Source organism: Hordeum vulgare, chromosome 4H, assembly GCF_904849725.1.
Source record: "Hordeum vulgare subsp. vulgare chromosome 4H, MorexV3_pseudomolecules_assembly, whole genome shotgun sequence".
NCBI classification, from domain to species: Eukaryota; Viridiplantae; Streptophyta; class Magnoliopsida; order Poales; family Poaceae; genus Hordeum; species Hordeum vulgare.
This window is the reverse complement of record NC_058521.1, coordinates 435,775,056-435,847,144: the sequence shown is the minus strand read 5'-3', so window position 1 is coordinate 435,847,144 and position 72,089 is coordinate 435,775,056.

Here is a 72,089-nt window from a genome sequence, read left to right as displayed (position 1 = left end):
TGATCTAATTTATTTTACATATTATTTGTATACAAAGTCCTCAAATTGTCCTAAGTTTTAAGAATTGTCAGAGTTACAAAAGTATTGTTTAAGTGCTCATCACTACAGACTGTTCTGTTTTAGACACATTCTATTTTTTCCTTGCATAGTTTGCTACTTTGCTTATTTTGATGATGCTATGGATTATATCAGGGGGTATAAGCCATTGATAAGGTAGAATACAATACCTTATGCAATAATTAAATATGAATCAATTTATAGCAGTACCTAAAGTTTATGATTTGCCTATTGCACTAACGGAACTCACGAGGTTTCTGTTGAGTTTTGGGTCGTGATGTTTTCAAGTTTCGGGTGCGATCACAGTGATGAAAGAATAAGGAATCAATACCCTAAGATTGGGGATTCCCAAGGCACCCCAAGTTAATATCCTAGGAAGACTCAAGCGTATAAGTTTGGGGATGCCTATAATTTTCTCCATCACATGATATGTGTTTTACTTGGAGCATCATATGTTATAGTTTGCTTTTGTTTTATTTTTCTACAATCATTGTTTGCTGGACAAACCTATTTGAGTGATACACATGTTCATCGTGATTTATTAGAATACTCTATGTGCTTTAGTTATATCTTTTGAGATAAGCACTTGCTCTAGTGCTTCACTTATATCTTTTTGAGCACGGTAGCGTGTAGACTTTATAGAGATAATTGCACTCCTGTTCTTCACTTATATTTGTTTGAGAGTCTAATAGTGAGTAATAGTAATTTGCATGGGTTATAATACTATTCCAAAAAGGACAAGTATTCAAGGTTGATAAAAAAAATCCATGTAGCACATAAAAGAGAAATTATGGGCTAATGATATTGATGGGCGTGAGTAGATGGTTGTTGGTTAGTAGAAATATCAATAGTTAAAGGTTGTTTACTTGTTTTTCATCTAAATATTGATTATGGCATGGTGATGATGTGTGAGCATTCTTATTCTCCGTTGAAATCCTAGTGTTGTTCCGGTTGGGGGCGCGTGATACGTCTCAAACGTATCGACTTTTTCAAACACTTTTGCTATTGTTTTTGCCTCATTCTTGCATGATTTGAACGAAACTAACCCGGAGTGACGCTGTTTTCAGTAGAACTGCCTGTATGGTTTTCTTGTGTGCAAGAAATTGAATATTTAGACATCCCGGAAAAATCCCATAAAAATAAAGAAAATCCACGCACCGAGAGGGACCATGGGCCAGAAGATGGGCCAGAGGGGAACCACAGGGCCCCTAGGCGACCAATTGGTGCGACCTGCCCCTTGGCCGCGCCGGGAGGCTGCCTCGGTGGGTCCCACCCCCTATGGTGCCCTACTTTGGCTCCTACTTTTACCCGTGACGAGAAAATTGTAGAACAGAAGTCGTTTTGCAAGTTCTCGATGCGGAACCGCCGCCACCCTCGGTTCTTCTTCGGGAGAGCTAATCTGGAGGCTATTTTGGCCTACGGGGAGGCGAAATCATCGCCATCGTCATCACCACCACCACTCCATCATCCTTCCATGGCTTCTCCCATCATGTGTGAGTAATCCCCTGCTGTAGGTGAAGGGGATGAGAGAGATTGGATGAGATAGATCATGTAATAGTTCGTCGAATTGTTGGGGGCATGTTGCCTATCATCTACTTTGGTGTTTATCATCTTTGCTACTACTTGTTACTCTTACTGCTTTTCACTTTGGGCCCGAGTGCCATGATTTCAAATCTGAAGTCATTATGTTTTCATGAATATATTTGTGTTCTAGATCCTATCTATGAGTAATATGCACCTATTATAGTCCGGAACCGACGATCCCAATGGTGACAGCTTGGGACACCAAAGGGGATAGGCTATAGTTTGAGGATTCCATGTATCCATTGATTGTTAATGCTTTGTTCTGGTGCTCTTTAAGAGAAGCATCTTAATCTCCATAAGTTCATTTTGGCCCCGTTGATAGCGGGATGGTAGGACAAAAGATGGTGTGCGAGTTCTTATTGCAAGCATGCATAACTACCTTGGTATACATGCCTAATGTTTGATATATGCCTAGATGATCATTACTTTCCTATGTGCCTTGCCCCAAGTTAAATACATGATATCTCTCATCCATGACCAACCATCCATCTCCTTAGCCTACAGTGTTTTAATCCTGCTAGTCACAAGTTACTTTACTTTCGCCGTTTTACTTTCGTTGCTTTGCCACTATTATTTCCGTTGCCAGCATCACTTCCATATCACCGTTTCTACTAATATTTTGTTGCCAAGAAAGTATCTTTCAGGTGCGGTTGAATTGATAACTCAACTGTTAAAGATTACAAATATTCTTTGGCTCCCCTTGTATCGAATCAATAAATTGGGTTAACTTACCCCCGAAGACTGTTGTGATCCCCTACACTTGTGGGTTATCAAGACCTTTTTCTAGCGCCGTTGCCGGGGAGCATAGCTTTATTTACAAGTCTACTTGGCGTTATTTTTCTTGCTGCGATTTATTCACTATGGGTAAGAAAGGAGACCCCAAGGTTCCAATTTTACCATCCACTACTAGAAAAGGTACGGTTCTTAGCACTAATGCTACGCTTGATTCACCTTCCGTTATGAGTAAGTTCGCTTCACCACCATCACATGCTGCTTCTACCGATTCTGTTACTATGCCTGATACTTTTGATGATGCTTCCACTACTATTGATGAGCCTGGTTTGCTCCTTTATTTTATTGAGACTCAGATTGCTAAGGCTGCTAAGCAGTCCGGAATTGAACTTCCTGTTACACGCTATCCCATTGGTAGATTAGGAAAGAATTCTTGATGATGATTATATTGAACTTGATGATGATTATGCAGGGAACTTACAGAGTGTGCTGACCCTAACCCTACTTCTGTTAAGAAGCTGCTTGAAAAGCATTCTATAAAGAACAAGTTTACTCGTGATCCTAAGTTTGCTTCATCTCCTATTTGCATTGAGGATGTTGATTTTGATTTCTCTGTTGATCTTTCACTTATATCCACAGTTGAAGCTGACCCCTTTTATGGTAGAGAAGATGACGATGCTATTGCACACCTTACCAAACTCACTGAGTTGGGTGGCTTATTCACTACAGAGGACAACAAGAGAACTTATTACATTACGAAGCTACTTCCTTTCTCTTTGAAGGAAGATGCTAAAGCATGGTATGATGCACTACCATGTGGTTCCATTAAGAGTCCTCAAGATTTAGCTCAGTCTTTTGTTGCTAAATATTTTCCTACTCATAAGCAACATGTTTCTTTACAAAGAATTTATAACTTTAAACAGTTGCAGGATGAGCACCTCCCTATAGCTTGGGGGAGGTATTGCACTTTGCCTAAGGCTAGACCGGTACATGGAATTCCTAAGAATGAATTGCTTGATATATTTTACGCTGGTCTAACCGATGAATCTAGAACCTATCAGGATAGTTGTGCTGGTTGTGTTTTCAGGGAAAGAACATCGGACGATGTCGAAGAATTAATGGGCAAGATAGCTAAGAATCATGATGATTGGTCCATTCGTGAACCACCTCCATCACCCAAGAAGAGAGGTATGATTTTCTTAAGTCCAGAAGTTATGCAAGAAGCCAAGAAGTCTATGAAAGAGAGAGGTATTAAAGCTGAAGATGTGAAGAATCTACCTCCTATTGAGCAATTATGTGAGTCTACCACTCACCCACCTATGGTAGAGGTACACTCCCTTTTAGAATTCAATGCCAGTGACGTCCCTCATGGTAAGCCTCCTGACCAATGTCTAGATGAGCTTGATAATTTCATTGTCATGCTAAATCACTTTAATGAGCCATTCAAAGCCAATTGCATGATAACTCCCTTGCTATCAAAATTTTGCTTGATGTTTTAAGTAGAACTTTAATGATGTTAAAGGTCTTGTTAAGCATTTTCATATGGTTCAAACTCAGCTCGAACAAATTTCTAATGTGCAAAAAGATCTGCTTGCTAACAATGCCAAACAAGTTGATACGCAGTCATGTGGTATAAAGACCCGAGGAGGTACACATACCAAGGACCCCCTTTCTCCGGAGGGGCATCCAAAGAGAATCGAGAAAGATTCTCAATTGCAAGAAGAAGACATTGTCAGTTCCCCAAAGAAGAAGACGAAACACAAGGAGGCTGACAACTCCAATGATCCCATAATTGATGAAGAACCTATTGTTGATCCTAATAGTATATCTATTTCCGATGCTGAAACTAAAGATGGTGCTGAACCTGATAAAGATAACGAGAAGATTGACCCTCCTAAGATACGAGAAGAAGAAGCACCAGACAAGCGCAAAAGGTATACCAGACAAGATTTTGTTGCAAGAAAACATGGGAAGAAAAGAGAACCATGGGTACAAAAATCAATGCCCTTCGAGGCAAGTCTTTCAAAACTAAAGAAGAAGAGCATTACAATAAATTTTGTGAATGGATGAAACCTCTTTTTCTTCAAATTCCTTTGACTGATGCTATTAAGCTGCCTCCGTACTCATGGTATACGAAAGATATTGTTACTAACAAAAGAAAAGTTTCTAATGAGGCAATATCTACTATGCTTGCTAATTACTCTTTCAGTGGCAAGATTCTTGAGAAGCTTAGTGATCGAGGTATATCCACCATTCCTTGCTCCATAAGAAATAATTAAGTCATAACTCCTTTATGTGATCTTGGTGCACGAGTGAGTGTTATTCCTTTCTCTCTCTACAAAAGGCTATGTATTGATAAACTAATCCCTACAAATATCTCTGTTCAAATTGCTGATAAGTCAACAACCGTTCCTGTTGGTATTTGTGAGGATGTTCCCGTTGAAGTTGCTAATTGCTTGATCCTTACTGACTTTGTTGTGCTTGACATGCCCGAGGATGGGAGCATGTCTATTATTCTTGGTAGACCTTTTCTTAACACCGCATGTGCTATTATTGGTTGCTATAAAGGACAGGTGACCTTCAATGTTAATGAGAAGGAGCACACGGTATATTTTTGGAAGAAGATTGAGAAAAGGCATGGCCTTAATTCCATTGAGAATATTGAGACCATGAAGGTTGGAGAGTGGGATTGTCCTCTACATGTGCACCATAAATACAAAACCAATATGGTGGGGACAATATCCATTGAAATAAAGGTACCATGATTGCTTTATGAGAAGTGAAACTTTTTGCTCAATATAACACATGTTTGGTAGTGAAACTTGATCAACCTTGCTAACAAATATGTTTTATATGAGTAAAAAGAGAAGCTAGTTATGTTTTCATTAATTTTATCTTTCTTCCTCCTTGATGTACCAATGTTTTATGTTTTTGAAACTTCATATGTTTAACTATTGTTTCGAGCTTACGAGAAGTTCTGCAACTTTTAGTATTTCGATTTTTTTTCAAAAGTGAAGTTGTCCAAAAAATTCCAACAAATTCAAAATAAAAATTTCCATCAAAGAAGTGGCGCATGGGCACCTGGAGCAAGCCATGGGGGCCACCCTCTGTCCAGGCAGCCAGCTGGCGTGGCCTCCCCCTAGCTGCGCCCACAAGTCGCCTGGGCCCACCTGGGGCCCTTTCCAGGTACTTCTTCCTCCCTTCTCTCTCTCTCTCTCACTCCAAAAATCCTAATTTTTCTGCTGGAGCTCGAGTTGTTGATCTTGGTGGCAAATTTTGATATCTCTCTACAACCCATCATTTCATTGAGAATTTGAGCGTTTGCTCCCTGGTATGTGACTCCTCCACTCCTCGAACTAAAATTTTGATTGGTGGTCTTATTTGTTAGTATTTAGGTGCTCTTGGTGCTGTTCATATGAGCTTGCTTGCATGCTTAGAAATTTATTTGTGAAGTTTTGATGCAGGCTTGTGTATAAGGGAAGTGAGTAGAATAGTTTGCTCCAACTCATTTTTGCTTAAACCTCCATTTTTGTGGTGAACCAAAAAATTCAGAAATGAGCTTGTTTGGAAAGGCAAAGGGATGGCTTGGGAAGAAGAGACCCGAGGCTACCGATAGATTAAGCAGAGTTGCAGCTTGATCCTCTAATGTGAAAACAAGTTACAATGATGATATCGTACCACCGGAGTTGTTCCATGAGACGGACATGACACGTGCCATGGCATACCCGTGTTCAGAATTTCTTATGACGGCAGTCATTAAGAATGAGTTTGATAACCTCTGTGCATTTGCAGGTTTGACACACCTCATGACACGAGCGTGCAACAATATCAAGAATTCACTTATTATTTTGTCAACTGGTTTAGATATAATGATAAAACTTCCATGATTGAATTCAGATTATATGAGGATGTCTTTACCATGTATTTGGCAAAATTTTGTGATATTATAGCTGTGCAGAATATCGGGAAGACGACCAAAATGAACGTACAGCCATACGAGCTGAAATCCCTATTGGCTTCCCTTTGCAGTAAGGACCCGCAAGAAATTCACCGGGGGAAGATCTCCAGCATCTTGTTTCCCCACATCAGGTATTTTGCATATTATATTGCTCGAGGGGTGTTAGCTCGTGATAACATGAGCAACATTTTGGCTCCGGATCTCGCTATCTTGGCAGCCGCCCTCTTAGGATATAACACGTATAACATTGGTGCTTTGATTGCTCGTCGCCTAGTCGCTAACAGCGGCAAAGGGCCTCACTTTGGTGGCATTTATGCCACGCTTATCCTCGAGCACCTCGGGCGCGTAGTGCGCACGGATGATACGCCTTTTTCATTCATAAGCTATGATCTTACCACCATGAAAGGCATGAGTTTTTTACTAGGACTTCCGAGTTTGGTAACCTTGTTTATATTCTGAGATTTGGCGAGCTTACTACTCGCGAGATCCGTCTACCCGCACCACTTTTGTTTGATTACACTAGCAGGAATGGATGGCCTTTCACCTCGACTAAGATGGACGAGTTCGTAATCCAGCAGCAGTTCCAAAACCCCATGGAGGAGGTTGTTCCCGAGGAAGAAGAACCTTCTCCTTGGGACGCCAGTCGGGCATCAGTGTACGCGCCCGAGGCTTCGTATGATTCTTGGAGCCACCAGTGCCACTACGGAGCCGGAGGAAGCTCCTCGAGCCCGCAGTATCCGAGCTCAACTTTGGCCAAAAGCCTAAGCTTGCGGGAGTACGTATCCTTCTCCCCTTCCATTGTATTATCCATAGTTTCCTCTTTAAGTCTTTTCAGAGTTTTTGTCTGTTCTTCTTTGTTCTTTCTTTGCAAAAACAACTAAAAAATTCTCTTTTCTTTTGCTTTCGTTTAACCCTTGCAAAACCCAAAAATATTTATTTTCTCTCTTTAGTTTGCTTCATTTGCAGAGTTCAGCTCACGTCCATGGTTGCAATTGCACTTGATTATATTTTTCTACGTTCAATCGTGCAGGTGACGATGCAATAATGACGAAGATCGACGAAAGGAATGCAACAAGGAAAGCCGGTATGAACTCTATTTGTCTCTACTTTTGTACATATGCATGTACTTGTGATCTAGAGACCAAGTTGTAGCGACATAGTGCTATGATTACAATGCTTTCCCGGTAGTTCATGCTTTCTTTGTGTCTAGTCTCAAATAGTTGGAGTGCATAATGTGTTGTTGAAATGATTTGCATGCATCGCATTGTTCATGGTTTGGCATATTAGAGTGGTATTTCCCTTCGAAGAGTTTTTGGATTGACTTGGCACATGCTTACACATGTTTATGACTAAAAGTCTATCAAGCCTTGACGATCTTTTTATTTCAGAATAGTTATATCGCTTTCATGCCCGATTCAATGTTGCTTTGTCGCTCTGCATGATTATGACCGTTATTACTCTCTAGTTGGTCGCATCCGCAGCTTTTGCTATCCTTCGTGTGTAGTAAGCGGACCGACTGCTTGTGCACACAAAATCCTTAAAACCAGTTGCACCATATGAGTCCACCATATCTACCTATATGCGGTATTTATGTACCGTCCTAAGTAAATTTGCATGTGTCGTGTTCTAAGTTTTCAAATAAATATTTTGTCTTGTATGCTCGAATCGCTCATGTAGTGACTAGGGGATAACAGTATCTTCCATGATAAGTAGGTTATTCTCAAGATATGTGTTGATTCACTATCATTCACGAGAAAGTGGCTGGTAACCGGGATGCCCAGTTCCATGCTCAGAGTCATATCAAATTTGATGAAATGAAACTCCCCCAGGATTGTTGTTTGAATGGACGGTATCCGTGGATTCGGCCCGCCATGGAGTGTCATCGATTGGTGGAGGCGGAGTTAAAACTTTACTTTTCTGTTTGGGAACCGCCTATAATGTATTTAGCATGGAAGATATTGAGATCTTTTAGTTGTTACGTTGACAATGAAAGCATGCCATTCAAAATGTTGATTTACCTCTGTTTTAAAGCTCATGCTCTGGCACCTCTCCAAATCAATGCTTCCCTATGTGAAGGGCCTATCTATTTTACTTTATTGTTGAGTCATCCTCTTCTTACAAAAAACACCAACTATAGAGAGCATAATAGTTATTCTGAGTGTAATGTGCATTGTCCCAAAGCACCACATTGTCTTCTCGATGATTGTGATATTGCTTATTCTGAAATATTTATTTCTAGTCACCTTTAATACTCCGAAGGAGCATCTGCATTTATGTTTTGCTTCACTCATGGGGGCTAATGAGATACCACTCTAGTATATCCAAATCATGTGCATTGTGATTTTGCTATGATTTTCAGTTACATATTATTCTTTCTTAGTTGTTTGAAACTCTTCACATGATTGCAGGATTGCTTTGTGTATTGTTTTTGTAGCATTGCTGCAATACTTGTTGGGCTTGTTCATAGTACATGCTAATATACATCTGATGAAGCAAAAGAGTTTTGTCAAAGTTTTCTTTGTCGCGTTCAGTCCGTTAAACTGAATTGCTTGAGGACAAGCAATATGCTAAGCTTGAGGGAGTTTATACTTCTCAAATGTATCGACTTTTCCAAACACTTTAGCTATTGTTTTGGCCTCATTCTTGCATGATTTGAACGAAACTAACCCGGACTGACGCTGTTTTCAGCAGAGCTCCCTGTATGGTTTTCTTGTGTGCAGGAAAATGAATATTTAGACGTCCCGGAAAAATCCCATAAAAAATAGAGAAAATCCACGCACCGGGAGGGACCATGGGCCAGAATATGGGCTAGAGGGGAGACACAGGGCCCCCAGGCGACCAGCTGGCGCGGCCTATCCCCTGGTCGCGCCGGGAGGCTGCCTGGGCGGGGGCCACCCCTCTAGTGCCCTACTTTGGCTCCTATTTTTACACGTGACAAGAAAATTCTAAAACAGAAGTCGTTTTGCAAGTTCTCGACGCGGAGCTGCCGCTACCCTCGGTTCTTTTTTGGGAGAGCTAATCTGGAGGTTGTTTTGGCCTCCGAAGAGGGTAAATCATCGCCATCGTCATCACCAACACCACTCCATCATCCTTCCATAGCTTCTGCCATCATGTGTGAGTAATTCCTTGCTGTAGGTGAAGGGGATGGGAGAGATTGGATGAGTTAGATCATGTAATAGTTCGTCGGATTGTTGGGGGCATGTTGCATATCATCTACTATGGTGTTTATCATCTTTGCTACTACTTGTTACTCTTAATGCTTGTCACTTTGGGCGTGAGTTCCATGATTTCAGCTCTGAATTCATTATGTTTTCATGAATATATTTGTATTCTAGATCCTATCTATGAGTAGTATGCACCTATTATAGTCCGGAACCAGAGATCCCAATGGTGACAGCTTGGGACACCAAAGGGGATAGGCTATAGTTTGAGGATTCCATGTATCCATTGATTGTTAATGATTTGTTCCGGTGCTCTTTGACAGGAGCACCTTAATCTCCATAAGTTCATTTTGGCCCCGTTGATAGCGGGATGGTAGGACAAAAGATGTTGTGCAAGTTCTTATTGCAAGCACGCACAACTACCTCGGATACATGCCTAATGTTTGATATATGCCTAGATGATCCTTACTTTTCTATGTGCCTTGCCCCAAGTTAAATACATGATATCTCTCATCCATGACCAACCATCCATCTCCTTAGCCTACAGTGTTTTAATCCTGCTAGTCACAAAGTTACTTTACTTTCACCGTTTTACTTTCGTTGCTTCGCCACTATTATTTCCGTTGCCACCATCACTTCCATATGACCGCTTCTACTAATATTTCGTTTCCAAGCAAGTATCTTTCAGGTGCGGTTGAATTGACAACTGAACTGTTAAAGCTTATAAATATTCTTTGGCTCCCCTTGTGTCGAATCAATAAACTGGGTTAACTTACCCGCGAAGACTGTTGCGATTCCCTAGACTTGTGGATTATCAGTGCACGATGGTTAACTCCTACCAACCTCCTCCCTAGGGGCATGCGAGTAGTACTTTGCTTCGAGAGAGATAATAAAGCTCTGCAATAACTATATAAGTTCTTTATGACTAATGTGAATCCATGGATGTACGCACACTCACCTTTCTATATTTGCTAAGTTCTTCGGTACCGTGCATTGCACATTCTCAAGTCGAGGATCGGTGCAAACTTCGCTGGTGCATACAAACCCCGCGACATGATACGCTCTGTTGCACATAAGCCCCCATATATCTTCCTCAAAACGTCCACCATACCTACCTATCATGGCATTTTCATAGCCATTTTGAGATATATTTCCATGCAACTTCCACCGTTACATCACATGACTTGTGTGTTCATCATCATATTGCTTTGCATGATCATGTGGATGGCATAGTATTCGTGGCACAACCACCATTCTTCATTATTTACATGTTTGCTAGATTATTGCACATCCTGGTACACCGCTAGAGACATTCATATAGAGTCATCTTGTTTAGTAGTTTTTCATATTGAGTTGTAAGTTGATAGAAGTGTGATGTTTATCATTATTAGAGCACTATCTCAGCGAGGAAAGGATGATGGAGACAATGATTCCTCCACAAGTAAGGATGGGACTCCACACAAAAAATAATTAAAAAGAAGAGAAAAAAGAAAAATAAATAAAAAATAAAAAAGGAAGAAAATAGAAAAAAGAAATAAATGGGAGAAAAGAGAGAAGGGATAGTGCTACTACCTCTTTTTCCGTACTTGTGCTTAGTGGAAGTGTTGGGGAATGTCGCACGGGAAACACAAATTTTCCTATGCTCACCAAGATCAATCTAGGAGATGCACATCTACGAGAGGAGAGATTGTATATACATACCATTGTAGATCGCTTAGCGGAAGCGTTAAGAAACGCGGTTGATATAGTCGAACGTCTTCGCGATCCTATCATGATCCGTCCCGCGAACTCCTGATCAAGTGCGGAACGGACGACACCCCTGCGTTCAGCACACGTACAGATCGATGACGTCTCCGCTTTCTCGATCCAGCAAGCGAGGGAGGAGTGGTAGATGAATTCCCCGGCAGCACGATGGCGTGATAGTGGTGGCGGTGGTGTTGTCCCGGCAGGGTCCGCCTAAGCACTACTGGAAAAACTAGAGGAGAAATTGATCTAGGGAGAGAGAGGGGCGCTAAGGGCTTCGTGTGTGATCTTGGGGTGCCCCCTCCTCTCTATATATAGGTGGAGGGGCGTGGGGAACATCCCCTCCAAGCCCTATGGAAAATCCAAGGGGGGGAGGTGGAATCCTAGTCCCCTTCCTTCCCATCCATACAAAGGTGGAATTTCCACCTTTCCCAAGTGCATGCGCCTTGAGGGACTTGTGCTCTTGGCCTAATAAGTCCACAACATCTCCCTTCAGCCCATGCAAACCCTTGGTACGTGGCGGAACCCTTGTGCACTTCCGGACTCCTCCGGAATTTTCTCAAACCTTCTAGAAGCTTCCCGATACAATATCGAAAAAACCCGAAACTTTTCCGGTATCCAAAATATGACTTCCCATATATAAATCTTTACCTCCATACCATTCCGGAGCTCCTCGTGATGTGTGGCATCTCATCCGAGACTCCGAACAACTTTCGGTTACTAGCACACATAATTCACTAATACCAAATCGTCACCAAACCTTAAGTGTGGAGACTTGCGGGTTCGAGAAGTATGCAGACATGACCGAGACACTCTCTGGCCAATAACTAATAGCAGGACCTGGATGTGCATATTGTCTCCTACATATTCTACGAATGTATTTATCGATCGAACCAAATTTTCAAGGATTCAATCAATCCTGTATACTATGCCCTTTGTCCATCGGTATGTTACTTGCCCGAGATTCGATTTTCGATATGTCTATACCTAGTTCAATCTCATTACCGGCAAGTCTCTTTACTCGTCATGTTATATAAGATCCCGTGACTAACTCCTTACTTATATTGCTTGCAAGGCTTGTTATGATGTTGTATTACTAAGTGGGCCCCGAGATACCTCTTCGTTAGATGGAGTGACAAATCCCAGTCTTGATCCATGCCAACCCAGGAGACACCTTCGAAGATACCTCTAGAGCACCTTTATAGTTACACAGTTAAGTTGTGACGTTTGATACACACAAGATATTCCTCCGGCATTTAGGAGTTGCATGATCCCGTGGTTATAAGAACAGATACTTGACATGTAGAAAACAGTAGCAATAAACTAACACGATCATATGCTACGTTCATACTTTGGATCTTGTCCATCGTATTATTCTCCTAATGATGTGATCCTGTTATCAAATGACATCTCGTGTTTATGGTTAGGAAACCTTGACCATCTTTGATCAACAAGATGTTGGGAACGTTGCATGGGAAACAGAAAATTTCCTACGCACACGAAGACCTATCATGGTGATGTCCATCTACGAGAGGAGATTTGCATCTATGTACCCTTGTAGATCGCACAGCAGGAAGCGTTAAGAAATGCGGTTGATGTAGTGGAACATCTTCACATCCCTCGAACCGTCCCACGAACCGTCCCACGATCCGTCCCACGAACCGTCCCGCGATCCATCCCACGGTCCGTTCCGATCTAGTGCCAAACAGACGGCACCTCCGCGTTCAGCACACGTACATCTCGACGATGATCTCGGTCTTCTTGATCCAGCAAGCAAGACGGAGAAGTAGATGAGTTCCCCGGTAGTGTGACGGCGCTCCGGTGGTGGTGATGATCTACTCCTGCAGGGCTCCGCCCGAGCTCCGCATAAATCCGATCTAGAGGCAGAACTATGTGGTCTAGGGTTGAGTTGCACGTGGCAAAAGTTGTCTCAAATCAGCCCTAAAACACCACTATATATAGGAGGGAGGGGGAGGGCTAGCCTTGAGGCACAAGTCCTCAAGGTGCACTAGCCAAGGGAGGACGAGGACTCCTCCTCCAATTCGGTTTGGGAAGGAGGAGTCCTCCTCTTCTTTCCCACCTCCCTCTTTCCCTTTTTTTTGTTTTCTTTTGGTATTTTCTTATGTGGCGCCATGGGCCCCTTGGGCTGACTCCACCAGCCCACTAAGGACTTGTGGCGCCACCCAAGTGCCTTGGGCTCACTCCAGGGTGGGTGGGCCCCTCCGGGTGAACTCCTGAAACCAATTCGTCACTCCCGGTACACTGCCGGAATTGCCCTAAACTTCCAGTGACCAAATGAAACCATCCTATATATCAATCTTCGTTTTCGGACCATTCCGGAAACCCTCGTAACATTCGTGATATCATCCGGGGCTCCGAACAACATTCGGTAACCACAAATATAACTCAACTATACTAAAACATCATCGAACCTTAAGTGTCCAGATCCCGCGGGTTCGAGAACTATGTAGACATGCCCCGAGGCACTCCTCGGTCAATATCCAATAGCGGGACCTGGATGCCCATATTGGATCCTACATATTCTCCGAAGATCTTATCGGTTGAACCTCAGTGTCAAGGATTCATATAATCTCGTATGTCATTCCCTTTGTCCTTCGGTATGTTACTTTCCCGAGATTTGATCGTCGGTATCCACCTACCTATTTCAATCTCATTACCGGCAAGTCTCTTTACTCGTTCCGTAATACAAGATCCCGTGACTTACACTTAATCACATTGCTTGCAAGGCTTGTGTGTGATGTTGTATTACCGAGTGGGCCCCGAGATACCTCTCCGTCACACGGAGTGACAAATCCCAGTCTTGATCCATACTAACTCAACGGACACCTTCGGAGATACCTGTAGAGCACCTTTATAGTCACCCAGTTACATTGCGACATTTGATGCACACAAGGTATTCCTCCGGTGCCAGTGAGTTATATGATCTCATGGTCATCGGAACAAATACTTGACACGCAGAAAACAATAGCAATAAAACGACACGACCAATATGCTACGTTCATAGTTTGGGTCTTGTCCATCACATGATTCTCCTAATGATGTGATCCCATTATCAAGTGACAACACTTGTCTATGGTTAGGAAACCTTGACCATCTTTGATCAACGAGCTAGTTAATTAGAGACTTAATAGGGACAGTGTTTTGTCTATGTATCCACACATTTATTTGAGTTTCCAATCAATACAATTATAGCATGGATAATAAACAATTATCATGAACAAAGTAATATAATAATAACTAATTTATTATTGCCTCTAGGGCATATTTCCAACAATCTCCCACTTGCACTAGAGTCAATAATCTAGTTCACATCACCATGTGATTTTAACGAATCCAACACCCATATAGGTCTGGGTTTGATCACGTCTTGCTCGTGAGAGAGGTTTTAGTCAACGGTTCTGAATCTTTCAGATCCGTGTGTGCTTTACAAATCTTTATGTCATCTTATAGATGTTGCTACTACGTGCTATTCGGAAATACTCCAAATATCTACTCTATTATACGAATCCGTTTTACTACTCATAGTTATTCGGATTAGTGTCAAAGCTTGCATCGATGTACCCTTTACGACGAACTCTTTAACCACCACTATAATCGAGAAAAATTCCTTAGTCCATTAGTTACTAAGGATAACTTTGACCGCTGTTCAGTAATTCAATCATGTATCACTCTCTGTACCTCTTAACAGACTTGTGACAAGGCACACATCAGGTGCGGCACCTAGCATGGCATACTTTAGAGTCTATGGCTAAGGCTTAGGGGACGACCTTCGTCCTTTCTCTTTCTTCTGCCGTGGTCGGGCTTTCGTGTCTTACTCAAATTCACACCTTACAACATAGCCAAGAACTCCTTCTTTGTTGATCTATTTTGAACCCCCTCAAAAACTTGTCAAGGCATGTATTTCATTGAAAGTTCTATTAAGCGTTTTGATCTATCTCTATAGATCTTGATGCTCAACGTTCAAGTAGCACTATCCAGGTTTCCTTTGAAAAACTCCTTTGAAACAACCCTTTATGCATCACAGAAATTCTACATTACTTCTCATCTACAATATGTCAACCACATATACTTATCAGAAATTCTATAGTGCTCCCACTCACTTCTTTGGAAACACAAGTTTCTCACAAACCTTGTACAAACCCAAAAGCTTTGATCATCTCATCAAAGTGTATATTCCAACTCCGATATGCTTGCACCAATCCATTGAAGGATCGCTGGAGCTTGCATACTTGTTAGTATCCTTAGGATCGACAAAACCTTCTGGTTGTATCATATACAACCTTTCCTCAAGGAAAATGTCGACGAAATAATGCTTTGACATCCTATGTGCAATATTTTCATAAATAATGCATCAACTGCTAACATAATTCCAACAAACTTTTAGCATCTCTACAAGTGTGAAAGTCTAATCATAGTCAATTCTTCCAACTTTGTCGGAAACATCTTTGCGACAAGTCGAGCTTTTCTTAGTGGTGACTTTTCACCATCATTGTCTTTCTTTCTTTCAAAAAATCCTTATTTATTTAATAGTCTTACGACCATCAAGTAGCTCATCCAAAGTCTACACTTTGTTTTCATACATGGATCCTCTCTCGGATTCCATGGCCTCTAGCCATTTGTCGAAATCCAGGCCCTCCATCGCTTCTCCATAGCTCGTAGGTTCATTGTTGTTCCATAACCTGACCTCCAAGACAGGGTTACCGTACCACTCTGTAGTAGTACACGATCTTGTAGACCTATGAGGTTTGTAGTAACTTGATCAGAAGCTCTAATGATCACCATCATCAGCTTCCACTTCAATTGGTGTAGGCGCCACAGGAACAACTTCCTACGCCCTGCTACACACTGGTTGAAGTGATGGTTCAATAACATCATCAAGTTCCACCACACTCCCAATCAATTCTTTCGAGAGAAACCTTTCCTCGAGAAAGTACCCGTTGATAGAAACAAACACTTTGCTTCCGGATGTGAGATAGGAGATGTATCCAACTGTTTTGGATATCCTATGAAGATGCATTTATCCGCTTTGGGTTCGAGCTTATCACACTGAGACTTTTTCACATAAGCGTCGCAGCTCCAAACTTTCAAGAAACGACAGCTTAGGTTTCTCCAAACCATAGTCTATACTGTGTCATCTCAACGGAAATACGTGGTGCCCTATTTAAAGTGAATGCGGTTGTCTCTAATGCATAACACATAAACGATAGTGGCAATTCGATAAGAGACATCATAGTATGCACGATATCAAATAGGGTGTGGCTATGACGTTTAGACACATCATCACAGTATGGTGTTCTAGGTGGCGTGAATTGTGAAACAATTTCCATACTGTCTTAACTGTGTACCAAAACTCGCAACTCAGATATTCATCTCTATGATCATATCGTAGGCACTTTATCCTCTTGTCACGACGATCTTCACTCTGAAATAGCCTTGAACTTTTCAATATTTCAGACTTGTGATTCATCAAGTAAATACTCCTGTATCAACTCAAGTCGTCAGTGAAGTAAGAACATAATGATATCCACTGCGTGCCTTAGCACTTTATTGGACTGCGCACATCAAAAATGTATTACTTCCAACAAGTTACTCTCTTGCTCCATGTGGTATGATTTTGCATGTCTCAAGTGATTCAAAATCAAGTGAGTCCAAACGATCCATCTGGATGGAGTTTCTTCATGCGTTTAATACCAACAAGTATGGTTTGCATGTCTCAAACGTTTCAAAAATGAGTTAGTACAAAGATCCATCAGCATGGAGCCTCTTCATGCATTTTACACCAACATGACTCAATCGGCAGTGCCACAAGTAAGTGATACTATCATTATTACTTTGTATCTTTTTGGCACCAATATTATGAACACGTGTAACACAACGATCGAGATTCAATAAACCATTGAAGGTAATTATTCAAGCAAATAGAATAACCATTATTCTCTTTAAATGAATAATCGTATTGCAATAAACACGATCCAATCATGTTCATGCTCAACGCAAACACCAAATAACAATTATTTAGGTTTAACACCAATCCCGATGGTAGAGGGAGCATGCGATTTATGATCACATAAACCTTCGAAACACTTCCAACACTTATTGTCACCTCGCTCTATCTAGTCTCCGTTTATTCCGTAGCTTTTATTTCGAGTTACTAATCACTTAGCAATCGAACCGGTATCTAATACCCTCGTGCGACTAGGAGTACTAGTAAAGTACACATCAATATCATGTATATCAGATATACTTTTGTTGACTTTTCCAGCCTTCTCATCTACCAAGTATCTAGGGTAGCTCCGCCTCAGTAACCGTTCCCCTCATAACAGAAGCACATTAGTCTCGGGTTTTGGGTTCAATCTTGGGTTTCTTCATTAGAGCAGCAACTGGTTTGCCGTTTCATGAAGTGTCCCTTCTAGGCTTTGCCCTTCTTGTAGATACGATGGAGACGTATCAACTCCCCCAAGCTGAAAACCTTGCTTGTCCTCAAGCAACTTAGTTGACAAACTGAGAGAGAAATAAAAACTTTGACAAACTCTGTTTGATCTTGTTGTTGCAACTATGTCTAACTCATAACCAGAATTTCAGCAAGATCACAAGTTAACCACATAAGCAAATGACACAAAGGTCTCACGGTAAACTAATATCAATGGCATAATCAGCTAACGAGCAAATAATAATGAGTTTCAAATACCAACACTTCAATCAAAACAAGCATGAAGCAATATGAATAGGTGGTATCTCGCTAGCTCTTTCTGAGACCGCAAAACATAAATTCAGAGCACTTTCAAAGATCGAGGTCTGACTAAACATTGTAATTCATAGCAACGAAGATCCAGTCATAGTCATACACAATATCAATCAAAAGCAAAGCATAAAAATGATAGAGGTGCTCTCTAATTGGTGCTTATAAAAGAGGAGGATGACTCGACAGGAGAATAAATAGACATGCCCTTCGCAGAGGGAAGCATTGATTTGTAGAGGTGCCAGAGCTCAAGCTTTGAAAACAGAGATACTAATTTTGGGTGGCATGCTTTCATTGTCAACGCAATGACCAAGAGTTCTCAATATCTTTCATGCTACTCATGCTATAGGCGGTTCCCAAACAGAAAAGTAAAGTTTTAACTCCCCCACCACCAATCAATCACACTCCACGGCTAGCCGAATCCTCGAGTACCGTCCATACTAACATCAATCCGGGGGGAGTCTTGTTTTACAGTTATGTTTTCGATTTAAGCATGGAACTGGGCATTCCAATTACCGGCCCCTTTCTCATGAATGATAGTGAATAAACACATGTCGAGGATAAGACTCCTAGCATGGAAGATACCAATAGCCCCCTGTCACCACATGAGCGGTTCGGGGATGCAAAACAGATTATTTCTTGAAGGTTTAGAGAGTGGCACATGCAAATTTACCTGGAACGGCAGGTAGATACCGCAAATAGCTAGGTATGGTGGACTCTCATGGAAAAACTTTTGGGTTTATGGAAGTGGATGCACAAGAATTATTCCGCTTAGTACAAGTGAAGGCTAGCAAAAGACTGGGAAGCGACCAACTAGAGAGCGACAACAGTCATCAAGATGCAATGAGTTTGACTAACATTGAATGCAAGCATGAACAGGATATAAATCACCATGAAAACGAACATCATAGAGGCTATGCTGATTTTGTTTCAACTACATGCATGAAATGCGCCAAGTCAAGCCACTTGAAACATTCAAAGGAGAATACCATCCTATCATACTACATCATAGTCATTTCAAAATCAATGTTGGCAATCAAGACAAACCATTATAAACTCTCAGCTAAATAAGCATGGCATCAGAAACTATGATCTCTAAGTTGTCATTGCAAACATGGTTCTCTCACAACAAAGCTAAATCTGGGTCGACAAGCTAGTCATATTTACAAAAACAAAATAGATAGATTTCATACCAGCTTTTCAGTCTAAGTCACTTCATGATATATCATCATTATTGCCTTTCACTTGCACGACCGAACGATGTGAACAATAATAAGGGTGCTCGTGCATTAGACTAAGATGAATCTGCAGGTAAACACAAAGGAGAAGACAAAGTAATATGGCTCTTTGAAAGCTAAACAGGTAAGCATGCAAGAACCACTAAACATTGAAACCAATATCTTCTACCTTGACCCAAAGAAAAAAGAAAACTATTTACACGGGAAAGCTCCCAACAAGCAAAAGAAGAAAGAAAAATCTTTTTGGGTTTTCTCAAAAGGACACAAAACAAGAAAATAGGAAAACGAAAATAAACTAGCATGGATAATACAGTGGAAAAGTGTAAACACCGGCTAACAAAGTGAAAGCATAAGCATGAATGTAAAGTCGGTGAGAACACGTACTCCCCCAAGCTTAGTATTTTGGCCTAGCTTGGTCAACTCCCATGGATGGTCCTGGCGAAACCCAAAATCATAATGGGTGTTATACAGGAGAGCTGCAGCCACTTCCTGAATAGCTGCCTCATGAAGTCGAGCAGCCGTCGCCTCCCTCTCGTACTCCTCTGCCTCTCCTATGGTTATGTAGTATCTTTTGTTTTACCTGAAAGTCAAAGAAAGCAGGAGCAGGAAGGGTAATATGGAAAACACGCCGCCGGTTAAATATGAAGCGGTATAGGAGGGATCCATGATCTCTCTCATGGAACTGGTAGCGTGTTAGAGCGACACAATCAAGGTAGGGTGTAAGGAGAGGAGGGTATTTTGGAAGGATGGATACTCCAAGAAAATTTGCTAAGCATGTAGCATAAACTCCACCAAAGAAATACACCTCACTAGCATTTTTATTCAGCCTACTTGCTATTATAGCTCCCATATTGAAGCTCCTGTCACCTGTTACTGCGCTCTTAAGGATACTAAGGTCGGAAGCGCATAGGTGACAATGTGCACCCTTGCCGTTAATGCACCTACCTATGAAGAGGGCAAAGTAGTGCAAGGCAGGGAAATGGATGCTTCCTATGGTGGCTTGCGTGATATCTCTGGTTTCTCCAACAGTTATACTCACTACTGAAATTCAGAAATTTGTCGTCTGCCATGGCAGACGGCAAAGGGGGGAACCATGGACGGCAAAGCCTTTGCTGTCGGTCATCTGACGGCAAATTAGACGGTAAAAAAAATCCGGTGAAGAGGTTCTTTGCCGTTTGCTTTTTTAAAGCGGGCAGCAAAGAATGTTTGCCATGAGGGGGCAGACGGGAAACTAAATGGGACGACACAGACTGCAACGGCCCTGTTAAGTGTTAACGGCAGGCCTCCTCTCTTTTCCGTTTGCCATCCCCCCTTTGCCATGTGGGGGCAGACGGCAAAGAGGGGAGAGAGAGGGGGCTGATTCCCCCCTTTGCCATCGGCCCACCCCCCCTTTGCCATGTGGGGGCAGACGACAAAGAGGGGAGAGAGAGGGGGCAGATTCCCCTCTTTGTCGTCTGCCTACCCCCCTTTGCCATGTGGGGGCAGACGGCAAAGAGGGGAGAGAGAGGGGCAGAATCCCCCCTTTGTCGTCTGCCATCCCCCCTTTGCCATGTGGGGGCAGACGGCAAAGGGGGGAACCTGCCCCTTTTAAACTTATTTTTTATTATATCCAGCATTTTTAACAATAATCAGGATATATATATATATTTAACATAAATAAATTTCTTTCCGTCCTCATAACCATATTAAAATAACTCTCACTCTCATCCATAGTGCATACATATTATGCAAGTTGCATCCATACCAAACCATATATTACACCAGTTTCATCCACATGCATACAAAGTTTCATATATATCCATATACTGCAATAGTTTCAATACAATCCATGGTACAAGAAATCATCTTCAAGCATTCCATCAATATAATCCAAGCTTCCTGTGAAGTGAAGGTAATCTGCAAAATGACAAATAAGAAAGTTAGAAGAATAATACTAGATGAAGAAGTGTATACATAGGTTATTTCGGAGAGAAATTAGCTAAGTATAGACCATTTAGGAGCTAACTAAGCTAATTATATCATGTAGGTGGAACCCTAGCTAACTATAGGTCGTTTCGGAGCTAACTTGGGTAAAATAGGTCATTCCGGAGCAAACTATGCTTATTAAGCCATTTTGGATCTAGCTAGGCTAATTATAGGCCATTTAATACCTAAGTTAGGGGGCATAGGTAATCTTGCAGCTACGTAAGCCTTATTACGTCATTTAGGAGAGAACTTAGCTAACTATAGGTCATTTTTTATTAAATAGGTCATTTTGGAGCTAACTAAGCTAATTATGTCATTTCGTAGGATAATTAGCCAATTTAGCCTTTCTTGGATGAGTCTAAGCTACGTAGAAGAAGAGAAAGATAAGAAGTAAAAGAAGGAGGAGGAGGAGGAGAAGCAGAAGGAAGAGGAGACGAAGAAGAAAAGAAGAAGGAGAAGGAGAAGGAGGAAGAAGGAGGAAGAAGAAGGAGAAGGAGGAGCTCCTTCTCCTTCTTCTCCTCCTTCTTCTCCTTCTTCTTATCCTCCTCCTTCTCCTTCTTCTTCTTCTCCTCTTCTTCTTCTTCCTTCGTTTCATTTTTCCACTTTCTTCTCCTCTTGTCCCCTTCTTCGGGCTAAATTGGCTAAGAATGCCTTTTTGGAGCTAATTATGTCATTTCGAGGATAATTAGCTAAGTATAGGTCATGTTTTATTAAATAGACTATTTAGGAGCTAACTAAGCTAATTATGTCATCTAGGTGGAACCCTAGCTAACTATAGGTCGTTCCGAAGCTAACTTGGATAAAATAGGTCATTCCGGAGCAAACTATGCTTATTAAGCCATTTTGGATCTAGCTAGGCTAATTATAGGCCATTTAATACCTAAGTTAGGGGGAATAGGTCATCTTGCAGCTACGTAAGTCTTATTATGTCATTTAGGAGAGAACTTAGCAAACTATAGGTCATTTTTTATTAAATAGGTCATTTTGGAGCTAACTAAAGTAATTATGTCATTTCGTAGGATAATTAGCCAATTTAGCCTTTCTTGGATGAGTCTAAGCTACGTAGAAGAAGAGAAAGAGAAGAAGAAGTAAAAGAAGGAGGAGGAGGAGAAGGAGAAGGAAGAGGAGAAGAAGAAGAAAAGAAGAAGGAGAAGGAGAAGGAGGAAGGAGGAAGAAGAAGGAGAAGGAGGAGCTCCTTCTCCTTCTCCTCCTCCTTATTCTCCTTCTTCTTATCCTCCTCCTTCTCCTTCTTCTTCTTCTCTTCTTCTTCTTCCTTCCTTTCATTTTTCCTCTTTCTTCTCCTCTTGTCCCCTTCTTCGGGCTAAATTGGCTAAGAATGCCTTTTTGGAGCTAAATATGTCATTTCGAGGATAATTAGCTAAGTATAGGTCATGTTTTATTAAATAGACCATTTAGGAGCTAACTAAGCTAATTATGTCATTTAGGTGGAACCCTAGCTAACTATAGGTCGTTTCAGATCTAACTTGGGTAAAATAGGTCATTCCGGAGCAAACTATATTTATTAAGCCATTTTGGATCTAGCTAGGCTAATTATAGGCCATTTAATACCTAAGTTAGGGGGAATAGGTCATCTTGCAGCTATGTAAGCCTTATTATGTCATTTAGGAGAGAACTTAGCTAACTATAGATCGTTTTTTATTTAGGTCATTTTGGAGCTAACTAAGCTAATTATGTCATTTCGTAGGATAATTAGCCAATTTAGCCTTTCTTGGATGAGTCTAAGCTACGTAGAAGAAGAGAAAGAGAAGAAGAAGTAAAAGTCCGAGGAGGAGGACGAGGAGGAGGTGGAGAAGGAGAAGGAAGAGGAGAAGAAAAAGAAAAGAAGAAGGAGAAGGAGAAGGAGGAAGAAGGAGGAAGAAGAAGGAGAAGGAGCAGGAGCTCCTTCTCCTTCTTCTCCTCCTTCTCCTCCTTCTTCTTATCCTCCTCCTTCTCTTCTTCTTCTTCTCTTCTTCTTCATCTTCATTCCTTTCATTTTTCCTCTTTCTTCTCCTCTTGTCCCCTTCTTCGGGCTAAATTGGCTAAGAATGCCTTTTTGGAGCTAATTATGTCACTTCGAGGATAATTAGCTAAGTATAGGTCATGTTTTATTAAATAGACCATTTAGGAGCTAACTAAGCTAATTATGTCATTTAGGTGGAACCCTAGCTAACTATAGGTCGTTTCACAGCTAACTTGGGTAAAATAGGTCATTCCGGAGCAAACTATGCTTATTAAGCCAGTTTGTATCTAGCTAGGCTAATTATAGGCCATTTAATACCTAAGTTAGGGGGAATAGGTCATCTTGTAGCTACGTAAGCCTTATTATGTCATTTAGGAGAGAACTTAGCTAACTATAGGTCATTTTTATTAAATAGGTCATTTTGGAGCTAACTAAGCTAATTATGTCATTTTGTAGGATAATTAGTAAATATAGCTATTTTGGAGCTAACTAAGCTAATCATGTCATTTAGATGGAAGTCTAGCTATTTTTTATTAAAACACTAGAAATAACATACCATTATCGTCATCACAGCTGTGAAGCACGGTGGCTCTGGCTTGTTTCACCTGGAGAAGGTTGCCCTGGAGAAGGCTCGACTGTAGTAGGGTCGTGCGATGAGTTTCGGGAGATATTATGCACCAATTATCGTTTGCAATGTGTAGTTAGCATGAGGACACTCTTAAGATCACTGCACTGAAATGAAACTCACCGTCCCCGCCACGTTAATGACTGGCATCGGCGGAGGGACTTGGCCGCTCTTCTCGCACATAGACTGTACATTTGGTTTCGACAAGTCAAACATTTTATTTATTAATGAAACAGACATTCAAATGCAAGATTTGAAATAACATGAAGAAGAAACTTACCACGAAGAGCTCGTATATGGCCCTGCTAGACGCATCATTCCGTGCCCTCTCCGCCTCCACCAATGCAGTCGTCCTCTCCTCCAGCTCCCTAATTTCCTTATCCTTCTCTGCCATAGCCGCCTGCATTGCCTCTCTCTCTTTATGAATAGCAGCCTGCAACACAACTCATTGTTAGCAATGTAATCATATTGGTTCCAACGCACAACATAATGCGGAAAGATAGTTGAGTCCATTAAACTAACCTCGATGGCGAGCTCGATTGGTCATGGACGACGTGTTATCTCCGGACAAGAGCTCGTTTGGCGTGCCTTTATCTGCCGGAGAGTGCTAGGACAACGTATAAGGCCGTCTCCAATGGCGATCGAGCCATGGGGCCTCCCGTTGCCACCTATCATCACCAGCTCTGGATCAATAGGCCCCTCGTTCGGGTTAAAGTCCTCCCCTTTCCTAGCCTTCCCGTGATCTCTGTACTTCACGAGCTTGTGGTGGGAGGAGATGTTGGTGGAGTTTTCTGGATGCTCGAGGTCAGACTCAGAGAATGCCTTGACCTTCTTGTACGAGGCAGTATGGGCCATCGCATATAGGTCGTACATGTATGGCACCTCCGTCTTATTGTGACGTGCCTAAAAGAGAGAGAGAGGAAATTGTATTAGTAAAGGGCTCAAGATAGCATTAAGAATGAATTGCATGAGGCATGAAGCAAACCACATACCCAGTTCTCGCCAAATTGGATTAAGTTGACGCTCCCTTGATGGTGTGGCGCGCCAACCATTTTGCCACGCCTCTCCTTGGCGTTGTTGTGGCTGGCCTCCCACGTTTCGGAGCACCACTGATCCACCAAGGCCTCCCAACAATACATCTTATCCACACACCATCTCGGGGGCACCTAAGTTAATAAAGAGAAATTTGAGCGTGTAAGAACCAAATCAAGGAAACTAACCACAAAGCCTTAATAATATGTAATTACCTTCATGTAATGCTCCTTCTCCATCTTAGCATCACGACACTTCGCCTTGTCAATCCTAATACGCCGCGTGGCGTAGTAGTCTCGAACAGCCTGCACCCGAGCCTCGTGCCGAAAGTTTTGAAGTAGGCGGCGACATTCGGTTTCGATAACCTTTGCCGCGTCCTCCTCGTATCCCTCCTCACTCCTGTAGTAGGTCTGCAAACGAGACAACACCGATTAGTACAATAAATAGCTATGGTTGATTTATAAATAGACATTGTGTGAAGGAGAAATTACACAGAACTTTCGGATCACCATGTCCGCCCTCGTGTCGCACAAAACACCGTCGATCTCCACCTCCGGCGGGGCCGGGGCACCCAAGTAGTGCTGCCAGGTCATTCCTACCTCTCGCTCCCGACCGGGCAACGTAACAAACCCTGGGAAGTTTTTACGGCAAAGCACACCAAGGACGCTGTTGGGCTTGCGGACACCCTTGGCAACAATCCAACCCCTACAATATGACAAATTAAAGCCAAAACATTAGATATTTGAGAAAACGCGAAGGCAAAAGGTTAAATAAGAGTAAATTAACTTACTTGTCCCCATTTGGCCTAATCGACCACCTCTGCTCGGGGGTCGCTGGCACGAGCGGGAGCCCCGAACTACCACGCTGGTAGACGGTAGCCCCCTCACCCAGCTCCTCGTCGCTACCAGCATCCCACTGGGTCTCTTGGGACGTACCCTCATCCCTGCTTTGCTCTGGAGTCGCCTGGAATGAAGCCTCTGGGACACGAGTCTCGTGGGTCGAAGTCTCGTCGACCTGAGGCTCGTCGACCCGAGGCTCGTGAACCGGAGACCGTGTAGCCTCCACCTCAGACGAATCCACCCTAGAAGTCATGTGCTCAGGTGAATCATCTTGGGGTGGTGGCGGAGACCGTGTAGCCGCCACCTCAGAAGGCGTGGCAGCCACCGCCCTACCTCTCCCACGACCACGTGTACCTTTAGTACAACATAAATACCAACATTAGTAATAAAATGTATATAAGTACCAATATGCATACAACATGAGTACAACATAAATACCAACATGAATACAACGTGTACCTTTAGTACCTCTCGGCTTCGCGGGGGGTCGACCTCGTCTCATGGGGGGCGGTCCTTGCAGAGTAGAGAGCAACGCTCTCCGAAGAGGCGAGGCAGGAATGGAAGTACCCATCCCATCACCCGTCGACGAAGAAGGAGGCGCGGAGTGCTTTCGCCCCTTTCCCACCATCTTTCAACACCTGTCATGACAAAGAGTAAATGAAGTTAGTACAAAATAAATACCAACATGAGTAATAAAATGTATATAATTTAAGTGTATCATCGTCATAAATACCAACATGACTAATAAAAATTGAATACCTAACATGAACTCAAAATTTATATATAGTATAACAGTTGAATACCTGACATGAACTAATAACAATCGTGCTCGTCTATATATGCTTCGGGGTAAATAAATGCATCATGATCATCACTATCATTAATAAATCCATCATCATCATCACTATCACGAAGAACATGTTGAAGGCCACCATTATGTAATCGGTCAAGAAGTGACAGGTCATCCGCAGCAGTAACCTCTTCTTCTTCCAGCTTTTCCTGTTCGGGCTCAGGGGTTAAGACGGATTCACTGTCGCTATCTACTTCAATGTTCTGGGGTGAAGTAGAGCGGTTCTTGAAACGTTTCTTGGACATACGTGTTTCTTGGAAGAATTCTCCTTCATATGTGTCTGGGTTAATGTGAGGTTTGTAATCCTCTTCATTGAGGGTAGGTGGTCTAAAATGTGGTGGCACTTCATAAACGACATCCCAACCTTTGAGATTTGGATCAGTTTGGCAGGCCTACGGTAGATAGAAAACTTGTGTCGCCTGTTGAGCCGTAATATAGACATCGGGAACATCGAAGTGGGTGTTTTGGTTGATTTCGACTAGTCCTATATGTTCATGAGTCCTTCTAGTCTCGCTCGGCTCAAACCAATAACATTTGAAGACTACGACGGTCGGTGGGTTTTCACCATAGAATAGAAGTTCATAAATTGCTTCAACTCTTCCATAATACTCAGTGTCTCCTTCGCCAATAGCAGAGACAGAACAGTTTGTAGTCTTTAGGTCGGGCATAGATAGCTCTTTGCCAAAGGTACGAAAATGATACCCGTTGATGTTGTATTTGTCAAATGAATGGACCTTATAGTCAAAACCATTAGCGACTTGTCTCAACTCGGTGTCCATAGACTCTGCATCAGCCTACAAGTTTAATACGAAAAAATGGATGCATTAGCCGCAAATTAGACCAAGAAATCAAATGGGCCCTTAATGGTAATTAATTACCCTTTGTTTGAACTAAGAGATGAAACCAGGATAGTAGCCTCCATGCTTTGCGAGAAGCTCATACTCTTCGATGGAATCCTTTTCGATGACCGCTCCATCCGAGAATTCGGCGACGTATCGACTATATCAAATATCCGGGAATAAGAGTAGTTCATAGCAATTAGAAGTTGTGGAACAATAAATTACCGAGAACTTACTCGATGTACGGCCGCACTTCTGTTAGGTTGGTGAAGATATACAAAGAAATGGTCCGCCATTCTTCGACATACAACGATTTCCCTTTTGAAGCACCGGATGGTGCGAGCTTACCTTTGAATAGGCTGAGGTTGGATCGAACTTTTTTTGGATCACCATCATTGTACCGAGGCTTCGGGTTATGCAAATGATGATTTTTGGCTTCGTAGTGTGCTGTCATGAAGTTTGCCGCCTCCTCTATAATGAATGCATCGGCCATCGATGCTTCAAATCTACGTTTATTTTTACACTTAGCTCGAAGCGTCTTCTGCATCCTCTCAGTTGAGTAGCACCATCGATTTTGAACGGGCCCCCCATTCTTGCCTCAGTCGGGAGATGCAAAATCAAATGTTGCATTGGATTAAAGAAGCCCGGTGGAAAGTTCTTTTCTAATTTGTAGATCAACTCCGGCGCCAACTCTTCCAGTTCATCTAGCACGCTAGGCGATAATTCTTTCGCACAAAGAGAACGGAAGAAATAGCTCAGCTCTGCCAGTACTACCCATTCATCCTCAGGGATAAAGCCACGCAACATCACCGGCATTACCCGCTCAATCCATATGTGCCAATCATGACTCTTGAGCCCAAATATTTTCAATTTCTCAAGACTCGCTCCCCTCTTTAGATTCACAGCATACCCATCGGGGAACATCAACCCATTTTCACCCACAATAGCATTTTCCCTCGTAGCTGTCCTTTCAAGATTGAACCATGCCTTTGGCTTCGCTATGCTTTCTTTCCTTTCCGTTGTCGCAAGTTTTGCAACGGTCTATCACATAGAGCCTCCAGGTCGATTCTAGCCTTAGGATTATCTTTTGACTTCCCCTCTATGCCGAACAATGTACCAAAAATGGCCTCCGCAATATTCTTTTCAGTGTGCATCACGTCAATGTTGTGTGGGCAAAGGATGTCTTTGAAGTAAGGCAGATCCCATAAGCATGACTTGTGTGTCCAGGCGTGTTCCGTATTATACCCTTTGAAGTATCCTGGACGCAAAGGATCAGGCTCGAGAGCGTTTAACTGATCAAGGGTCTATTGGCCTGTCAACGCAGCTCGTGCAGTGTTTTTGACAACTCTACCTTTGATTAAATTCTTCCTGTCTTTTCTGAACTTATGGTCAGGATCCAGGAATTGTCTATGCATGTCGAAGCAAGAATACTTGTGACCAGCCTGCAGCCAACGGAACTGAAGAGCTGCCTTGCATGTGGTGCATGGGAACCTTCCATGCACACACCAGCCAGCGAATAGCGCAAACGCCGGATAATCATGCGTCGAGTACATGTACCACACATGCATTTTGAAATTTGTTTTGGTAGCCGCATCGTAGGTCTTGATCCCATTATCCCAGGCTTCTTGCAACTCATCCTTAAGCGGATGCATGTGCACATTCATAATTCTTCCCCGGATAGTTGGGCCCTGGAATTATCAACGTGAGGAAAATGTTCTTTCTTTTCATAATCTTTTCGGGTGGCAAATTTAGTGGAATGACAAATATAGGCCAACAATTGTATTGTGCTGCCGTCATACCATACACATTGAACCCATCCATGCTGATGGCAACTCTAGGTTGCCTTGGATCTTCTGATTTATCCTTATGTAATGCATCGAAGTGCCTCCACGCAAAACCATCTGAAGTGTGTACCAGCATCTTGTTCCCATCCGCATCTAGTTCGGTTCTTTTGCCCAATTTGTGCCATGTCATCTGTCTGGCCGTCTCTTCGACCATGAAAAGACGTTGAAGTCTTGGTACGATTGGCAGATACCGAAGAACACTAATGGGGATTTTGGTCTGATTCTTCTCACCCATGCCGTTGTCTACCACAATATACCTGGAAGAATTTCAAATGGGCCAATAGTTCAAGGCCGCATACTCAAGCCTAAATAAGGCACATCCATTCTCACAGGCATGTATCTTCTCATAGGGCATCTTAAGTACACGGAGGATTTTCTCTGACTGGTACAAGTTTGCACGCCGTAAATGGCCTTTGGGTAGAAAGCGTCCAAATATCGTCATCATCGCGTCGTAGCATTCTCTGCCTAGGTTGAATTGAGCCTTCAGAGCCATTACTTGCACGATGGCATCCAACTGACAAAGCTCAGTCTACTCCTGGAGAGGACGTTTTGAAGACTCCAACATTTCATAGAAGGCCTTTGCAGATTCCTCCATCTCATCGTCTGAATCCCGAGCATCATCAAAGTCTTGCACCATGTCTTCAATCCCGGTACCATGCTCGTCAGTGCGACGACGAATCACCTCAGCTCTGGCACATTGGTCAGACTCACCTTGAAAATTCCACACCGTATAATTAGGCGTAAAACCCCACTTATGCAGGTGTTTACCCATTTCAAACTCTGTCTGCTTTTTCCAGTTGTCGCAGTTGGGACAGGGGCACCATGTTTTTTGCTGGCCATTTGCAAATGCGGCTCTCACAAACCCCCTGGTTTTTGTTAACCATTCATGGGTCATGTATTTCTAACTAGGGTGACCAGTGTACATCCAAGCACGATCACTCATGTTGCCTAGCTACCTATGGGGGCACAAGAAATAAATATATAATTCATCATCTATATTCATACGCTAATCAAGTTTGTCAGTTTTATTACGTCCATGCAACCTACACGCTAATAGGTAAAGATAGGTCCTAATCCCACCCGAGTATGTGTAGATTGGGTTCATTTTCCCATGTTGTGCTCTAGATGCGACGCAGAATATCGGCAGCACCTCCCCGCCGTTCTCCTGATACACGTGTCGGCAATAAGCAGAGAGGATGTGTACCCGGAGAACAACAGGGGAGGCACTGACGAAATTCCGCATCGGATCTGGAGCACAGCATACGGGAAAACAAACCCAATCTACACATACTCGGGCTGTCCATGGATAATGTTGGACAATTCGAAAGGATGGCGGTTATAAATATGCAAAGAAATGCATATTTATAGATGTCGCCCTTTCGAACGGGAGACGCATACTGGTCACACATACTCATGATTGAAGAAACCTATAGCTAGCAAGTTTCATCGGCACGAAGACCAGGACAGAGCAAATTAAGGGGGTAGGAGGAGAAGTCATTTGTGCTCACCAACAAACGCAAGGACGGAGCTCGTCCAAAGCACGTGGAGGTCATCGAACAATTGCACATTGAAATTCACATGATCAACACAGATATGACATTTTTATAATTAACATAATCGGAAAATATGTGACCTAACTCATAATTTACAAAACTATGACCCCGTGGGCCTCTAGAAGGCCGAAAAGCACCTTCTCGTTCAACAGAAGGCAGAAGAGGTGTCGGGGGTCGGGGCTTAGTGGCGTCGGTAGTCAGTGCCATCGAGGGTCGGTGGTGTCGGGTGTTGGTGGTCGGGAGTCGGGTTAAATGCGTCAATGGTCGGGGGTCAGTGTCGTCGGGGGTCGAGGGTCACTAGCGTCGGGGGTTGGGGTCTTTTTGATCAACAAGAGGCCAAAGAGGTGTCGGGGGCCCGGCGTTGGGGGTTAGTGGCGTCGGGGGTCGGGGGTCAGGGGTCGAGGGTCAGTGGCGTCGGGGGTCAGGGGTCGGGGGTCAGTGGTGTCGGGCGTCGGGGGTCGGGAGTCGGGGGTCGGGGGTCAGTGGTGTCGGGCGTCGGGAGATGGGGGTCGGGGGTTAGTGGTGTCGGGCGTCGGGATCGGGGGTCGGGAGTCGGGTGTCAGTGGCGTCGGGGGTTGGTGGCGTCGGGCGTCGAGGGTTGGTGGCGTCGGGCGTCAGGGGTCGGGATTCGGGTGTCGGGGGTCAGTGGTGTCGGGTGTCGGGGGTCGGGAGTCGGGTGTCTGTGGCGTCGGGGGTCGGGGGTCGAGGGTCGGGGTTTGGTGGCGTCGGGCCTCGGGGGTTGGTGGCGTCGGGCATCGGGGGTCGTGGGCGGGGGGTCGGGGGTCGGGGTCCTTTTCTTTCTTCTTCTCCTCTCTCCTCTTTTTCTTCTTCTTCTTGTATATCCCTTGTGACCTCACTCGGCCTCCATAACTCTAACTTTCTATTAACCCCCGTTACTAGAAATGGTAACTATCTAGAATCTAGTGTTTTTTTTTAGATTTTTGCTTTCCTCCTTGAAAGAAGAGACCACCGTTGCAAAAGCAAAAGAAGCAACCGATGCATATATCTCGGGATAACTTTCATTTCTTATATGTGCCATCGGAATTTTCTATTTTCCAAATGTTGCGTCCATGACAAGGCGGGGCCGGGCCCACCTGTCATCGACACAGCAAGTGGAATGTATGTATCCTGTTGCAGCAGATTACTAAATTAATGGACAGCACATCATCTTGAATTAATCAATTTTGCTTTGATATGATTTAATTAAGGTTGCTCGGAAGAAAGAAAAAGGCCTAGCTAGGAGACTGAATCATCTCTTATTCTGATCAGAAAATGTACATCAACTTGTGGAAGAACCATAAACTGCAAAACAAAACGAAGAGGCTCTAGGTCCTGTGACGGCGCAAAATTGGCACTAGGTCTCGTTTCGATTTCTGTGTTGGCTACACCTCAGATCCAAATGGACTCCCATGGTTCATGGATTCATCGTCGAAATCTATCTAGAGTCAGGTACAAAGAAACTTCATCGCCAGATGCACTGAAATGAAAAAATAAAAAAAATAAACTCACGAGAGAAGTTGCCGCGGGAGGGGTGTGGCCGCGGGGAGCGGGTGGCCACAGGGAGGGGTCACCGGGAGGGGTGTGCCCGCGGGGAGGGGGTGGCCGCAGGGAGGGGTTGCCACGGGGAGGGGTGTGGCCACGAGGAGGGGGTGGCCGCGGGGAGGGGCCGGGGTGGCCGCGGGGAGGGGAGCGCCGTGCGGAGGGGGTCGCCGGTGGGAGCGAGGCGGTGCGGCGGCGGGGGCGAGTGACAGTGAGCGTGAGGTGGAGAGAGAAACAGTACTGTGGGGGGGGGACAGAGAGACAGTGAGCGCGAGGGGGAGAAGACGGCCGTTACACGGTCGGCCCCTTTGCCGTCCGCCCCCAACGGCAAAGGCCCCCACGGCAGACGACAAAGGCCGACACACGGCAAAGTTAGCCTTCCATCGGACACGGCAGGCATGGGACCCACCCGTGCTCTTTGCCGTCTGCCCTTGGTCCCTTTGCCGTCCGCTGGCAGACGGCAAAGGGCCGACACATGGCAAATAGTATTTTTGCCATCAGTCAGCCCTTTGTCGTCCGCCTTGTGTCAACTGATGGCAAAGAGGTTCTTTGCCATCAGCCAGCAGACGGCAAAGACATGGCTGACGGCAAAGAACTGGATTCCAGTAGTGACTGGAGACAAAGTCTCTGACCGAAGACTTAGAAGGATCATTAATACTACCCCCATCGGGTATCTTACAAATCCTATTGAAATCCTCCAAATCCACGGTATAGGATTTATCGTACAGATCAAACAGTATGGATGAGTCACGGCCAACTAAAAATTTAAATCTACGCACGAAAGAGGTAGTGAGCATGGCATATTGTTCACATTTATCTGAGAAGAATTCTTCTAACCCTGGCATTGCGGACAAGTGTATCAAACTCATCCTTGAAACCTGCTTCGATCATGAACTCATCGGAAGGCCATTCACATGGTTGTACCGGTGCGTCCCTTAGTTGAAAAGGTTCGGGCGCCCGAAAAGAGAGACGGGAACCCTTCTTACTTGAGGAACCACCATGAAACTTCCTCTTGAGCATAATTTCCTTTTGCTGAAATTTTCGAAGTTCAAGAGAAAAGTGAATGAAGACCATCCATAGCTTGTAGCAATTACTCCTACTAGTGCCTAGTGACCGTATCACGCGCCAAAACTACTTCGGACCACCTAAAATCAACCTTTCTAGCTCAAGAACAGGGTCACCAAGGTAGCAAGGATACACGAAGGATAAAGCACTAGAGCAAAAACTAATTGGACCAATGGAGGACTAACTTACCAGGGAGTAATTTCCCCAAAATGGTTCGGAGGATGGTGATTTGAGCAAGGAGATCGAAAATCACAGCCAAATGAGCAAGAACACGGGTTTGAGCTGCGAAACAATTTTTTCTGGAGGTGGAAGAAGAGGCTGGGAGCTGGAATGAGTGGAGGGGGTCCCTGTGGGCCCCACAAGCTTGCCCTCCGCCACCGGAGGGGTGGCGGTGGCAGGGTTTGTCGCCCACTGGTCTGGCCCCCAGGCCAGCTCTCAGGCCCAGTAATTTTCAAAAATTCTAGAAAAAATCATACTAAATTTTCAGGACCATCGTAGAACTTTTATTTTCGAGGTATTTTTCTCCAGGACGCTGAAACAGAAAACAGGAAAAACTAAACTAATTCTATCATTTTTCTTCTAAGCAACAGAAAATGAAAGCTCAAAGCAAAGGTATGTGACTCTTTGATTCATCCATTTCATGGTCATCGAAAGAAATCCGTCAATGGGGTTGATCAAGTCCTCATGACAAAACCTTCTCGAATCGCAAGAGAGAACGGAGAGTTTTCAAATAGCCACTAAGTCACCTCAATGGGGATATGTATCTCCCCAACAAGCAAATCATACTTCATCTTGACACGAGGAATAGGACATTCAAAGCTCCCAATAAGAATCGATGAAGTTTTTTCGATAGCATTGATGCAATGTACTTGATATCGTTTCTTCGGAAAGTGCAATGTGTGCTCATTACCGTTGACATGGAAAGTGACATTGCCTTTGTTGCAATCTATAACATCCCCTGTAGTGTTTAAAAAGGGTCTTCCGAGGATGAAAACCATGGCATCATCGTCGGAAATATCCAAGATAACAAAGTCTGTTAAGATAGTGGTATTAGCAACCACAACATGCACATCCTCGCAAATGCCGATAGGGAAAGCAGTTGATTTGTCAGCCATTTGCAGAGAAATTTCAGTGGGTGTCAATTTATCCAATTCAAGTCTACGATAATATAGAGCGGCATAACACTAACACCGGCTCCAAGGTCACATAAGGCAGTTCTTACGTAGTTTCCTTTAATAGAGCAAGGTATAGTGGGCACTCCGGGATCACCAAGTTTCTTAGGAGTTCCACCCTTGAAAGTGTAGTTGGCAAGCATGGTGGAGATCTCAAGATCTGGTATCTTCTGTTTATTAGTCATGATATATTTCATGTACTTGGCATACGGAGACATCTTGAGCATATCAGTTAACCGCATCTGCAGAAAGATGGGTCTTATGATCTCAACGAAGCGCTCAAAATCCTCATCATCCTTTTTCTTGGATGGCTTAGGAGGAAAGGGCATAGATCTCTGAACACATGGTTCCCTTTCTTTACGATGCTTCCTAGCAGTAAAGTCATTCTTATCGTATCTCTTAGGTTGTGGGTTATCAGGATTAACCGTAGATTCAATCTCCACATCCTCATCATTGCTAGGTTGAGCATTATTATGAAGATCACTGTCCATATTGTCACCAAGTTCATGTTCATCACCAGATTGTGTTTCGGCATCAGACGTGGAAATATCATTAGGTTCTTCAGGTGTGACAAAATTTTGTGAACTAACATGCAAGCTTCTATCATCCTTCTTCTTCTCCTTAGGATGACTAGGTGTATCCGCATTGATTCCTTGAGAATCTTGATCAATTCTCTTAGGATGACCTTCAGGATACAAAGGTTCCTGAGTCATTTTGCCTCCTCTAGTAATGACTCTGACAGAGTTTTCATTTAATTCATTGAGCAAGTCATTCTAATCTTTAAGAACTTGTTCTACATGAGTAGTAATCATAGAGGCATGTTTACTCAGAAGCTTCAGATCATTGACATTTCTGTCCACACAAGCACTTAAATGGCTAAGCATACGAGTACTTTGTTCCAAATGTCTGCTAACATAATCATTGAAACTCTGTTGTTTGGAAACAAAGTTGTCAAATTCATCAAAGCATAGGCTAGCTGGTTTGTCAAAAGGAATATCACTCTCATCAAACCTACGCAGAGAATTCACTTCTACTACTTGTATCGGGTTATCGAGACCATGGATCTCTTCGATAGGTGGTAGATTTTTGACATCTTCAGATCTAATGCCTTTCTCTTGCATAGATTTCTTGGCTTATTGCATATCTTCGAGACTGAGGAATAGAATACCTCTTTTCTTTGGAGTTGGCTTAGGAGGTGGTTCAAGAATAGTCCAAGCATTATCGTTGATCAAGATGTTATTCAGTAGGGTCTTAGCTTGTTCTACAGTTCGTTCCCTAAAAACACAACCGACACAACTATCTAGGTGGTCTCTAGAGGCATCGGTAAGTACGTTATAAAGGATATCAAGTATCTCGTTCTTCTTAAGGGTGTGATCAGGCAAAGCATTTTGTAGCTTGGCGAGCCTCCCCCAAGCTTGTGGAAGACTCTCTTCTTGGAGTTGAGAAAAATTGCATATTTCCTGCAAGGCATCTTGCTTCTTATAGGCAGGGAAATATTTCTCACAGAAGTAATAGACCATATCCCGGGGACTACTCACACATCCAGGAGCAAGAGAGGTGAACCAGGCTTTAGCGTCATCCTTTAGAGAGAAAGGAAACAGCTTAAGGATATAGTAGTGGCGGATCTTCTCCTCATTAGTGAAAAGGGTGGCTATATCGTGTAGTTTGGCAAGATGGGCTACGACAATCTCAGACTCATAACCGTGAAAAGGATCAGATTTGACTAGAGAGATTATCTCAGGGTAGACAGAGAATTCATAATCCTTATCGGTGATAAAGATAGGTGAAGTGCAAACTTCGGGTCATATTTCATCCTAGCTTTCAAAGATTTTTCCTTCACTTGAGAACTAATTTCTCAGCGTCATAGGCATCCTTACGCGCAAGAAAATCCTCAGCTATCTCTCCCTCCATAACGTAACCCTCAGGTATATCAGGAAATTCATATCTAGGAGAGCTAGATCTAACAGGAGCAAAAGCAGGTTCTATCTCAATAGTATCGGCAGTTTCAGAAGCATCACGAGCATTGGCAGTAACTCTAGCAATATGAGCATCAAGGAATACCCCTAGTGGAACATCAGGCAGAATAACATCTCTAGCAGAATCAAGCATAGCATCATCAGGCAAAATAGCATCTCTAGCAGTATCAAGCATAGCATCATCAGGCAAAATAGCATCTCTAGCATCATCAGGCAAAGCAGTATCAAGCATAGCATCTCTAGCAGTATCAATCATAGTATCTCTAGCAGTATCAAGCATAGCATCATCAGGCATAGTATCAAGCATAGCATCTCTAGCAGTAGCATCATAAGCATCATCAAGAACAGGCGACATATCAAGATTTCTAGCAGGAGGTGATGTTGCAAACTTACTCATAACTGAAGGTGAATCAAGTGCAGAGCTAGATGGCAATTCATTACCTCCCCTCGTAGTTGAGGGCAAGACTTTGGTTTTCGGATCCTTCAGATTCTTCATAGCGATCAGCAGATATAAATCCCAAGTAACTCAGAGAATATAGCAATACCTCCCCGGCAACGGCGCCAGAAAAATGTTGACTCCGTAATAGCAGACCTTCCCTTGCAACGGCACCAGAACAATGCTGCTAGCACTCTCCAGCAATCGAAACTAGAAGAATGTTATTGATGGCCCACCAGCGCGTTGGATCGTAGCAGTTTTCGAGGGTAGAGTATTCAACCCAAATTTGTTGATTCGCCAGACAAGAGGTGAGACGATACTCTCGAGTATTAGCACCTGAATTTATCAGATTCAACCACACCTGAAAGATTAGTATCTGCAAGCAAAGTATCGGTAGAAAAGTAGTATGATAACAATGGTGTTAGAAACGATCTGTTGACGGCAAACTATTCCTATCGATTGTATCAATGGCGCCAAGTTGCCCGTTGACGGAAATTGTCAATTCCCGTCAAAGACCAGCGAATCATGATTGTAGGAGGTAGCAGCAGTGTAACGAGCAATAGCAGCAGCAAGGAAAAGCAGTAGTGACAGCAGTAGCAAGTAGCAACAGTAGCAAGCGACAGTAGTAGCAACAGTAGCAGCAGAGCAAGACAAGTAACAGCAGCAGAGCAAAACAAGTAACAACAGAAGTAGGACGAACTCGTAGGCAATGGGTCGGTGATTCGTTCGGATGATATTCATCATGCAACAGTTATAACACGAAGAGTTATGTGGCTAGCTCCCGTTCGTCAATGTGATGTAGGCATGTATTCCGTGTGTCGTCATACGTGCTTAGGGAAAAGAACTTGCATGACATCTATTGTCCATCCCTCCCGTGGCAGCGGGGTCCAAAAGGAAACTACGGGATATTAAGGTTCTCCTTTTAATAAATAACCGTACCAACGCATTAGCACTTGGTGAACACATGAACTCCTCAAACTATGGTCGTCACCGGGAGTGGTTCCAGTTATTGTCACTCCGGGGTTGCCGGATCATAACACATAGTAGGTAACTACAACTTGCAAGATCGGATCTAAAACACACATATATTGGTGACAACATAATAATTTCAGATCTGAAATCATGGCACTTGGGCCCTAGTGACAAGCATTAAGCATGGCAAAGTAGTAGCGACATCAATCTCAGAACATAGTGGATACTAGGGATCAATCCCCATCAAAACTAACTCGATTACATGATAGATCTCATCCTACTCATCACCGCCCAGCGAGCCTACGAATAGATTACTCATGAACGACGAAGAGCTTCATGGAATTGGAGATGGAAGAAGGTTGATGATGACGATGGCGACGATTTCCCCTCTCTAGAGCCCAAGACGGACTCCAGATCTGCCCTCTAGATGAAGAACAGGTTGTGGCGGCGCCTCCATATCGCAAATGCGACGAAAATTTCTGTTTTTTATTTTTTGTGGGACGAAAGGGAACTTATAGAGCTGGAATTGGGGGCGACAGAGCCGTGTGAGCCCCACAATCTTGCCCACCGCCACCAGGGGGTGGCGGAGCCAGGGCTTGTGGCCCACTGGCCCACCCCCTCAGGTGGAACTTGGCACATATATTTTTCATATTTTGCAAAAATACTCCCGGTAAAATTTCAGTACGTTTGGAGAACTTTGATTTCTGCACAAAAATAACACCAAGGCAATTCTGTTGAAAACATCTTCAGTCCAGGTTAGTTCCATTCAAATCATGCAAATTAGAGTCCAAAACAAGGGCATAAGAGTTTGGAAAAGTAGATACGGTGGAGACGTATCAGTGGTCCAACCATAGTGATCCAAGTGCCCATAGACCTTGGGATTAGCAAGGTAATCGGCCACATTGCTCTCCCCCTCTGAATCTTGAGAAGACATCTTGCCCTAAATCTCCGGCAGAAACAGGCTCGAAACGAAAACACAGGAAAATTGCGTGGTACGAGGGTCAGACCTTTCGGGAGAATGTATAATGATTTTTTCCTGACCAGAAGGAGTACTCCGCAAGAAAACAGAGTCCGGGAGGCACACGAGGTGGTCACAATCCCCCAGGCGCGGCCAGGGTGGTGACCCGCGCCTGGCAGGCTTGTCGCCTCCTCGTGCGCTTTCCGGACTACTTTAAATTTTTCTATTTTTCTAAAAATTCCAAAACGGAGAAAAATTCATACTGGAAAAGTTTTGGAGTCGGTTCACTTACCGAATCACATACCTCTTCGCTTTTGGAGTCTGAAAGAGGCTGATAAATATCCCTTATGTACTCCTCCGGAGTTATGGTATTGATAATATTGCTCTCAACATTTATGGGAGTACCTGAGATATAATGCTTGATTCTTTGCCCATTTACCACTCTCGGAGAATTACCTTCCGTGTTGTTGATCTTGATGGCACCGGAATGATATACTTCCTGAACAATGTAAGGACCTTCCCATTTAGATAGAAGCTTGCTTGCAAAAAATCTTAAGCGAGAATTATATAGCAAGACATAATCACCTACATTGAACTCACGTTTTTGTATCCTTTTATCATGCCACCTCTTAACCTTTTCTTTGAACAACTTGGCATTTTCTTATACCTGAGTTCTCCGTTCATCAAGCAAGCAAATATCAAATAATCTCTTCTCACCAGCAAGTTTGAAATCAAAGTTGAGCTCTTTGATTGCTCAATAAGCCTTATGCTCTAGCTGAAGAGGTAAATGACATGCCTTACCGTAAACCATTTTGTACGGAGACATGCCCATGGGATTCTTATAAGCAGTTCTATAAGCCCACAGTGCATCATCGAGCTTCTTAGACCAATTCTTTCTAGACCTACTGACAGTCTTTTGCAGAATTAGTTTAATCTCTCTATTACTTAGCTCTACTTGACCACTGGACTGAGGGTGATAGGGAGATGCAACTCTATGGTTGACATCATACTTAGCAAGCGTTTTACGGAAAGCACCATGAATCAAATGTGAACTACCATCAGTCATTAGATATCTGGGGACTCCAAATCTGGGGGAAATAACTTCTTTAAGCATCCTGATAGAGGTGTTGTGATCAGCACTACTACTTGGGATAGCTTCTACCCACTTAGTGACGTAATCAACAACAACTAGTATATGAGTATACCCGTTGGATTTGGGAAAAGGTCCCATATAATCAAAGCCCCAAACATCAAATGTTTCAATGACAAGTGAATAATTCATAGGCATTTCCTGACGTTTACTGATATTACCTATTCTTTGACATTCGTCACAAGACAAGACAAACTTACGGGTATCCTTAAAGAGAGTGGGCCAATAGAAGCCTGATTGCAATACCTTGTGTGCAGTTCTGTCTCCCGCATGGTGTCCTCCGTAAGCCTCGGAGTGACACTTCTGTAGGATCTGTCCCTGTTCATGTTTAGGTACACAACGTATAATAACACCATCTACTCCTTCCCTATAAAGGTGAGGATCATCCCAAAAGTAATGTCTCAAATCAAAGAAGAATTTCTTCTTTTGCTGGTATGTGAAACTAGGTGGTGTATATTTGGCAACGATATAGTTTGCATAATGAGCATACCATGGTGTACTACGTCAAGTATTGATGACATTCAGTTGCTCATCAGGAAAGCTATCATCAATAGGTTGTGGATCATCAAGAACATTCTCCAACCTAGACAAGTTATCTACTATGGGGTTTTCAGCACCCTTCCTATCAACAACACGCAAATCAAACTCTTGTAGCAAGATAACCCATCTGATAAGTCTAGGTTTAGCGTCTTTCTTTTCCATGAGGTACTTAATAGCAGCGTGATCAGTGTGAATAGTGACTTTGGAATCAACTATGTAAGATCTGAACTTTTCACATGCAAACGCGACTGCTAAAAATTCCTTTTTAGTAGTACCATAGTTTCTTTCGGCATTGTCTAGAGTTTTACTAGCATAGTGAATAACATTCAACTTCTTATCAACTCTTTGTCCTAGAACAGCACCAACAGCATAATCACTAGCATCACACATGATTTCAAAGGGTAAGTTCCAATCAGGTGGTTGAACAGTAGGCGCAGTTATCAAGGCCTTTTTAAGTATTTCGAAGGCTTCCTCACAATCATCGTCAAAAACAAAAGGAATATCCTTTTGCAAGAGATTGGTAAGAGGCCTAGAAATCTTAGAAAAGTCCTTAATGAACCTTCTATAGAAACCATCATGACCAAGGAAACTTCTTATACCTTTGATATCTGTAGGGCATGGCATTTTCTCGATTGCATCAACCTTAGCCTTATCGACTTCAATACCTCTTTCAGAAATTTATGTCCTAAGACGATGCCTTCATTAACCATAAAGTGGCACTTCTCCCAATTCAAGACAAGATTGGTATCTTTACATCTCTGCAAGACTCGATCAAGGTTGCTGAGGCAATCATCAAAAGAAGACCTGTAAACGGATAAGTCATCCATGAAAACCTCAACAATCTTTTCACAAAAGTTAGAGAATATAGCCATCATACATGTTTGAAAGGTAGCAGGTGCATTACATAAGCCAAAAGGCATAAGTCTGTAAGCAAAGGTACCGAAAGAGCAGGTGAAAGTGGTTTTCTCCTGATCAGATTGTGCAACTAATATTTGGGAGAAACCAAAATAACCATCTAGAAAGGAGAAGTGTGTGTGTTTGGACATTCTTTCTAGTAATAATCCTCTGTGGGATCAATTCATCCTTATCATTAGGGACAACGGTAATACCTCCCTTCTTAGGGACGCAATGCACCGGACTCACCCAATCACTATAAGCAATAGGATAGACAATACATGCTTCTAGGAGCTTTAGTATTTCTTTTCTTACTACCTCTTTCATCTTAGGATTTAATCTCCGTTGATGATCAGCAACTGGTTTGGAATCAGGATCGGTTTTAATTTTGTGCTGGCATAGAGTGGGACTAATGCCCTTAAGATCATCAAGAGTATATCCAATAGCATCACGGTGCTTCCTCGGAGTTTTTAGTAACTTCTTTTCTTCATGCTCTGAGAGGCTAGCACTAATAATAACGGGATATATCTCTTTTTCATCGAGATAAGCATACTTAAGAGTATCAGGAAATTGTTTGAGATCGAACACAGGATCACCCTTTGCTGGGGGGTGGTTCTCCAAGAAGTTCAACAGGCAAATTATTCTTAAGGATAGGATATTGTTCAAAGATAACTCTATCTATCTCACCCCTTTCATCCATATGCATATCATTTTCATGCTCAAGCAAGTATTGCTCTAAAGGATCAGTAGGAGGCACAACGATAGAAGCTAGGGCAATAATTTCATCCTTACTAGGCAACTCTTTTTCATGAGGTTGTCTACCAAACTTGGAGAAATTGAACTCATGTGACACACCTTCAAAGGCAACAGTGACAGTTTGCTTCTCACAGTCAATATGAGCATTGACAGTATTGAGGAAGGGTCTGCCAAATATGATGGGAGAAAAGCTATCTTGTGTGGTAGCAAGAACGAGAAAATCAGCAGGATATTTCGTTTTACCACACAAGACTTCAACATCTCTAACAATTCCCAAAGGGCAGATAGTATCTCTATTGGCAAGCTGAATAGTGACATCAATAGGTTCCATCTCAACGGGTGCAATCTCGTCTTTAATTTCATCATATAAGGATTGAGGTATTGCACTAACACTAGCACCCACGTCACATAAACCATGATAACAATGATCTCCTATCTTAACAGAAACAACAGGCGTGCCAACAACAGGCCTATGTTTGTCTCTAGCATGTGGTTTAGCAATTCTAGCAGCATCTTGACAGAAGTGAATATCATGGCCATCAACACTGTCGGACAGGAGATCTTTGATAATAGCAATGCTAGGTTCAACTCTAATTTGCTCAGGGGGTGTAGGTGTTATAATGTAGCCCCTACGTATCACAGTTGAAGCTTTAGAATGATCCTTTATCCTAACAGGGAAAGGTGGTTTCTCAATGTAAGCACTTGGAACAATAGGATCATTATAAGCGATGACTTTCTCTTCAACTGGACTGGGTTTAACTACATTGACTTCTAAGGGAGGATGATATTTAAACCACTTCTCTTTAGGGAGATCAATATGAGCAGCAAATGATTCACACAATCAAGCTACTATCTCAGAGTCAAGTCCATATTTAGCGCTAAAATCACAAAAGGTATTTGTTTCAACAAAGGATTTAACGCAATCAAACTGGAGATTCATACCTGACTCCTTACCTTCATCAAACTCCCAATATTCAGAGTTGTGTTTAATTCTTTCCAATAAATTCCATTTGAAGTCAATATCTCTCTTCATAAAAGAACCGGTACAATAAGTGTCAAGCATGGTGCGATTATCATGAGAAAGTCGAGCATATCTGTTCTGAATGATAATTTCTCTTGAGAGGTCATGGTTGGGGCATGAATATAACATTGGTTTAAGCCTAGCCCAAGCTTGAGGGATGCTTTCTCTGTCACGAGGCCAAAAATTATAAATATAATTCCGATCACGATGTACCAAATGCATAGGATAAAACCTTGGATGAAATTCCAATTTCAATCGGTTGTAGTTCCATGATCCAGTATCATCACATAGCCTATACCATGTCAATGCTCTATCCCTCAAAGATAAGGGAAATACCTTCTTCTTGACCTCATCCTCGGGAAAACCGGCAAGCTTAAATAAACCACAAACTTCATCTACATAGATTAGATGCAAGTCAGGATGTGATGTTCCATCTCATGTAAAAGGATTGGCCAACAGTTTGTCAAGCATACCCGAAGGAAATTTATAGCAAATATTTTCAGTAGGTACAGCAGGTTGAGGAGAAACTCCTTGTGCTTCCGTTCGAGGTGAACATACCATGAACAAGCTCCTCAAAGGATTAGTTTCCATAGTAACAAGTGACAATAAATTTCAGCACACTATATAAATGTTTCCTTACCAAATTACACTTACCAAAGGCGCTTCACTCCCCGGCAACGGCGCCAGAAGTGAGTCTTGGTGACCCACAAGTGTAGGGGATCTATCGTAGTCCTTTTGATAAGTAAGGGTGTCGAACCCAATGAGGAGCAGAAGGATCTGACAAGTGGTTTTCAGCAAGGTAATCTCTGCAAGCACTAAAATTATCGGTAATAGATAGTGGTGTGAGAAAATAATTCGTAGCAAGTAGCAAGTAAAAAACGGTAACAAAGGTGCAACAAAGTGTCCCAATCCCTTTTGTAGCAAGGGACAAGCCTGGAAAACTCTTATAGGAGGTAAATTTCTCCCGAGGACACATGGGAATTTCTGTCAAGCTAGTTTTCATCAAGTTCATATGATTTGCGTTTGCTACTTTGATAGTTTGATATGTGGGTGGAGCGGTGCTTGGGTACTGCCCTTACTTGGACAAACATCCCACTTATGATTAACCCCTCTCGCTAGCATCCGCAACTACGAAAGAAGAATTAAGACAAAGTCTAACCATAGCATTAAACTACTAGATCCAAATCAGCCCCTTATGAAGCAACACATAAACTAGGGTTTAAGCTTCTGTCACTCTAGCAACCCATCATCTACTTACTACTTCCCAATGCCTTCCTCTAGGCCCAAATAATGGTGAAGTTTTACGTAGTCGACGTTCACATAACACCACTAGAGGAAAAACAACATACAACGCATCAAAATATCGAACGAATACCAAATTCACATGACTACTTATAGCATGACTTATCCCATGTCCTCAGGAACAAAAGTAACTACTCACAAAGCATAATTATGTTCATGACCAGAGAGGTATTGAATAGCATCAAGGATCTGAACATATAATCTTCCACCGAGTAATCCAACTAGCATCAACTACAAAGAGTAATTAACACTACTAGCAACCTTACAAGTACCAATCGGAGTCGCGAGACGGACATTGGTTACAAGAGATGAACTAGGGTTTCGAGATGAGTTGGTGCTGATGAAGATGTTGATGGTGATGAGTCCCCTCCGATGAGAGGAGTGTTGGTGATGACGATGGCAACGATTTCCCCCTCCGTGAGGGAAGTTTCCCCGACAGGACGACCCTGCCGGAGCTCTCGATTGGTTCTGCTCAAGTTCCGCCTCGTGGCGGCGGCGATCCTCCCGAAAGCGTCCTCTTGATTTTTTCTGGAACGAAACCCTCCTTATAGCAAAAGAGGGGGGCCAGAGGGCCAACTGGGAGCCCACAAGCCCCCTAATAACCCACAAGTATAGGGGAATCAATTGTAGCCTTTCTCGATAAGTAAGAGTGTCGAACCCAACGAGGTGCTAAAGGTAGGACAAATATTCCCTCAAGTTCTATCGACCACCGATACAACTCTACACACACTTTACGTTCGCTTTACCTAGAACAAGTATGAAACTGGAAGTACTTTGTAGGAGTGATAGGATAGGCTCTTAAGAAAGTAAAGAACACGTAAATAAAACTAGGGGCTGGTTAGATAAAGAAACAACTACGAGTGTCTAACGAGTGTGGAAAAGTGGTGGTAGGAGTTGCGGAATTGTCCCTAAGAAATTGACTACATTACTAGATCGATAGCAAGTATTATGTGGGAGAGGCCTCTACTAGCATGTCAACCCTTACATGGAATTCTATGCACTTATGATTGGAACTATTAGCAAGCGTCTGCAACTACTAACGTTCATTAAGGTAAAACCAAACCATAGTAATAAGATATATTGGTCCCCCTTCAATCCCATATGCATCAATTTCTATGCTAGGTTTGAAGCTTCTGTCACTTTAGCCTGCCAATACATAGTCCTATCAACATACAACTAACCCTATGGTGTGATCCACACGCGCGATCATATGATGGGCACCAAAGGACAGCAACATAACCACAAGCAAATTAAACCAATCATAGCAACTCATCAATCACCGATAGGACAACGATAATCTACTCAAACATCATACTATAGCAACACATCATTGGATAATAATATGTAGCATAAAGTACCATGTTCAAGTAGAGGGTACAGCGGGTTGCGGGAGAGTGAACCGCTGAATATAGATGGGGGAAGATGATGGAGATGTTGGTGAAGATGACGGAGGTGTTGGTGTAGATCGTCGTCACACGATGATGTCCCACGCGGCGTTCCGGCGCCGCCAGGAGAGAGGGGGAGAGATCCCCCTCCTTCTGCTTCTTCCTTGACCTCCTCCCTAGATGGGAGAAGGGTTTCCCCTCTGGTCCATGGTCTCCATGGCGGCGGAGGGGCGAGAGCCCCTCCGAGATTGGATCTCTCTCTCTGTGTCCTTCTGTTTCTCCGCTCCCAGATTCTGTGTTTCACCGTTTCTTAAATTCCCGGAGATCCGTAACTCCGATTGGGCTGAAATTTTAACACGACTTTCTTCCGGATATTATATTTCTTGCGGCGGAAGAAGGTCTCCAACCGCCTTAACGAGTGACCACAAGCCTGCCTCCCACAGGCCCACCCCCTGGCCGCGGCGACAGGGCTTGTGGGCACTCCGTGCATCGCCTCGCGTTGATTCTTCTTCCCAAAAATCATAAATATTCGAAAAAAATCCCCGTAAGTTTTTATTACGTTTGGACTTCGTTTGGTATGGATATTCTACGAAATAAAAAACATGCAACAAACAGGAACTGGCACTGGGCACTGGATCAATTTGTTAGTCCCAAAAATAGTATAAAAAGTTGCCAAAAGTATATGAAAGTTGTAGAATATTGGCATGAAACAATCAAAAATTATAGATACGATGGAGACGTATCAGCCCTAGGCGCCGCCAGGGGGTAGGCCGCGCCTAGCAGGCTTGTGGCCTCCTGGTGGCTCCCCTCTGGTACTTCTTCTGCCCACTATTTTTTTAAATTTCAAAATAAATCCTCGTTGATTTTCACGGCTTTTGGACTTGCGCAGAATAGGTATCTCAAACTTGCTCCTTTTTCAGGCAGAATTCCTGCTGCCAGCATTCTCCCTCTTCATGTAAACCTTGCAAAATAAGAGAGAAAAGGCATAAGTATTGTACCGTGAAGTATAATAACATCCCATAAAGCGATAAATATCAACATAAAAGCATGATGCAAAATGGACGTATCACTAACCATCAACTATTGATGTTCCTTCTTGATTTCTACTTTCACAGTGTCAAACATTGTGAATCGCTCAAGGATCATCATATCTATCCTTGATATGTTATAGTTCATCACGAAGCTCTAGCAGCTTAGTGGCAGTGACTTTGGAGAACCATCACTATCTCATCTGGAAGATTAACTCCCACTTGCTTCAAGCGATTGTTGTACTCAGACAATCTGAGAACATGCCCAATGATTTGAGCTTTTCTCCTTTACTTTGTAGACAAAGAATCTTGTCGGAGGTCTCATACCTCTCAACAAGGGCACGAGCATGAAATCTCAATTTCATCTCTTAGAACATCTGTTATGTTCCGTGACATTTCAAAACGTCTTCGGCGCCTTGCTTCTAAGCCATTAAGTATTACACACTGAACTATCATGTAGTTATCAAAAACGTGTATGTCAGATGTTCGCAACATCCACAGACGACGCTCGAGGTGCAGCACACCGAGTGGTGCATTAAGGACATAAGCCTTCTGCGCAGCAATGAGGACAATCCTCAGTTTCACGGACTCGGTCCGCAAAGTTGCTACTATCATCTTTCAACTAAATTTTCTCTAGGAACATATAGAAAACAGTAGAGCTATAGCGCAAGCTACATCATAATTCGCAAAGACCTTTTGAATATGTTCATGATAATTAGAGTTTAACTAATCAAATTACTTAATAAACTCCCACTCAGGAAGTACATCCCTCTAGTCATTTGAGTGGTACTTGATCCAAATCCACTAACTCAACTCCGATCATCACGTGAGTTTAGTATAGCTTCAGTGGTAAGCATCTCTATGCTAATCATATCAACTATACGATTCATGCTCGGCCTTTCGGTCTCATGTGTTCTGAGGCCATGTCTGCACATGCTAGGCTCGTCAAGTTTAACCCGAGTGTTCCGCGTGTGCAACTATTTTGCACCCGTCGTATGCGAACGTTGAGTCTATCACACCCGATCATCACCTGGTGTCTCGAAACGCCGAACTGTCGCAACGGTGCACAGTCGGGGAGAACACAATTTCATCTTGAAATTTTAGTGAGAGATCACCTTATAATGCTATCGTCGTTCTAAGAAAAATAAGGTGCATAAAAGGATTAACATCACATGCAATTCATAAGTGACATGATATGGCCATCATCTTGTGCTTCTTGATCTCCTTCACTTAAGCACTGGCATGATCTTCTTGTCACCGGCGCCACACCATGATCTCCATCATCATGGTCTCCATCAATGTGTCGCCATCGAGGTTGTCGTGCTATCTATGCGATTACTACTAAAGCTACGACCTAGCAATATAGTAAACGCATCTGCAAACACAAACGTTGGTTTAAAGACAACCCTATGGCTCGTGCCGGTTGCCGTAGCATCGACGTGCAAGTCGATATTAACTATTACAACATGATCATATCATACATCCAATATATCACATCACGTCATTGTCCATATCATATCACAAGCATACCCTGCAAAAACAAGTTAGACGTCCTCTAATTTGTTGTTGCATGTTTTACGTGGCTGCTATGGGTATCGAGTATGATCGCATCTTACTTACGCAAAAAACCACAATGGAGATGTGCAAATTGCTATTTAACCTCTCCAAGGACCGCCTCGGTCAAAACCAATTCAACTAAAGTTGAAGAAACAGGCACCCTCCAGTCTTCTTTATGCAACGAGGTTGCATGTCAATCGATGAAACCAGTCTCTCGTAAGCGTACCAGTTATGTCGGTCCGGGCCCCTTCAATCCAACAGTACCGCCGAATCGAGAAAAGACTAAGGAGGGAAGAAAATCGAACATCACCGTCCACAAAACCTTTTGTTTTCTACTCGAGATAACATCTACGCATGAACCTAGCTCATGATGCCAGTGTTGGGAACGTTGCATGGGAAACACAAATTTTCCTACGCACACCAAGACCTATCATGGTGATGTCCATCTATGAGAGGAGATTTGGATCTACATACCCTTGTAGATCGCACAGCAGGAAGCGTTAAGAAACACGGTTGATGTAGTGGAACGTCTTCATGTCCCTCGAACCGTCCCACAAACTGTCCCGCGATCCGTCCCACGAACCATCCCGCGATCCGTCCCACGATCCGTTCCGATCTAGTGTCGAACGGACGGCACCTCCGCGTTTAGCACACGTACAGCTCGACGATGATCTCGGCCTTCTTGATCCAGCAAGCAAGACAGGGAAGTAGATGAGTTGTCCGGCAGCGTGACGATGCTCCGGTGGTGGTGATGATCTACTCGTGTAGGGCTCCGCCCGAGCTCCGTAGAAATCCGATCTAGAGGTAGAACTATGTGGTCTAGGGTTGAGTTGCACATGGCAAAAGTTGTCTCAAATTAGCCCTAAAACACCACTATATATAGGAGGGAGGGGGAGGGGTAGCCTTGAGGCACAAGGCCTTAAGGTGCGCCGGCCAAGGGAGGAGGAGGACTCTTCCTCCAATTCGGTTTGGGAAGGAGGAGTCCTCCTCTTCCTTCCCACCTCCCTCTTTCCCTTTTTCTTTTTATTTTCTTTTGGTATTTTCTTATGTGGCGCCATGGGCCCCTTGGGCTGACTCCACCAGCCCATTAAGAACTTGTGGCGCCACCCCAGTGCCTTGGGCTCACTCCTGGGTGGGTGGGCCCCTCCGGGTGAACTCCCAGAACCCATTCGTCACTCCCGGTACACTGCCAGAATTGCCCAAAACTTTCCGGTGACCAAATGAAACCATCCTATATATCAATCTTCGTTTACGGACCATTCCGGAAACCCTCGTGACGTTCGTGCTCTCATCTGAGACTCCGAACAACATTCGGTAACCACACATACAACTCAAGTATACTAAAACATCATCGAACCTTAAGTGTGCAGACCCTGCGGGTTTGAGAACTATGTAGACATGCCCTGAGGCACTCCTCGGTCAATATACAACAGCGGGATGTGGATGCCCATATTGGATCCTACATATTCTCCGAAGATCTTATCGGTTGAACCTAAGTGTCAAGGATTCATATAATCCCGTATGTCATTCCCTTTGTCCATCGGTATGTTACTTGCCCGAGATTTGATCGTCGGTATCCGCATACCTATTTCAATCTCGTTACCAGCAAGTCTCTTTACTCGTTCCTTAAAACAAGATCCCGTGACTTACACTTAGTCACACTGCTTGCAAGGCTTGTGTGATGTTGTATTACCGAGTGGGCCCCGAGATACCTCTCCGTCACACGGAGTAACAAATCCTAGTCTTGATCCATACTAACTCAACGGACACCTTCAGAGATACCTGTAGAGCACCTTTATAGTCACCCAGTTATGTTGCAACGTTTGATGCACACAAGGTATTCCTCCGGTGCCAGTGATTTATATGATCTCATGGTCATAGGAATAAATACTTGACACGCAGAAAACAATAGCAATAAAATGACACGATCAATATCCTAAGTTCATAGTTTGGGTCTTGTCCATCACATGATTCTCCTAATGATGTGATCCCATTATCAAGTGACAACACTTGTCTATGGTTAGGAAACCTTGACCATCTTTGATCAACAAGCTAGTTAACTAGAGGCTAACAAGGGACAGTGTTTTGTCTATGTATCCGCACATGTATTTGAGTTTCCAATCAATACAATTATAGCATGGATAATAAACGATTATCACGATCAAATAAATATAATAATAACTAATTTATTATTGCCTCTAGGGCATATTTCCAACACGAGATAGTCCTTTTGAAGCTCACTAGGTATAGTGTGTTGTCTATGTATCCACACATGTATTTGAGTTTCCAATCAGTACAATTCTAGCATGGATAATAAACAATCATCATGAACAAGGAAATATAATAATAACCAATTTATTATTGCCTCTAGGACATATTTCCAATAGTCACCCACTTGCACTAGTGTCAATAATCTAGTTCACATCACTATGTGATTGAAATGAATCTAACACCCATACAGTTCTCGGGTTTGATCATGTCTAGCTTGTGAGAGAGGTTTTTAGTCAACGGGTCCGAAACATTCTGATCCGTGTGTAATTTACAAATCTCTATGTCATACTATAGATCGTTCTACCATGCTTCACTTGAAACAATTCCAAACGACTACACCACTATATGAATCCGGTTTACTACTCAGAGTTATCCGAATTAGTGTCAAAGCTTGCATCAACGTAACCCTTTACGACGAACTCTTTTATCACCTCCATAATCGAGAAAAATTCCTTAGTACACTAGTTAATAAGGATAAATTTGATCGATGTTCAGTGATTTAATCCTAGATCACTCTTTGTACCCCTTGACAGACTCATGGCAAGGCACACATTAGGTGTGGTACACATCATGGCATAATATAGAGCCTACGGCTAAGGCATATGGGACGACCTTCATCCTTTCTCTTTCTTCTGCAGTGGTCGGGCTTTGAGTCTTACTCAAATTCACACCTTACAATACAGCCAAGAACTCCTTCTTTGACTGATCCATTTCAAACTCCTTCAAAATCTTGTCAAGGTATGTATTCATTGAAAGTTATATCAAGCGCCTTGATCTCTCTATATAGATCTTGATGCTCAATATTCAAGTAGCTCAATCAAGGTTTTCCTTTAAAAACTCCTTTCAAACAACCTTGTATGCTTTCTAGAAATTCTACATTATTTCTGACCAATAATATGTCAACCACATATACTTATCAGAAATTCTATAATATGTCAACCACATATAGTGCCCCCACTCACTTTCTTGAAAATACAAGCTTCATAAACTTTGTACAAGCCCAAAAGCTTTGATCATCTCATCAAAGAGTATATTCCAACTCCGAGATGCTTGTTGTGGGAACGATTCCGACAATAGAAATGAGGTAGGATAAACTAGCATGATCTATCGAGATGCAAATGGGTGACACGATGCTTTTAGCGAGTTCGGGCCTCTCACGGTGGAGATAACAACCCTACATTTCGTGATCCGGAGAGTCTTATCTGTCATGAACATGGAGTTACATGGGGTATTTGAGAGAGATGGGAGAACGGAACTCCATGCCTGAGCTATGTCTGAGCCTTATGATGAGAGAGATTAGCGAGAGGAGAGAGAGGCGAAGAAATAAGGTTTGCCCCTAGTCTAGTGGTGGGGGTAGCTTATATAGAGTGTGCCACCCCCTCACCTCCTATGTTACAGAGTGGCGCATTGAAGCCGTAATGTAAGTCTACTACTAAGATGATGCGTCGACTGCCTTACCGACTGTTGGCCTTCACATATCCGAGTGAGCCACACGACTGAGTGGTTGACAATCTTCCGAGTGGCCAGTACGTCGATACTATCAGAGTGGACAATATGAGGTTTATCTGGACCCACATGATGTGTGGACCCCATGATTTATGATATTTTGACCCATCATGGGCCTACCTGTTATGTGTATACCCAAGATTAGCCCCCAAATTGATTGTGATTTTGTAGAACGAGTTTGTGAAAGACACAATTTGGCCCGAGTGATTACGGAAATACTCGATACTTGTTATCGTGCTTACAGACAACCAAGGTTTGAACAAAATCTCAATGGATTCTGGCAGTACATTTTCCCGACTGATCTAGGGTAAGTGCCCGCGAAGGGCAACTTGGTGACATTCGTTCATCTCTCAGAAGAGGTTAACTCGTGATCTGAGTATGGGTGTGTCATTAAATCCGGGCAACAAGATTGACGCATGCATTGTTCTCTCTGAGAGATGCCATTCTTATCCCAGAGGGACGTCAAAACGAGTCGGTTCTAGATCTGAACTTATGAGTTTCATGCTTTGAGTCCTAGAAGAAGGCTCAAATAAGGTCCATGGAGGAGCGTTAAACTCACCTTATAGCAATTTTTGGGTAGCCGACGGGAGCCTTAGAAATTATTTGTTTCTTGTTCGTCACTCGGACTGGTCAGGCCATACCAAGTGGATATTACTCCAGTGGGGGCACGCTGAGTGCACCCACTGGGTGTAGTTCCCGATACCGTCGTCGACTGCAGGTAGACGGTGGGGGTCTTAGATAAAAAAATCTTCTTAGCTGGTACTGGTCGAACTTGTTCCTCTCCGACTTGGAGGTCGAGTAGTACTTGAGGATCTCATATTGGTCTATCTTGTTTCTCTTTGACTCAGAAGTCGAGTAATACTTGAGTGATCTGGAGCTGGTCTTGACCAAGCAAAATGTTCCTTTCTTAGTTCTCTTCCAGTGGGGGCACGCTTAGTGCACCCACTGGGTGTAGTCCCCGAGCCTTTGTCGGACTAGATGAGTCTGGCAAAGGGTTTAAGTCTTCTAGTGCTCGTCATGCTGAATATTTGTTGAGTCTGCCTTATATGATTTCTGGATCAAGGTCGAGTCCCCGAGTGTATTTTTTATAGAGTCGCAACTAAGTTCCTAAGTGTGGAGTGTGTCCATACTCGGAGTAGTTTTAACTTAGGCAACACGGAGTCGCAACTAAGTTCCTGAGTGTGGAGCGTGTCTGTACCCAGAGTAGTTTTAACTTAGGCGATACTGAGTCGCAGCTAAGTTCCCAAGTGTGGAGCATGTCCATACTCGGAGTAGTTTTAACTTAGGTGATGCGGAGTTGGATCTAAGTTCTCGAGTGCGGAGCGTGTCCGTACTCGGAGTAGTTTTAACTTAGGCGATACGGAGTCGCAACTAAGTTCTCGAGTGTAATGCCCCAGAGTGTAACTTGCCATTTTTGGAACCTTCATGTGTGGGTCTGTGATGTCATTGCCTTGTGAAATATATGCCATGTGTTATTTCATGTGATATTACCTTGTCTTCCCTTTGCATTCATGCATCCATATCACCCATGCCTTCATTGTGGTTGTTGTTGTTGTGGATCCTTGGATGTAGTATGTGAGGTGATGTGATATGTGATGATGAAGTGGTGTATTTGAAAGAGGGGTTTCATCTATGGTAGTTTTTCAACTAGGTTTCAACCCCCCCCCCTTCTCTATTTCTCAAGCTCAAGTTTTACTTGAGCTAACCCTGGTTCAAAAATGTAGATCATTTAGAGTGATTTGTGGTGGATGTGGTGCTAGGCCTAATGTGTTTTTAAAACTATGTTTGAGAGGGGTGTATATTCACAAAACAGATTATTTAATTCTGTTTTGTATATATTTAAGTGCTCCAAAAATCCTCTTTTCATTTTATTCTATTGGGTCATAATTCCCTTATGACCAGGGGCATTTTTGTTTTATTTTAGGCTCAACAGTGTTGCCTGTGTGTTTTTATGTGTCTCTGTTTTGTTTTTAAATAGAAAAACCCGAGTGGGTTTTTCTTTTCTTACCTGGCGCCTCCGAGTGGGCCTCCTCCTCCTCGCTGGCCCAATAACCTCCTCGCGCGCAACCCACTCCCTTCCCTCTCCTCTGACGGCGTCTTCCTCCCCCCGCACCTTTCCGTCAGTTTGTCAGAGAGAGCGCGAGACATAGAGTCGACGCCGTGGCTCACGGACGTCGAGGCGGCCTCCCTCGCCCTCTATTTAATCCTTGGCGTGCGTGCCCTAGCTAGGTTTCCTCCAAGCCGCCGCCACCTCCTTTCCCATATTCCTCCTCCCTCTCCCTCGTCGACAGAAGGTAGGCGAGCTCCTCCTCCGCCATGGCCGATCCATGATGAGCTCGTCGCCGTCGTTGCTGTGCTCCTTCGTCCTCTCCAAGCAGTCCAGGAGCACGCGGTACCTCAGAGGAGTCCATTCCCATAGCTAATCGTCGTCGATCGCCCCTGCTTCCACTACTTCCTCGTCGACCCCTTCCGCTCCGACGACCACCTCCGCAACGGCTTCTTCCTCGACGTCCCCTGCTTCCTCTCCGACAGGTGTGACCTCCTCGACCAGTGGGTGAGCAGAATCACTCCTCCCCCTTTCCCTGTCGGCAGATTGCGCGTAGAGCCGTAGCAGTGCCGTCGTGTTTCTCTCTGTCGTCGGCGCCGCAGCGTGCTCGTGGAGCAGTAGCTGTAGGGGATCTCTCGACGCGTTTAGGTGTGGAATGGATTAGTGGGTGATCCCTCTTCGTCCCATCAACGAGCCGTTGCTCAATTCGTAGTGAATCACCGGCGGTGTCCTTCCCCTGTTCCGGCCACTGTCGGGCTGTAGTAGATCCAGAGGGGGTTGCTCAAAAGAGAAAAGCCCCCTCTGTGTTAAGTATCGATAGCACAGCGCAGTAGCAGTGGTGTGTTTTGTCTTTCTCAGGTCGTGGGTTTGAGCCCCCGCAACGCCCTTTTGCTTATTTGATTTTTGGATAACTACTATGTTCCCCCTTCTCTGTCGAGGTAGAACTGCTAGCCCAGTGGTGCTAGCACTCGTGGAGTACCACGAGGGCATGGGTTCGAATCCCCTTTGTCCCCCCTTTGTATTTTTTTGTGTTGCTTGTGCTGTTTTCAATTTAGTTACTTCATACCTTGCTTGAACAGCAAGTTGAGGTGTTCATACCACACATCTAGTAGGTTTGCCTATTTGTTTATTTTTTTGCTAGTATTTTTGTGTAGGTGATGTATGAGGTGTGTGCTTGTGTGGTACAAGCACCCAAGTGCTTGTGTGTAGCGACCCGACTCAAAACGAGTCAAGCCTCTGTGTTTTTGTGCCATCCCTGGATCAGTATGCTGGCACACACAGTACATCAATGTATATATCAAAGTGCAATCACATGTAAATAGCGTAAAACTGATATATAGCTTAAATATTTCAGCGGAAGCAGTCAAGGGAATGGAGTCCCAATAAACACCAACGGCAAGTTGAGTGTAGACTGTAACCCTGAATTGTACTCTTACTCGTCGAAGAAAAAGATCTGCAACATAAGACGTTGCAGCCGTGTAGGTCAGCATATTGAATATGCCGGCAAGTCATCAAATAGAGGAGTAAAAATAATAATCAACTATCTCTATATGCATAGTTGGCCGGTGGGGCTAGTTTTGTATAAAGCCAGTTTTATCCTACAACAAGAGGGGTTGGAAGCAAAATATTACTACATTGTTTATTGTTAACGAGATGGTTCCGCCAACCAATTCTCGTACCCAAATAGTTGTTAACACCCACATCATTATTAAGTTGTGTCGAGAGTTCAGGGGAAATTCAATGCCTTTGGCTAAAGTTGTCCATGACCGTGGACACGGCTAATCGATTAGGTTTGAGTACTCTGCAGAGTTTTGCACACGTTCCCCACAAGATTTGATCGCCTCCGTGTATGTCCTCGCACTTCAGCGTGTTTGAACACAGGATGATCAAAACATAGTCTTTCAACGGGTCCCTCTGAATCCCTGTCGGTGCCCATCCATTCCTACCGTTCGTCTACATCTGCTAGCACCGCCTGTCCAGAGTCGCCGCGTTGTCCAACCAAGCCAGAGCCCATAATGACTTGTGGCTGTGCAGGTAAGCCTTGGGTCTTGAAAATATCCGTCCGTCTCTTTGAGCCTGGGTGAAGCTTTTCGCAGGATGTCATGGCCGTCCCCAGCATCCCGGGCATCCACTGGGTTCCCCAGGGAGCCGATCAACCGTCCTTCACCCAGTGTTGCATTGCGTCCGAGGTCTTGAAAATCTTGTCTTAACCGGTCTTGATTATTTAATCAACCTCACATCACTCGTGTTATGCACTCAACCGAAATCTCGTCTACTCAAGCATAGCAATATGAAATTTGTCGTCCCGGGGCCAAGTATCGGGGTTGTTGTGTGCCTACCACATGATACTACAATATGTAACCATAATTTCCAAGTACCTAGTCAGCATGCAATTGGGCATAGGATGGTACAACTACGATGCATAAAACATAGGTGATACATCATCAAAGTGACTTGCCTGGTGATGTTGACGAAGAAGAATTTCTCAAGAAATAACTTGATAGACTACTCGTCACTCTCCGATGAAATCTATATAACAAACATATCATTCACATAAGCACTCATACTAGCAAGCATTCTAACAATCAAAACAAAAGAGAGAGCGAATAGGAATCCGAAAGAAACTTCAAATAAGACTAGGGAGTCTTCTACTACGTCAAACACTGAATAGTTTTTGTCTAACAGAAAATAATAACAAGGAACTAAGATATAAGTTTAACTAAGATAAAATAAAGTATTTTTCACAAAACTTTTTGAAAGTATTCCCAAACGGGATTTGAAACAATGCGGAAACCAATTGCAAGTTACTAAGGAACTAGAATTGATTTCGTGAAAACAAATAAAACTAAAATAAAAACTTGTTGCAAAACTACTGTTTATCTAACAGAAACAAAACATAATATTTCTGAAATAATAAATAAAAATATTTTAAAACAAAGCTAGAAAAGGAATTAGCCGAAATCCTAAAAGAGGTGAAACAGAAATTGTTTCACATCAAACACTGAGCTAAAATAGTCAAACAAATCTGAAATGTTTACCACAGATACATAAGATCACTAGTGATCAGTACCAAAAGGAATCAAATTAAAAGCTATTTTTAAACTCCTGGAATATGCAAAACAAGGTTTAAACTAAATCTGATCTAACTTATATTTGAAACTTTCAAACATAGACAAATTATATGTTTTTAAAAACTACAGGCAATTTGTGAGCTACTGGAACAAGAATCACTATCATTGGACTTCGGGATCAAAAGTTGTGGCCAAAACAAAACAGAAACTTTCTTTTTTTGCAATTTAGACAGAAAAAACTGAAGCTAACTATCTACAAATAGGGGTAGACGTGGCATGTTGTTATAGGCCGAGGGGGACGTTTGTTGCAAACTTAGGAGCAAATGGCCTAGGCTAAACAAAACTCGCTGGCTAATTGATAAAGTGAAATAAAACCGCTGGTTTACTAATATAAACCGAAGAGGTACTTTAGAATCTACTCTATACCATCCAACTAAGATCTAAGGGCTAAAACTAAAAAAAACAAAACATGTACAAAAAAGAAAGGAGGGAGGGGCCTTACCTCGGCTGGGGGTTGCTCCCGTGGCTGTATTGGCCGAGGTGGGAAGGGGGCTCCGGTGGGGTGGGTCGCCGGCGGTGAGGGGGGCACTCCGGCGGGGGTGGGGAAGGGGAGGAGCAGCGAGGTGGAGGGGTGGTGGAGGAGGGGTGCAGCGAGGTTCCTGGGAGGGGGTGGTGGCGAGGTGGGGTGGTGCAGCGAGGGTGGCCGAAGGTGTGAAGCTCCTGCGAATTTTTTCTGGCAGCTCTCCGGTGCCAACTCTGACGAGGGGTGCGCGAGCTAGAGGCGAGGAGAGGCGGCGGTTTCAAACGGAATGGAACGAGGAGGACGTGGGGCTTCTTATAGAGGCGACGGGAGGCGCTAGGAAGGTATGTGCGTCGCGAATCCCGGAGGTGGGGATTCTCCTCTCCATGGAAGGCAAGTTTCTGTCACGTGAAGAAGAGATGGAGGTAGGAGATGATCTCTGTTGGGCCAAAATAGGGAAAGGTTTTAATGGGCCAGGAGGTATTCCTAATAAAAGTGATTTCCTTCCTATTTTTGAAACTAGGAAACTAAAACGTTAAAAAGGAAATCAAATCAATTCGGAATAAAGAGTTTTTATATACTAAATTTATCAGAAAAATAAAATATAAATGATGGGAATTTTTCCACGGCAAAAATAAAAACTTCAGAAAAAATTATTTTCACAAAATTGCCTAAAAGATTTATTTTCTTTTGCAAATAATTTTCAAATGATCCTCTAAGTTTGAGGGTTCAAATAACTTTCAAAATGCCCGTGGGTTCGAGGGTCATGTTCCTCCGCTCTACAATGTATTTCCTGGCATTTTGTTGCACGAAGAAAACAAATGGACATGCAAAAGAATTCAAATGCAAATATCTCCGTTCAAATTATTTATAGTTGAAGAAGTCATGTCATCTTCTCTCTTTGCTTTTAAAAGATTGAATTTGAATTCACCGGAGATGGGGAAAGTCATTTTATTCCCTCTCATTCAAAAGTTTCGAAAAGTTTCAAATTTCACACAAGTTTCAATCACTCATGAAACCAACAAACAATCTAATAATAATTATATTAACATTCCAAAATTTATAATTTTGGGATGTTATAAACTACCACACTTAAAATGAGTCTCGTCCTCGAGATTCAAAGAGGCTAGAAAGAAAGGTTAGGGTTTGGGGGTCTTCTAACAAATCAAATCTCCGGCAAGGTGGGATGCTACCACACTTAAAATGAGAGGTACTGGTCCCTCAAAATGCTTTAACGATCCTCTGGGGTTTTGGCAACTGACATCGCACAGTCTTCATATTAAATCCTTTGTTGATGCTCTCCAGTAGATATAGGCTTCTTCCGTTACTGGGTCTTCTTAACTGACAGTCTCGTGGTCAATTCTAAATAACATATCGATGGTTCTCATGGTGGTCTACCATTTGGGGTTATCCTGCAGAGAGAGGGGTCTGGTTTCATCCTCACCGTAAAATTTCCTACGCGTGACAACAAGTGCCATGTACATGGGCTTTTCTTATACCATTCTAAGTCTTAAGCAAAAGCTTCAAAGAACGTCGTCTCTCTATATGGGTAAGTCTCTCAGATTTACCATTCCGAATAGCAAGATAAATGATAAGAGTAAGTCGTCATGGTGATCAATCCATTCCGCACCCAAATCATTTCTCTGTATAACGTTTAGCGAATCTCGCATTCTAACACTTGGGCATCCTCACAAACGTTGCAGAATTTCTCTTGTCCACGAACGAAGTTCGGATAATTCATTGGTTCTGCAAGCTGATCGAAACATCTATCGTATCTTCACAACTCTCAGGTTTTCGTATGCTCCTAAGGAAACGTTTGCTGATCCATCATAGCTTCTTTCCATAAATCATATTCAATTCATAATCAATCCTTTATTACATCCTTAATTTATCCTCAAAAACTCCAATTCAAAAGTACTCTATTACAATTGCTGCCATCCACATGGTTCGGTATGGTCGAGCATTTCTGCCAACTTTATTATCTCCCTCTCTTGGAGGTACTCTAGTTCCACTCGAACTTTCCGAGGTGCTCCTTGATAATCATGGTACACTCCTACTCAATGGATCCTGTGGGTTTACCGATTACTACCACACTTAAAATTGAATTATACTCATGTCTGCATAGACCATATTTTCTCATATCCTCATAATGTTCAGAGATCTTTGTTCGATGAGAAACAACGCATACAGTTTCAACATAGGCAGTCATGAGACAATAAATTCCATTTATTCATGATGTTATTACAATCACAGGGTCTTCTGTTACAAAAATTTCACTCCATGATCTCATGAAAAACAAGAGTGCTTCGGATTACACTTATTGCCACGGTCAAAACTTAACTACTCCATTCTAGCTTTCTTCCTTTGCGGACAATTGCTAGCAAAATGTCCTGCTTCCTTGCAACGAAAGCAAATGAGTTCTGACAAGTCTCGAGGCCTCTTAGCTTTTGCTTTTGCTCCTTGGGTTCCCGGTTTCCTTCCTGAGCACATGTATTTGTAGTGGCCAAATTTCATACACTTGTAACATCTGACATGACTCAGGTCTATGTCTGCAGAGATTTGGCTCTTCCGAGGGTACGTTTTCTTCTTTCTGGACTCCTTCATTTTGGCCAGTTCTTCTATTTCAAGTGGATCAAACTCCACTTCTTCCGTCGGGAAGTTTCCCAGATACTCTTGGCTTCTCTTCGTGCAATCCTGTGAATAATGTCCTTCTTCTCCACATGAGTAGCATGCATTGGAGAAAAATCTGGTCAGACCTTGTCCATCAGGGTCTTCAATATTTTCGTTCATCACAGGTTCTTCTAGAATCTTCTTCTTGAGTGTTTCCTTCACTACATCTTTCTGCTGCTTGACAACTTGTTGCACCTTGGGGTAAATGTGACACTGAGCTGGGTAGTGGGTGGTTCCTTCACACAAGAAACAAGTCACCTGACTACTTGGGCATTCCTCAGCTGGGTGATTTTCTTCACAATGAGTGCATCCATCCTTGTGTTCTTCCTGGGTGTGTCCTATTTCTCCACAGATCTTGCATGCACAAGTCTTCTCCTTTGGATTATCATAGCACTTTTGAATAAGACGAGATCTTAACAGGGTGTTCTTGAATTCGTCCCAAGTTTCTGCTCCACTAAATCCTTGTATGGCATGGTGCATTTTCCACCAGATTGCAGCACTTTGGGTAAAGTACTGGAGAGCGTGTTCCACTTCCTTGAGATCAAGTTGCTCCCGAAGTGGTTCTCCATGTTCTGAATCCATATTTCAGCTTCCAGTTGGGTCATTGGTCCAGAGACGACAAGTCCAGCTTCATACTCCATCTGGTAGGGTTGAGGTTTTGGGGATGAGACGGGTAAGAGAGGGAGGGAGATACACACAATACAAACAATATTTTGAGAATAAGTTTTTGTTGTGGCCGTCGGAAAACACACACCAATGACGGCTCACAAATCATCGTATCTAACATGGGTATATAACAGGGGTTTGGACTTCTAATGGTCATATAAATATTCGAACGTTTCGAGGTCTTCGAGTTCTTCGGGTCTTGAGAGTCTTCTGTTGGTGTAGCTTCAATTCTTCAAACGCGTGGTGAAATCCTCTTTACTTTGAAGTAGAACTCCGTTGATTCTTCATGAGGTCAAAGGGGTAAGGGCATTGTATAACTATTTGTGGTGAGAGAGAACATTTGATGAAATCAGAAGAGACGAGAAGTGAAAGGTGTTCTCGAAAATAAGATTTTTGAGAGATCCTATCCTAGGAAGTTTCCAGTTTCTAGGGTCATGTCCTACAGTCAACATGTGCTCTAATACCATTTCTATAGCGACCCGACTCAAAACGAGTCAAGCCTCTGTGTTTCTGTGCCATCCCTGGATCAGTATGCTGGCACACACAGTACATCAATGTATATATCAAAGTGCAATCACATGTAAATAGCGTAAAACTGATATATACCTTAAATATTTCAGCGGAAGCAGTCAAGGGAATGGAGTCCCAATAAACACCAACGGCAAGTTGAGTGTAGACTGTAACCCTGAATCGTACTCTTACTCGTCGAAGAAAAAGATCTGCAACATAAGACGTTGCAGCCGTGTAGGTCAGCATATTGAATATGCCGGCAAGTCATCAAACAGAGGAGTAAAAATAATAATCAACTATCTCTACATGCATAGTTAGCCGGTGGGGCTAGTTTTGTATAAAGCCGGTTTTATCCTACAACAAGAGGGGTTGGAAGCAAAATATTACTACATTGTTTATTGTTAACGAGATGGTTCCGCCAACCAATTTTCTCGTACCCAAATAGTTGTTAACACCCACATCATTATTAAGTTGTGTCGAGAGTTAAGGGGAAATTCAATGCCTTTGGCTCAAGTTGTCCATGACCGTGGACACGGCTAATCGTTTAGGTTTGAGTACTCTGCAGAGTTTTGCACACGTTCCCCACAAGATTTGATCGCCTCCGTGTATGTCCTCGCACTTCAGCGTGTTTGAAGACCGGATGATCAAAACATAGTCTTTCAACGGGTCCCTCTGAATCCCTGTCGGTGCCCATCCATTCCTACCATTCGTCTACATCTGCTAGCACCGCCTGTCCAGAGTCGCCGCGTTGTCCAACCAAGCCAGAGCCCATAATGACTTGTGGCTGTGCAGGTAAGCCTTGGGTCTTGAAAATATCCGTCCGTCTCTTTGAGCCTGGGTGAAGCTTTCCGCAGGATGTCATGGCCGTCCCCAGCATCCCGGGCATCCACTGGGTTCCCCAGGGAGCCGATCAACCGTCCTTCACCCAGTGTTGCATTGCGTCCGACGTCTTGAAAATCTTGTCTTAACCGGTCTTGATTATTTAATCAACCTCACATCACTCGTGTTATGCACTCAACCGAAATCCCGTCTACTCAAGCATAGCAATATGAAATTTGTCGTCCCGGGGCCAAGTATCGGGGTTGTTGTGTGCCTACCACATGATACTACAATATGTAACCATAATTTCCAAGTACCTAGTCAGCATGCAATTGGGCATAGGATGGTACAACTACGATGCATAAAACATAGGTGATACATCATCAAAGTGACTTGCCTGGTGATGTTGACGAAGAAGAATTTCTCAAGAAATAACTTGATAGACTACTTGTCACTCTCCGATGAAATCTATATAACAAACATATCATTCACATAAGCACTCATACTAGCAAGCATTCTAACAATCAAAACAAAAGAGAGAGCGAATAGGAATCCGAAAGAAACTTCAAATAAGACTAGGGAGTCTTCTACTACGTCAAACACTGAATAGTTTTTGTCTAACAGAAAATAATAACAAGGAACTAAGATATAAGTTTAACTAAGATAAAATAAAGTATTTTTCACAAAACTTTTTGAAAGTATTCCCAAACGGGATTTGAAACAATGCGGAAACCAATTGCAAGTTACTAAGGAACTAGAATTGATTTCGTGAAAACAAATAAAACTAAAATAAAAACATGTTGCAAAACTACTGTTTATCTAACATAAACAAAACATAATATTTCTGAAATAATAAATAAAATATTTTAAAAGAAAGCTAGAAAAGGAATTAGCCGAAATCCTAAAAGAGGTGAAACAGAAATTGTTTCACATGAAACAGTGAGCTAAAATACTCAAACAAATCTGAAATGTTTACCACTGATACATAATATCACTAGTGATCAGTACCAAAAGGAATCAAATTAAAAGCTATTTTTAAACTCCTGGAATAGGCAAAACAAGGTTTAAACTAAATCTGATCTAACTTATATTTGAAAACTTCAAACATAGACAAATTATATGTTTTTAAAAACTACAGGAAATTTGTGAGCTACTGGAAGAAGAATCACTATCATTGGACTTCGGGATCAAAAGTTGTGGCCAAAACAAAACAGAAACTTTCTTTTTTTGCAATTTAGACAGAAAAAACTGAAGCTAACTATCTAAAAATAGGGGTAGACGTGGCATGTTGTTATAGGCCGAGGGGGACGTTTGTTGCAAACTTAGGAGCAAACGGCCTAGGCTTAACAAAACACGCTGGCTAATTGATAAAGTGAAATAAAACCGCTGGTTTACTAATATAAACCGAAGAGGTACTTTAGAATCTAATCTATACCATCCAACTAATATCTAAGGGCTAAAACTAAAAAAACAAAACATGTACAAAAAAGAAAGGAGGGAGGGGCCTTACCTCGGCTGGGGGTTGCTCCCGTGGCTGTAATGGCCAAGGTGGGAAGGGGGCTTCGGTGGGGTGGGTCGCCGGCGGGGAGGGGGGCACTCTGGCGGGGGTGGGGAAGGGGAGGAGCAGCGAGGTGGAGGGGTGGTGGAGGAGGGGTGCAGCGAGGTTCCTGGGAGGGGGTGGTGGCGAGGTGGGGTGGTGCAGCAAGGGTGGCCGAAGGTGTGAAGCTCCTGTGAATTTTTTCTGGCAGCTCTCCGGTGCCAACTCCGGCGAGGGGTGCGCAAGCTAGAGGCGAGGAGAGGCGGCGGTTTCAACGGGAATGGAACGAGGAGGACGTGGGGCTTCTTATAGAGGCGACGGGAGGCGCTGGGAAGGTATGTGCGTCGCGAATCCCGGAGGTGGGGATTCTCCTCTCCATGGAAGGCAAGTTTCTGTCACGTGAAGAAGAGATGGAGGTAGGAGATGATCTCTGTTGGGCCAAAATAGGGAAATGTTTTAATGGGCTAGGAGGTATTCCTAATAAAAGTGATTTCCTTCCTATTTTTGAAACTAGGAAACTAAAACGTTAAAAAGGAAATCAAATCAATTCGGAATAAAGAGTTTTTATATACTAAAATTATCAGAAAAATAAAATATAAATGATGGGCATTTTTCCACGGCAAAAATAAAAACTTCAGAAAAAATTATTTTCACAAAATTGCCTAAAAGATTTATTTTCTTTTGCAAATAATTTTCAAATGATCCTCTAAGTTTGAGGGTTCAAATAAATTTCAAAATGCCCGTGGGTTCGAGGGTCATGTTCCTCCGCTCTAGAATGTATTTCCCGGCATTTTGTTGCACGAAGAAAACAAATGGACATGCAAAAGAATTCAAATGCAAATATCTCCGTTCAAATTATTTATAGTTGAAGAAGTCATGTCATCTTCTCTCTTTGCTTTTAAAAGATTGAGTTTGAATTCACCGGAGATGGGGAAAGTCATTTTATTCCCTCTCATTCAAAAGTTTCGAAAAGTTTCAAATTTCACACAAGTTTCAATCACTCAGTCAACCAACAAACAATCTAATAATAATTATATTAACATTCCAAAATTTATAATTTTGGGATGTTACATTGTGTGGGTGTATGTATCCATGTGTGTGTGTATGTGTATCTGTGCATATGTGCACTAGTGTATGTGTAGGAGTAGAGTGTTGTTGTGGTTGCAAGCACAACCATGTGTGAGTGTGTGTATGCTTGATGTATGTGATTGTGAGGTCATAAGCATGTATAGGTGCTAGTGTGTGTATGCTTGATGTATGTGTGTGTGTGGTGGTGTGCTAAGGCACATGAACATGAGGACTACCCCTCATGTGCACCATTGGAGTTGTGAGGTGTGCAAGTGGATGTGTAGGTTATGAACTAGTGAGTATCACATATGATATGGCACTATTTGCATCTATGTGATTCCATGTAGTTTTTCCTTTCAACTTTGTGCCTATTTGAACTATGCAAGTACCTAGGTATTATATATGTTTTTGGGGTAGAATCTTCCCAGGAATCCATTGATGAAATCAGATTTCCCTTTTGGACACTTTCTGGAAATGTCATTTTTTCTGGTTTGATCTATGTTTAGAGCTTGGTACCATGTGATGTGATGAGCCTATGAGGATGATTCCTTGATGTGGCAGTAGTGGGTGAACCCATCTACAGTATGGTGGTTTTGTTTTATGCTTAGGAGTTTGTATGTGCAAGATGTGCCTTGTCAAAGCAGGATGTGGCTGAAATTGTTAGCTTAGTGAAAATCTGTGATTTTCAATAAGTCTGAGAAACTGCTGTTATTTCTTCCCTTGTAGTTGTGGTTGCAAAAGTTCATGTGTTGGGAATCAGCCATTGCAATCAACTAGAGAGTTGGAGATTTTGTGTTTGTCTAGCTCTCTCTCAATTTTCATGCACTTTCACTTCCTGTAGATATTGTTTTGGGGGCTGTCAAAATGCTTCAGAGCATAAACAGCTGGTGAGAATCTGAGATTTTCACTAAGTCCCTGAAATCTGTTATTTTTGGCCAAGTTAGCACCTGTAGATCTTTCTGTGTGTAACTTCTTTGTATTATATTTTTGCTCATTCTTGTAGAGCTTTTGAATAGTTTTTGCCACATATCTTGTTTGGCACATTTGGGTGGATGTAAGTGCTTTGCATGTTGCTCTCAAATTCTATGATGCTGTTTAGGACAGATTGCATAGTTTTGTTGTTTTGAAACTTGTGAGTGCATAGTTGGTGGTGTGGTGAGTTTCTTTGCACCACCCCACTTATATTTGTTTGTTTGATCATGTGGAAACCTGGGAATACCAGAAGTGTGCCGTTGGAGTGTGGTTGTGGTGGAATTGATCCGTAGAACTCCGTATCATGTTTCGTTGTTTCCGGTTGATGCGTAGCCCCATTCTCTATGTTCTTTATATGCTTTTGCATTGTTTTCTCGTGATGCACGTGTTCATGTCATCTTCATGCATCTCAAGATAGCTTAGAGAGAAGTTCTATCCAGAAGTTATTCTTCTCTCCTCATGCATATGCAAGTAACTAGATTAGAGATGCATACTTCATTCTCATCTCATGCATCATGTGTTTGTTGCATCATGTTGTGTTGGTGTTCATTGGCTGTCATTTTTCTCTTGGGTAACACCGGGATCGGAGAACAAGTACGTGGATTCGGGAGAGTACGTGTAGGACAAACAAGAGCAGTTCCGAGCTGAAGACATCACATGCATGATGACCGTGACCTTGATACCCCCCCTCCTAGCTAATATTGTTTGGCTAAGTAGGCGTGCTCAACTTCTAATGATAGCTTTGCTAGTTGCAGGTGCCAGCTGACTCATGTGATAACATGAGTATTTGATATCATTATGATTTAAACTGCTATTTAATTAATGCACCTATATACTTGGTCAAATGGTGGAAGGCCTAGCTTTTGCCGGGTGATTTGTTCCGTTATTGCCGCCTTAGTTTCCGGCTACCGGTGTTTGATTCCATAACGGATCGCTCCTAACACGTTCGGGGTTGTTATGGGGACCCCCTTGATAAATCGTGTAGTGTTAAGACTTGTCCGGCAGGACCCAACATTGGTTTTTATTTGCTAATCACCTAATAATAATTTGCATAGGGAATAGCTACCCCGAGGATTTAATCAACACCCCGGGCCAGTGCTCCTCATGAGTGTTGGTCCAAACTGGTCTGCCTGCGGGGCCACCACAAGGAAAGTTGAGTTTGGTTCTCGTAGCTAGTTCCATCCGTCGTGTCCTGAGACTGAGATACGCGGCTCTTATCGGGTCATCGACACGACGGGAGGTCCTGCTAGTCTTGTCTTACCTTAGCGATATATCTTGCGTATAGGAATCCCGGTGAAGCTTTGGTTCTCCCCAGAGTTGAGGTTTTCCTCTAAGGAATCCGACGAAATCACGAGTTTCGTGATAGTGGATTACTTTGCGGCCCGTGACCGTTTGTGATGGACTAGTTGGAGCACCCCTGCAGGGTTTAATCTTTCGGAAAGCCATGCCCGCGGTTATGTGGCAACTTGGAATATTTGTTAACATCCGGTTATAGATAACTTGAACTTAATCTAATAAAACTGCCAATCGTGTGCGTAACCGTAACTGTCCCCTTCGAAGACCTCTCTTCGGTCGGGAACACGGTGGGGTTATGTTTGACGTAGGTAGGTGATCAGGATCACTTAGTGATCATCTAGTCTTCGACGGCTCGCGTAGACCACCACATTTATATCTTGTTCGTCGTGAGTTAGCCACCATAAATGCTTAGAATGCAGCAACCTAAACACTGAACCTTCCTCACCTAATAACTTGACTAGTTTCAGTACCAAGGTCATAGATTGCTGAGTCCCCATGGCTCACAGATTACTTCAACACCCCAACAGGTACAGGTACGCCCAACACAGGTGATCCCGATGGCACGCAGCTGGCGTGGCAGTACGATGAGGAGAACGACCGCCTGTACATGAACTATCCAGAAGACTAAGGCCGTGGTCGTGATCGTGGGCAAGCATGCGGGATAGCATAGCCTTTTCTTATTTTATGTAGTCCGTAGCGGAACTACCTTGTCTGAATAAATGTGTGGATGTGAACCCTGATATTATCTATGTGAGATGGAAAATGATTCCCTATTTGTCATTCTTTAATTATGAATGTGCTATGTTTATCTTGCTTGCGAAACGCATAGATGCGCTTCTTTCCATTTTGGGGCATCGCCCCCCTAAATAGGAAAGGACCGCATCTTAGTCGTTACAAGTTGGTAATCAGAGCCTTATGACCATATGAGCCTTTGTGTAATCATACTTGGCCGAGTCGAGTCTAGTAAAATGTTTTGAGTCTTAGTTATATCGGAGAGTAGGTTTATTTTTTCTCCTCTTCCATGCCCTGGTGAGGTTCTCAACTTAGGAAATCTTAATTCTACTCCTCTTCTCGCTCAAAAAAAAATTAGGATCACGCGGGTATTTTGAAATCTATATGATATCGATGTGACGGAGTTCTGTCTTGGTGCCTCCTGTCTGCCTTGATTTCTTCCGGGGAGTTCAGCGCCAGGGGATTCTTGTGCACATCGCCATCATTCAGATTTCTGAGTATATCAGAACGAAGGATGTTCATAATTGCTTCAATACTAGTAGTGGCGAGATAACCCCGATGTCCCTAGTACTGGTGCAGATTGTTCGGGAGTACTTCCATACTTTGTATCGTTGTGATCACGAGGGTCTGTGTTAGATGAAGGTCCGAGATTCTGGTTATGTGTTGACGGATGTGATACATTGGACGGGTTAGTTTAGGAGTTGTGTGAATATTATTCCTTGTATCCGTGTATCAGGTTGCATGACCAGAAATTTCGGGAATTCATAGGTGGGATATCAAGTAGTGACTTATAGGACAATCTTCCTACAGATGCGTGATGTGAGGTTGGGATTCGACATTCAGTGGGTACGTTTGTTCACGGTCATTTTACAGCGGTTCTCGTTGTGTCTTAAAGAGTCCTTGTAGCTTGCTACGACTCGGGGATGCTTCATAAGTCGTGTGCACTACCTTGCACAGGATGGCTACTGTAAATTCGAGCCCGTGCGATCTTATCCACGAAGATATCACATGGAATCTCGATCATACGTTTGTTCCGAGTAGTTCTAGGTCATACTTGTTTGCAAGTGGTCTTAATCAGAATTTTGTCGACAGTCACTTTGAGGAAGCATTCTTACTATTTTGTTCGAGTGCAATTGCTAATATTCCTGTTCAGATATTCCTGCCTTTTTGATGCAGCTTTACCTTCAATTTATTCTATGGGCTAATGTGTTGTCCGTCTTTAGGATGGCTCCACCAACTCGTCAGAATCCTGGTCGTGAGGGTGTTGAGATGCCGCACCCACCCCCTCCACCAGAAAATCCTGCACCGCCGCCTCCTCTTGTAGAGGCTTGGCAAGAGGTGATGGCTACTACAAATGCAAACACTCAGATGCTGATACAGTTGTTGCAAGAGAGGACTAATCAGCAGCAAGGCAACTTCAACCATGGGGGCAACCAGTTTGCTAATCTGAGTCAGTTCCTGTCAAATCAGCCGAAGACCTTCACGTCGTGTGACCAGCCGTTTGACGCTGAGGATTGGATTCGCGACAAAACCAACCACTTTGAGTGTAGCAATGTTCGCCAAGAGGATTTCGTCAATTTTGCAACATTCCAGCTGAAGGGGCAAGCATCGATCTGGTGGCAGCAGTTGAAGGATTCCAGGGGTGCCAGAGTGATCACTTGGGATGAGTTCTGCAGAGACTTCAGGTCACACTACATCCCGTCTAGCTTTGTGGAGGAGATGCGTGAGAAGTTCAGGCACTTGAAGCAAGGTGGTAACTCCGTGTACAAGTAAAACATCGAGTTCCACAAGCTAGCCCGATATGCCTTGCAGGACATTCCAGATTAGAAGAGCAAGATCTATCAGTTCAGAGGTGGTTTGAAAGAAGATTTGCAGCTAGCCCTCGCTTTGCACGATCCTGAGGAGTTCGATAAGTTCTACAACTTGGATCTCAGGGCTGAGGCAGCTTTGCTCAGGGTGGAGAATTCAAAGAAGCGCTTCAGAGATTTCAGCTCGTCTTCCTCAACTCAGGTGGTTCAGAAGCAATAGAAATATTGGGTGTCTCCTCCTCCTCCTCGGCACATGCAATAGTTCAAGCAATCAGGTGATCGTGGTTCTTCCCACCCACCCAACCCAGCTGTCCAGCAGAGGTTTCAGCTGCAGAAGCAAGGGCCTCCTCAGACACAGTACCGTCAGCCGACAGATGTAACTTGTCACAAGTGTGGGCAGAAGAGTCACTATGCCAACAAGTGAACTTCTCAACTGCGTCTTCCGCCTCCTCCTCCAGGCAAACCTCCAAGCAATGCTATCATGAAGTTCAACCCCAGGTCTGCTAGAGTCAGTATGGTGACTGCAGCTGAAGTAGAAAACTCGTCACACATGATTTTGGGTAATCTCCTCGTCAATGATATTCCTGCTAAAGTGTTGTTTGATTCTGGCGCATCGCATTCTTTCATGTCATATCCCTTTGCATCTGGTAATAATGTTACGAATGAGTTTTTACCAAAGTCATTGCAAGTTGTGTCTCCGGGTATGCGGATGAGCTCTCAGGTGTTCGTTCCGGAGGATACTATCAAGTTGGGTAAATATGCTTTTCTGGAGTCTCCTATTGTCTTGGGCAATTCTCACATTGATTTGATCCTTGGTATGGACTGGTTGGCTATGAACAAGGCATCGATTGATTGTGAAGCTAAATAAGTGAAGCTAACTCACTCTTCGGAGGACGTGATTATCTTCGCGGCACGCGATGACACAATTCGTCTATTTTCCTTGAATGAAAAGGGTGAGATTTCCCCAATTTTGCAAGTCCTAGTGGTTTGCGAATATGAAGATGTGTTTCTAGAAGAGCTGCTAGGAATGCCTCCGCACCGAGAAGTCGAATTCGTTATTGAGCTTGAACTGGGTACTGAGCCTGTGTGCAAACGGCCGTACAAATTGCGTCCAGAAGATCTGAAGGAACTTAAGAGGCAACTCGATGAGCAGGAGCGTCTGGGTCTAATCAGACCAAGCTCTTCTCCTTGGGGCTGTGGAGTGTTGTTTGTCAAGAAGAAGGATGGCATGGACCGATTGTATGTCGATTACCATCCACTGAACAAGAAGACAATCAGAAACAAGTATCCACTTCCTAACATTAATGAGTTGTTCGAGCAGTTGAAAGGGGCTAAGGTCTTCTCTAAGCTCGATCTCAGGATGGGCTATCATCAAATTCGCATTTGCGAATAGGATATTCCAAAGACTGCTTTCAGGACAAGTTTTGGCTCGTATGAGTATACGGTGATGTCTTTTGGTCTGGCAAATGCTCCACCGACATTCGGTCAAATAATGAAATATAGCTTCTCCCCGTTCAAGAATGAATTCGTCTTGCTGTATCTCGATGATATTCTGGTCTTTTCGGAAACTGAGGAAGAGCATGAAGAACATCTCAGGCTAGTGCTTGATAAGATGAGAGAGCATAAATTCTATGCCAAGTTTTCCAAATGTGATTTCTGGTTGAAAGAAGTTGTCTATCTTGGGCACATCATCTCTGCCGAGGGCATCAAAGTTGATCCATCCAAGGTGTAGGCCATTGTTGAGTGGGAGCCTCCGCAAAATGTGAAGCAGCTTCGAAGCTTTCTCGGGCTTGCAAGCTATTGTAGAAGATTCGTTGAGAACTTCTCCAAGATTGCTAAGCCTCTCACAAGTTTTCTTCAGAAGGGTGTGAAGTATGTCTGGTCTCCAGAGTGTCAGTTGGCCTTCGACACACTCAAAGAGAAGCTCACCTCTACTCCAGTCTTGGTTCCTCCTGATGACTCCAAACCTTACCAAGTGTTCTACGATGCCTCTCTTCAAGGTCTTGGTGTTGTGTTGATTCAAGACAAGAAAGTGGTAGCTTATACCTCGAGGCAGTTGAAGCCAAGTGAGAAGAATTATCCTGTGCATGATCTTGAGTTGGCGG